The sequence below is a fragment of the Mytilus galloprovincialis genome, chromosome 12 (assembly GCF_965363235.1).
Source record: "Mytilus galloprovincialis chromosome 12, xbMytGall1.hap1.1, whole genome shotgun sequence".
Lineage (NCBI taxonomy): Eukaryota > Metazoa > Mollusca > Bivalvia > Mytilida > Mytilidae > Mytilus > Mytilus galloprovincialis.
The window spans coordinates 39,825,054-39,880,206 of record NC_134849.1 but is presented as its reverse complement, the minus strand read 5'-3'; the positions used below and the strand labels follow the sequence as shown (position 1 = coordinate 39,880,206).

The 55,153-nt window shown below is 30.3% G+C and overlaps 3 protein-coding genes and 1 long non-coding RNA gene across 6 annotated transcripts; 1 reads left to right on the top strand and 3 right to left on the bottom strand.

Annotated features, from left to right (window-relative positions):
* Window positions 1–3,329: 3,329 nt before the first annotated feature.
* On the bottom strand, window positions 3,330–5,765 carry LOC143055086 (uncharacterized). Its single transcript, XR_012971941.1, has 4 exons — window positions 5,666–5,765; window positions 5,245–5,324; window positions 4,671–4,776; window positions 3,330–3,471 (listed from the first exon to the last, which is right to left on the bottom strand). It is a non-coding gene; the product is annotated as an uncharacterized LOC143055086 (long non-coding RNA).
* A 9,240-nt stretch (window positions 5,766–15,005) lies between these two features.
* Window positions 15,006–17,692, top strand: LOC143053543 (uncharacterized). Its single transcript, XM_076226343.1, has one exon. The coding sequence runs from the start codon at window positions 15,153–15,155 to the stop codon at window positions 16,509–16,511; it is 1,359 nt and encodes a 452-aa protein (XP_076082458.1). The 5' UTR covers window positions 15,006–15,152; the 3' UTR covers window positions 16,512–17,692.
* Window positions 17,693–25,983: 8,291 nt separating this feature from the next.
* On the bottom strand, window positions 25,984–31,370 carry LOC143053542 (uncharacterized). 2 transcript variants are annotated; one of them, XM_076226341.1, is made up of 5 exons: window positions 30,980–31,370; window positions 30,305–30,408; window positions 29,219–29,372; window positions 27,694–27,813; window positions 25,984–27,024 (listed from the first exon to the last, which is right to left on the bottom strand). In XM_076226341.1, exons 2-5 carry the CDS (start codon window positions 30,338–30,340, stop codon window positions 26,765–26,767), a joined length of 570 nt encoding a protein of 189 aa, XP_076082456.1. In that variant the 5' UTR covers window positions 30,341–30,408; window positions 30,980–31,370; the 3' UTR covers window positions 25,984–26,764. The 2 variants fall into 2 exon arrangements, with proteins under 2 accessions (XP_076082456.1, XP_076082457.1); XM_076226342.1 differs by lacking the exon at window positions 30,305–30,408 and having other exon boundaries at window positions 30,511–31,370.
* An 88-nt stretch (window positions 31,371–31,458) lies between these two features.
* LOC143053541 (neurotrypsin-like) lies at window positions 31,459–46,186 on the bottom strand. Of its 2 annotated transcripts, XM_076226340.1 has the most exons (12): window positions 46,078–46,184; window positions 44,245–44,316; window positions 42,860–42,998; window positions 41,334–41,512; window positions 40,257–40,404; window positions 39,275–39,459; window positions 38,706–38,844; window positions 36,692–36,873; window positions 35,519–35,657; window positions 34,986–35,167; window positions 33,587–33,748; window positions 31,459–32,898 (listed from the first exon to the last, which is right to left on the bottom strand). In XM_076226340.1, the coding sequence occupies exons 2-12, from the start codon at window positions 44,309–44,311 to the stop codon at window positions 32,828–32,830; spliced, it is 1,593 nt and encodes a 530-aa protein (XP_076082455.1). In that variant the 5' UTR covers window positions 44,312–44,316; window positions 46,078–46,184; the 3' UTR covers window positions 31,459–32,827. The 2 variants fall into 2 exon arrangements, 1 of the variants encoding a protein (XP_076082455.1); XR_012971396.1 differs by lacking the exons at window positions 31,459–32,898; window positions 33,587–33,748; window positions 35,519–35,657 and adding an exon at window positions 35,882–36,003 and having other exon boundaries at window positions 35,030–35,167; window positions 46,078–46,186.
* Window positions 46,187–55,153: the final 8,967 nt, after the last annotated feature.

Below are 55,153 nucleotides of genomic sequence, written 5' to 3'. Positions count from 1 at the left end.
TTTCATATTTGAAAATATTGCAACTTCAATTGCAATCAGTTGTTATAAATTCCTGTTTATGACTAATTTTGTATAAAATGTGAATATTTCGAGAATAAGCATCTGTTTACTTTTGATTTTGTTGAACCGGAATGCAATCATTTCTTCATTTGAATGGAAATTATTGACCACAATTTGATTTTTTTACTGTATATAGTTTAAAATTGGTAGTTGTTTCATAAAATTAAAAAGAATGTCAGAAAATCAGACTGAAATTTTATTCGCATTTTTTAAAATACCCCAAATCATTCTTCTTTTTATTAAAAATGATACCATTTTATTTGAAATCAGTTATTTTTAACATCTCAAGACAAGTCTTTTAATTGGAATAGGATATAATAAGATTTAAAATAATTTAACTTTTATTTTTGTGGAATAGGATTGCAGATATTACTTTATTTTGATACAAATGATTAACCGACAAATGATTTCAGTACTTTTTGTACATCAGGATTGTCTTTTCTTCATAATATATGCTTACTCTAAAGAAAAAGATACTAAATTTTCGTGAGCGTTGCCTTAAATGCAAATATTTCTTCATTTTACTTAAATTATTGACCGCAATAGGATTTTTGTACTTTGAATAGTTAAGAGTAGATTGTTTTTCATAGAATTAAAGGAATGTCAGAAAAATCATACTAAAATTTTGTTCTCAATTGTTAAAATTACCAAAACTATTCTTGATTGTATTAAAAATGATACTTTTTTTATTTGAAATCAATTATTTTTAAATCTCAAGACAAGTCTTTTAATTAGAATTGAGATATAATCTGATAATAAGAATTAAATACTTAAATTTTTATTTTTGTGGAATAAGAATTCAGTTATTGCTTTGTTTTGATAAAAATTATTAACCGCCATATGATTTCAGTACTTTTTGTTCATCAAGATTGGTTGTTCTTCATGAATTATGTTTATTTTAAGGAAAAAGATATTAAATTTTTGTACGCGTTGTGTAAGATGCAAATATTTTCTTCTCATATTTGAAAATATTGTAACTTCAATTGCAATCAGTTGCTATAAATTCCTGTTTATGACTAATTTTGTATAAAATATTTGGAGAATAAGCATCTGTTTACTTTTGATTTTGTTGAACCGGAATGCAATCATTTCTTCATTTGAATGGAAATTATTGACCACAATTTGATTTTTTTACTGTGTATAGTTTAAAATTGGTAGTTGTTTCATAAAATTAAAAAGAATGTCAGAAAATCAGACTGAAATTTTATTCGCATTTTTTAAAATACCCCAAATCATTCTTCTTTTTATTAAAAATGATACCATTTTATTTGAAATCAATTATTTTTAAATCTCAAGACAAGTCTTTTAATTAGAATTGAGATATAATCTGATAATAAGAATTAAATACTTAAATTTTTATTTTTGTGGAATAAGAATTCAGTTATTGCTTTGTTTTGATAAAAATTATTAACCGCCATATGATTTCAGTACTTTTTGTTCATCAAGATTGGTTGTTCTTCATGAATTATGTTTACTTTAAGGAAAAAGATATTAAATTTTTGTACGCGTTGTGTAAGATGCAAATATTTTCTTCTCATATTTGAAAATATTGTAACTTCAATTGCAATCAGTTGCTATAAATTCCTGTTTATGACTAATTTTGTATAAAATATTTGGAGAATAAGCATCTGTTTACTTTTGATTTTGTTGAACCGGAATGCAATCATTTCTTCATTTGAATGGAAATTATTGACCACAATTTGATTTTTTTACTGTGTATAGTTTAAAATTGGTAGTTGTTTCATAAAATTAAAAAGAATGTCAGAAAATCAGACTGAAATTTTATTCGCATTTTTTAAAATACCCCAAATCATTCTTCTTTTTATTAAAAATGATACCATTTTATTTGAAATCAGTTATTTTTAACATCTCGAGACAAGTCTTTTAATTGGAATTGTGATATAATGAGAAATAAAATACTTAAACTTCTATTTTTGTGGAATAAGAATGCAGATATTACTTTATTTTGATACAAATCATTAACCGCCATTCATACATTAAATTAAAATAGTAAATAAATAAATATAAATATTTATAGTAGAGTTCTGCCCAATAATCAATAGCTGACTGTCAGTGGCAAATATTTCTGACATTGGGTAACCGAAAATTAGCTACATCGAGTGGGGTAGGTTCTGTGTTTACAAAAGTTTTATAGTTGAAAAGTGCATGATCTCAAGAAACTAACTTTCCATTTAAATGTGTATATATATATATATATATATTTAAGTCTAGAGAATTATTCTTTTTTTCATTTGACAGGTCCTTACGATGCAAAAACAGTGTTTATATCCTAAATTCTAATCTAAGCACTTTTTCTGTGTACGTTTTGAAACACGTTTAGCATCTAAACATGTTTAGATTTTAACAAGTGTTTAGATTTCAACAATTATTTAGATGTCAGACGTTTAGAAATATATGGTGTTTAGACCTTAGAACGGTTAGGCTACTAGTACTTGGATTTCACGGGAACTACTTGGGGTACAGAACAACAGGTTGAAAAGTGCACTGTCATGACTGTATTGCAGAATATACAATACACGTGTACATTTTTGCTTAAATGACCTTGCAATGATTTCTACCATAATTTTATTTGTCAATATAGTACATTGTATATTTTTTTATATAAATAAGGCTGTTAGTTTTCTCGTTTGAATTGTTTTACATCGTCTTGTTGGGACTTTTATAGCTGACTGCGGTATTGGCTTTGCTCATTGTTAAAGGCTGTATGGTGACCTATAGTTGTTAATGTCTGTGTCAATTTGGTCTCTTGTGGACAGTTGTCTCATTGGCAATCATACCACATCTTCTTTTTTATAAAGCTGGAAAACTTCAATAATGATAATAATAATATTAACAATAATAATAGGGTTACACATTTAAATCTTCCTGGAGACCAAAGAAAAGTTTGTTAACAATACGACCAAGTTTAGAAAAGTCTGTAACCAATAAGACCAAGTTTTGAAAGTCTGTAAACAATCAGACGAAGTTTAACCCACCATTCTTTTTAAGGAAAAAGCCTGTACCAAGTCAGGATTATGACATTTTTTTTCCTTTGTTCTGTTTGTTTTTGCAGTCAAGTGTTTGATTTTGTTAGTTTATATGGACCTCCCACTTTTTTATACAACTTGGAGTCTGTTTTTTTTTCTTCTATTTTCTATTCTAGTCTTGAGGATAACATACAATCTATTCAAATTATTTCTGATCAATAATTTATTTATAAGCTCACTAAATGCAAACAAAAAATACAGTTATAGATTTTGATGATTTTTATCCTCTACAAAACAGAAATTGTCAGTCCATCTCCTATCATACAGGAATTTTTCATTGCGGAACAATCTTCTTTTGAATGATAAAGGCTCTTGGTCATGTTGGTGTGCAGTACCTTTTGGTCGTCAGGTGAACTTTTGTATCCTGAAATGAAAAAATGAAACCTTCATGTACATTTTTATGTAACAGTCACTTATTCTTATATCATGTTTTTTTTTTAAAAACATTAAACAAGCTTCTTGAAAATGATTCTTACAAAAGAAAAATACAAAACCTTTGAATAGACTTATTAAGAAGGGATATAATTACGATACTGTTGTCAAGTCATTAAAGATTGCATATTTTGGCGTTAATATTGAGTCATTGATAAGGTCTTTGCATCGAAACTAAACACATTTATTCTAAAAACAGTTGTTGGCATGACACGGGTTATGTTCTTCTCATATATGTTATGATGGTATGATACTAAACCCCTAACGGGAAGGATTGTGCCTGATGTTCATATGATGAAATCATAATCTTTCAGTCAGTTTAGTTGAAGACTGGAGCTGGCATGTCAGTTAACTGCTAGTAGTCTGTTGTTATCTATGTATTATTGTCATTTTGTTTATTTTCTTTGGTTACATCTTCTGACATCAGACTCGGATTTCTCTTGAACTGAATTTTAATGTGCGTATTGTTATGCGTTTACTTTACTACATTGGTTAGAGGTATAGGGGGAGGGTTGAGATCTCACAAACATGTTTAACCCCGCCGCATTTTTGCGCCTGTCCCAAGTCAGGAGCCTCTGGCCTTTGTTAGTCTTGTATTATTTTAATTTTAGTTTCTTGTGTACAATTTGGAAATTAGTATGGCGTTCATTATCACTGGACTAGTATATATTTGTTTAGGGGCCAGCTGAAGGACGCCTCCGGGTGCGGGAATTTCTCGCTACATTGAAGACCTGTTGGTGACCCTCTGCTGTTGTTTTTTATTTGGGCGGGTTGTTGTCTCTTTGACACATTCCCCATTTCCATTCTCAATTTTAAATTGTAGTTAAAAAGACAATATTTTACACCTGTACAAATGTACACATCAAAAGACAAATAAATCAAAGGGAACATATAGCAAACTAGCATGCAAGTTTTTTTTTATTTTAAAACAAAATCCTTGATTTCTGAGAACTACAGCCTGTTTTTCCTATTTTATCCTAATATTATGAATATATATTTTTAAAATTGACCATTTTTTAACTAATTCAACAAAATAAATATTAGTGAATGATTAACCTTCACTTTTTAATCATATTATTGTTCTATTGGCAAATTAATAATATACTTATAGATGTACATATGTTAACTTACATCTACTCTTGAAATTAAGTCCTCCTTTTCTTTCTGATCTGTTCTTCAATTTCATCTATGATATGGATTTATTCTAGCTCTTTTCATTCCAACTAGTGTCACAGTCCTATAAATGCATACAACAAAAGGACAAGATAAATAAACATTTGTCAGAGAAAACACCACAGACAGCAGGCATTAAATTTTGGAACCACAAGTGCTTCAGACATAACCACCTTAGAGATGGGGTACACCTAAATGACAAAAAGAATGAAGCATTTTGCTTCAGCATTAGACATGCAATGTGAACTCAGTGACCTATGCATACATTTTATAGATGTATTAATTTGAATCATATATTAATGAGTCAATGCTTGAATTGTGTTTAAGAATGAACACAACAAATGAATGAACAATGTTCTCTGTTAAATGTATATATATATATATATATATATATATAGAATGCTATTATTTATGTCATTTATACTGAAGATGATTTTAAATACAATTAAATGATATTGCAGTAAACCTAATTCATTGGTATTCCAAAGTCAGTCAGATATTTAAATGTTATCATGTTGAAAAATAAACTTACCAATTTTAAGCTTCTGTTCTTTTTCTTATGGCTGTTCTCATGCCTTCGTCCCAAACGGGATTTCTTTCAGTGAGGCATTCCTACAATAAATAAAATTATAATCAGTAACATAGATAACTTATTATGCCTCTAGACTACTGAGGCTATTATTACACAGCACAATTAAAATGCATTAAATTTTGGAATCACAAGTGCCTCAGACGAAGCCATCTTAGAGATGGGGTACACCTGAATGACAAAGGGAATGAAGCATTTTTCTTCAGCATCAGACATGCAATTAACACTAGTTAATAATTCATTACAGATAAATTTTGTTCATCGCAACAGGAAAACTTTACATTAACAATTGTGTGAACTTTAAAATCAGAATACTGCTTTTAATTGTGTAAGAATGAATATGATAAATTTCAACTAAACTTACATATTTCATGGTTCTGTTCCCTTTTTCTATACCTGTACTTCGCCCTTCTTCCAACGCCAGCTGATTTTTTCTGCGAGGCATTCTTAATCCTACAGTAAAGAGTATATCAGATTAGAATAATAAAAAAGAACCTTTATCTTATAGCCTATTTTAAGACAGTTATCTAAGATGAAGGCTCATCAGTAATTGAACAATCATGTCAGTATTTATTAAAACATTTATAATGATAAAACAGACCAAGTACAAGTAATAATAATAGACATAATAATATAATGTTTGAAGCTTCACACTTTCATTGCATAAAATTATTGTTCTAACATGAAAAGACTGCTTTTATATTATCAGCCGAATCAAATAAATGTCTGAATTTCTTATATTAAAAATATAAATGAACCTATCATTCATTGTCAGAACTCATATTGTGTATGGACCTTGTCACGTGTGATTCAGAATTTTTCAGTTCTGCATCATTAATGATTGCAACAAAAACACAGAAAAAACGGTATTCCATAAAATAACAAATTTTACATGCTTACAACGTTTTATTTCAAAGGCTTGCATTGCAATTATCCGAAAACCGATTGTTCATCTGAAATGAAAGTTTTAGCAAAGTTGCTCATTGACCCGGTCCTACGGACCGGTAAAAATTCGAGGTTACATTCCAGTTTCGACAGTAAATTCAAGTCTATAACTGCACTTTTTTTATTCAAAGTGTAAATAAACAAACATTAATGATTATTACAAATCTTATATTCACACTTACCGAAACTTAAACTTCTCTAACAGCCACATTTGCTTATTAAATAATTCTCTTCAGCAGTCAAAGATGGCGGATCTGGTTCACCTTGTCAATCACCTCGGATCACGTGACTCGGATTTTATCGATGACCACAAAATAATTACGTTTTGACTGGTCAGTACAGGAAGTGACCAATCTCTGTGTTATAGTAGTCTCAGGCGTTGTGTAAAATGCAAATATTTCTTCTCATATTTGAAAATATTGTAACTTCAATTGCAATCAGTTGCTATAAATTCCTGTTTATGACTAATTTTGTATAAAATGTGAATATTTGAAGAATAAGTATCTGTTTACTTTCGATTTTGTTGAACCAGAATGCAATAATTTCTTCATTTGAATGGCAATTATTGACCACAATTAGATTTTTTTACTATATATAGTTTAAAATTGGTAGTTTTTTCATAAAATTAAAAGAATGTCAGGGAAATCATACTAAAATTGTATTCGCATTATTTAAAATATCCAAAATTGTTCTTCTTTTTGTTAAAAATGATACTATTTTATTTGAAATCAGTTATTTTTAGCATCTCGAGACATTAGTCTTTTAATTAAAATTGAGATATAATGAGAATTAAAATACTTAAACTTCTATTTTTGTGGAATAAGAATGCAGATATTACTTTATTTTGATACAAATTATTAACCACCATATGATTTCAGTACTTTTTGTATATCAGGATTGTCTGTTCTTCATATAATTGCTTTCTTCAAGGAAAAAGATACTAAATTTTTGTTACGTGTTGCCTAAAATGCAAAAATTTCTTCTCATATTTGAAAATATTGTAACTGCAATTGCAATGAGTTGTTTTAAATACATAGATACAGATATTACTTTATTTTGTTACAAATCATTAACCGCCATATTTTTGCAGTACTTTTTGAACATCAGGATTGTCTGTTCTTCATAAAATAGGCTTTCTTTAAGGAAAAAGATACTAAATTTTTGTAAGCGTTTCCTTAAATGCAAATATTTCTTCATTTTACTGAAGTTATTGACCGCCATTGGATTTTTTTACTTTTTATAGTTAAGAGTAGAATGTTTTTCATAGAATTAAAGGAATGTCAGCAAAATCATACTAAACTTTTGTTCTCAATTGTTCAAAATTACCAAAACTATTCTTGATTTCATTAAAAATGATACTTTTTTATTTGAAATCAGTTATTTTTAAATCTCAAGACAAGTCTTTTAATTATAATTGAGATATAATAAGAATTAAAATACTTAAATTTTTATTTTTGTGGAATTAGAATGCAGTTATTGCTTTGTTTTGATATAAATTATTAACCGCCATATGATTTCAGTACTTTTTGTTCCTCAGGATTGGTTGTTCTTCATAAATTAGGTTTACTTTAAGGGAAAAGATATTAAATTTTTGTACGCGTTGTGTAAAATACAAATATTTCTTCTCATATTTTAAAATATTGTAACTTTAATTGCAATCAGTTGCTATAAATTCCTGTTTATGACTAATTTTGTATAAATGTGAATATTTGAAGAATAAGTATCTGTTTACTTTTGATTTTGTTGAACCAGAATGCAATGATTAATTCATTTGAATGGCAATTATTGACCACAATTTGATTTTTTTACTGCATATAGTTTAAGATTGGTAGTTTTCTCATAAAATTAAAAGAATGTCAGAGAAATCAAACTAAAATTGTATTCGCATGGTTTAAAATATCCAAAATTGTTCTTCTTTTTATAAAAAATGATACTATTTTATTTGAAATCAGTTATTTTTAACATCTCGAGACAAAACTTTTAATTAGAATTGTGATATAATGAGAATTAAAACACTTAAACTTCTATTTTTGTGGAATAAGAATGCAGATATTACTTTATTTTAATAAAAATTATTAACCACCATATGATTTCAGTACTTTTTGTACATCAGGATTGTCTGTTCTTCATAATATTTGCTTTCTTCAAGGAAAAAGATACTAAATTTTTGTATATAGAAATTAAAGATAGCATTTATACTTTCGTGAATATTTATGCTCCAAATTTACCAAAAAACAGAAATGTTTTTTTCAAAAAAGTAAAAGATATGATATCAGAAAACAGCTTAGGGATGGTAATTGTTGGTGGAGATATGAATGATACTCTATCAAATATTGACAGAAAAAACTACAGCACAAATAAAAAAACAAAAAAAAACAGTTAACAGTTTAAAAACTCTAATTAAAACAATAAAGTTGATAGACATTTGGAGAGAGACACATAGTAACAATACACAATTTACATGGAGGCGCAAAAACAATATGAATGAAGCCTCTCGCATAGATTTCTTTCTTATATGCCCAGAAATAAGATCACATATATGCTCAGCAGATATAAGATCTGCACTTATATCTCACACCGACCACCAAGCTATATCATTAAAGTTGAAAGGGAGATCACAATCAAAAGGGAAAGGATACTTTAAAATTAATAACAGCATTTTGAATAATATTGAATATAGAAACATAATAAATGGCCTAATTCATAAATATAAAAACAATCCAAAACTTACCAAAAATATTGGACACCATTGGGACTTATTCAAAATTGAGGTCAAAGAATACACCATTGAATACTGTAAAAGAAAAGCAAAACAGAACATAAGTGAAATACATGTATTGGAAAACAAATCAAAAAATTAAATGAAAAAATTAACAACATTGTAAAGATGAGGTAATAAAGCATTTTCAGGAAGAATTAATTAATAATGAAAGTAAATTGAAGAAAATATATGAAATAAAAACAAAAGGAGCTCAAATCAGGTCACGAATTCAAGGGGTAGAAGAAGGAGAAAAAAATACGAAATTCTTTTTAGGTTTGGAAAAAGCTAGACAAACAAGAAAAACTATAACTGCACTTAAAGATAAAGAAGGAGTGATACAAACTGACTCATCCAAAATTTTACAATTAGAGAAAGAATTCTATAAAGATATTTATAAAAGTACAAATCCAGATATAAAATTTATAAATGATTATATTAATGATACAAATATTGATCATAAATTAACAACACAAGAGAGTGATATTATGGAAGGAAAATTAACTATAGATGAATGTACAGATTCACTATTTAAGATGAAATTGAACAAATCACCTGGAATTGATGGTTTAAGCGTAGAATTTTATAGAACTTTTTGAGAAGAATTAAAAGAATTCATTGTACCCACATTTAATTTTTCATATAAAAAAGGGGAGTTAACAACTTCTCAGAAATTAGGAGTTATCTCCCTTATCCATAAAAAAAATGATCCACTGAGTTTAGATAACTATAGACCAATAACTTTATTAAATGTTGATACAAAATTCATAGCATATTCATTAGCTCAGCGCATTAAAAATGTCTTACCAAAAATTATACATGAAGATCAAAATGGGTATGTAAAAAATAGATATATAGGTTATAACATCAGACAGATCCAGGATATAATTGATTATGCAGAAAAATTTAATATAGAAGGAGCATTATTATTTTTAGACTTTTCAAAAGCCTTTGACTCTTTAGAATGGGATTTCATGTTCTCAGCATTAAAAAAATTTGGCTTTCAAGATTCTATGCTCAAATGGATAAAAACTTTGTATACAGACATTAAAAGCTCAGTGATCAATAATGGGTGGATATCTGAACTCCTCAACATTTTTCGAGGGATTAGACAAGGATGTCCGTGCAGTGCTTTAATTTTTGTTATTGCTGTCGAGATATTAGCATGTAGAATAAGACAAGACAATAATATTAAAGGATTTGAAATCAAAATAGATGGGAAAACACATTCTTTAAAAATCAGTCAACTCGCAGATGACACAACACTCTTTTTAAAAACAAAACAAGACATTTCAAAAGTATTAAACATGATTGAAATTTTTGGCACTTTATCAGGGCTTAAATTAAACAGATCAAAAACAGAAGGCATTTGGTTAGGAAAACACAAACATTGCAAAGAAAAACATGAAAACATCAACTTTACAAACAAACCAGTGAAATGTTTAGGAATTTTTTTCGGTTGTAACAAAAATGAATGTCAAAAACTTAATGCAGAAAAGCAAATAGAAAAGTCTGAAAAGATTATTAAAAATTGGGAGAAAAGACATTTAACAATGATTGGCAAAATAACAGTTATCAAATCATTGATTATACCAAATATTACCTTTTTAGCATCTGTTTCACATATTGAAAAAGAATATATTGTTAAATTTAAAACAATTATCTATAATTTTTTATGGAAAAGCAAAAGAGAAAAGGTTAAACGCACAGTACTTAGCTTTGATGAACTAGATGGGGGTTTAAAAATGATTAACATAGATAAATACATAGAATCTATCAAAATTGGGTGGATCAAAAGGTTAATTAATGGAGATCTAAAAAATTGGAAAATTATTCCACTTTTTTATTTTAATAAGTTTGGAAAAGATTTCCTTATCTTTCATATGAATATTGATAATACTGACTCTATTCCAGAGTTAAAGGAGCTGCCAAAATTTTATTTCAGCATTGTTAAAGCATGGATAACTAATAAAAAAGTACAACAGCCAAAAAACTTTAGATCTATACGTCAAGAAGTTATTTGGGGAAATCATTTCATAAAGATAAAAAATAAATGCCTTTTATTCCAAAACTGGATAAATAGTAATATTATCTTTGTTAATGACATCATGGATGAAAATGGTAATATAGAAGAACATTTTATTTTACAGAAGCTTAAAATAAAAAGTAACTGGATGTCAGAATTTTACCAATTAAAGAAAGTTTTTCCAAGAGAATGGTTAAAGATTTTAAAACAGGAAAATTCAAAGAAAACTAAAGTAAAAACGCCCTATGCAATACATATTAATAATAATTGTAACAAAAAAGAAAATTTAGAAAATGTAGATACCAGAAAAATTTATATTATATTAATTAAGAATGAAATTGAAATACCTGTTGGTTTTTACAAATGGAAGACAATGCTTAACCTTGAATACATTAAGAGTCTTTCTTGTTTGTTCATCATTTTTTAAAAGATAACAAATACAAAGTGTTCCGTTGGAAACTGCTACACTTTATTTTACCTTGTAAAGTTTTATTGAAAAAGTGGAAGATCTGCGATATTTCAAATTGTCACTATTGCAACACCACAGAGGATTATGATCACATGTTTCTTAAATGTCACTTTCTTGATAATTTCTGGAGTAAAGTTAAAAAACTCTTAGAAAAACTGAATATTAATAATAATATTCTAACATTAAAAAATTTAGTATGGGGTTATAAAATAAATGATGAGCAATACTATGAAATTAATTATCTGATTACAATTATAATGTTTTGTATATATAAGGCAAATTATATGTCTGAACAGAAAACAAAATCTTTAGATGTATATTCTGTATTTAAAGCAGAATTCATGTACAGCTACAAAGTGCAGGCAACTATTAAACATACTAAGAATAAATGTCTACTTGATAAAGTTGTCAAATTGTTGTAATAATTTTTTATGTTTGCAAATGTATAATCTAGCAAAAATGAAAAGAAAAAGGTTAATATTATAAAACTTTTAGATTCGGAACTGATTTAGAGAAATAAGTTTACCTATCACCGATAAGCGTGGAGATAACGGTATTTGTTATCCACTGTTTTTTATCGTTATAAAAAAGGAAAACAATATTCACAAACTATCTCTTTTTCCAGAATCGAAACAAATATATTATAATATTTGTTAATACATACCTGTGAATTGCTAATTATTTTAATCATAAATTACTATTTTAAAACTGATAATTTCCAAACCAGGAAGAGATATCAATACAATAATATAACATCGATAACTGCAAGTATGAACTATTTCCGGAAACTTTTTCTTTCCAAACACGCTAGATACACATATTGATAAATTAAAATTTCATATATACTTATTTATTTACGGTTGAAAATGAAATATTTATAATATAGATTAGATAAATTGTAATGTTTTATAGTCAAACAGAGAAAAATCCTGGATTTCTTGTTCAAATAAAGATACCCTTCACTAGAATGCTGGACTAGTGAAGTAAATTGTTAACAGCAAGCAATATATTGTTGAATAAAAAAAAAATAATAATAATTTTTGTACGTGTTGCCTAAAATGCAAAAATTTCTTCTCATATTTGAAAATATTGTAATTACAATTGCAATGAGTTGTTTTAAATACATTTCATATGTAGGTACTTTGTACAAAATGGGAATATTCAAGAATAAATCTGCTGAAAGTTTTGTTTTTGTTGACCAAACATGAAATTATTCTTCGTTTTCATGGAATATATTGACCGCCTTTGGATTTTATACTTTTTATTGTTTAAGAATGATTATTCTTTAATAAGGCAAAAAAGACTATCAGTAAAATATAATGTAATGTTGTTTGCATTGTTAAAAATTATTCATATTTCTTGTTTTAAAAAAATATATAAAGGCCGTGATTGTGATAAAATAAATTTACACAATTTTATGATGATCAGGATACAAAAATTTAAAATATTGAAAATAATAGACTAAAATGTTCAATAACTGATCCTTTCATTTCGTTTTCCCGAGTATTTTTGGAAAATAATAAAATCAAAATCGCGATATAGACACCGTTTTAGATCTCGCCGGGATTGAAAATCTTATAACCTAAATGAAAACGGAAAAGACCATTCTTTAATGATAATATTTTAAGTTTTATCTGTACATTTCTTTTCTTTTCAATTCATAAAACTTTGTTAAATAATTAATAAAGAATGTATCAGTTGAACTAGAACGTTCGTATATCACGGGTCGCAATTTTGATTAAATTAAACGAAACTAATATTCCGTAATTTGTATTAGTTTGTCATGTGACGTAGTAAAGTTCAATCCGTCAGCAAGGTCGGTCGGTACTATCCGTCCGATCAGTCCGATCAGTCAATTATTTTAACTATAAGTCTGACGGATTGCTGACGCGAGTTTGACGCGAACTTGACTGATCGGTGACTGATCGATGACCGCTGATTGATCGCTAAAACAGTAACGCCTAAGGTTGCAAGTACATGTAGCGACACTACATCAGTTATCCTGAAGATTCCCAATGGAAGGATTCGACCTTAACCTCAAGCAACATAAAACACGTGTGTAATATATTTGGGTAGGCACATAATATTTAAAAAACACAATGCATTGTATGAACGACTTGATGTCAAATTAACTGATACCAAAAATTTATCGAAATGATCTTTTGATTGTTCATATATTAGGTCAAAAGGAATAAGATTACGCCAGAAATCGTTATAGATGGGAACAGAAAGGTAATTCATTATACAGATTTTTTAAAGAAATTTGAAATGTTCATAGAGGGGCATATAGTAGGTATCTGCACGAAAAAATGCAAATTTCACAATGAACGAACAATCAAAAATGTTTTGTACGTTGATCTTTTCACGCATTTCACGAAACACGGTGAATAACGAACCTTTTTAACGTTGCACGTGAAATAAAAATGTCAAATAACGTAGCACGAAAATAACACACTCTCTTCATATACAGTAAATCATGCTATTTTCATAAAAGTGTATATGTAATAAATAAGCCACCACCATTGACACTGTAAAGCATTGGACAAAGAAATAAGACAAACTTTATTAAGGTCGGTTGTAAATAAAATTACGTTACATGTATATCAATAATATTTGTGTTTAATAAGGAAACATGTGAATTCAATTGAGAAAAAACACATGTATTCATATTAGTAATATACTTTTTGTTTGTTTTGGTGATTACAATTTTAGTATTTTTGTTATTATTTACATTTATTATAGAAAAGAAAATATCAGTTGATATTTGTTATTTCAAAATTGCTTGATTGTTTAGTTGTTTGCCTTATGTGGCAAAACGAGGGTTGAATAATATATAATTTCTACAAACAATAGAATACTCACAACAAATTGTATTATCGTCCATTATATGTTTTAAAAATAAGTAAGTAATTCAAGATAGATACTTAGAGAAATGATCTTTTATATGTCCTTATTTAATGAAGAATAGGCACCAGTCTTAACACGGAAGCAGACATTGAAGATATGACCATAAAAGTTAGATAATATAAATTATTAATCAAACTTTGCAATTGTTATATGCATTGTAATTTTGTATGGAAATCTACAGATTCTGAATATGAATCAACTATGACGGTATGACATCAACAATCAAATACTAAAAGAATAAGACAAACCTCATAAAGAGGTCAATTATTATACATAAAAAAATCATGATACATGATCGATAATATCTATATTTAATAGAGAAATCTAGTGGAATAATATGAGATAATCCAAAAGTAGATGTATAGAACAATATAAATCGTCTTTGTAAAGTTTGGACAATAAAAAAAATATATTATTCACATTTATCATAGAAATGTTTTGTTAATAATTATTAGTTCATTGATTTATTGTTAATTTGTTTACTATAAAGGTCGATGACAAAAAAATGGAGGTGTAAACCAAATGTCATTTCCACATCGGAAACAACTAACAGATTGTCTTGTCATATTTTCTTTTTATTAAAACCATAAACAATTTAAGCGATACATGTATGTATTGATAATTCAAATTTCTAAGGTGTTTTTGTTAAAACTGACCCTAAGTTGCTACCACGGAGATTTATTCCTTTTTTGATTGTTGTGAACTAACATTAAGATTATTTGTAAACAGGATTTATATCTGCCATTATGGTGTATTTTAATAGTACAATTACTACAATACATATGATACGTGAAAATGATACGCATAAGTATATATCTATTCTTGAAATCAGTAACCAGTTAGCAAGGATACTTATTCCAGCGACAGTGTATCTTTGTATAATACTTGTTATGGGTGTCATAGGAAATATAATTGTGCTAATAGTTTATGGTTTCCGAGTAAGAAAGACTGCATACACTATTTTAATTTTGATACTGGCTGCCCTTGATTTAATAACCTGCTTATTTGGAGTGCCATATCACATTTTGTCGGTCGTGCATCCTTTGATGTTTGTTTGGAACGGTTTTTGTAAGAGTGTGAGCTTCATACTTCGTTTAACGACAATGTCATCTGTGTTAGTTGTGAACGTGATAGCGTACGATCGATATCGCAAGATTTGCAGACCTTTTCAACGTCAGCTCTCTCTGACACATATCAAAATAGCTTCTTTTGTCGTAATAACTGTGTCGGTAATTTTGTCTACTCCTGTGTTGATAATGTATGGTTCAACAGCAGGGGAAACAGATATTGCAAACTTGACAGGAACAGTATGTTTTATAAGTCAAGAATTTTCTGGGACCCTGTTTCATCAAACTTATAGCGGTTTGATTTTTCTTCTCTTTATAGTGTTACTTATATTTATGATATCGATGTACATTAATGTCGGTAGACGGATTTTAAGACTTCGTGCATTCACACACAAACCAGAGATCTCAGCTACCGAAACAGTATTAAAAGAGTCCAGGGATTTAAACACTATGAATATGCCACAACAGAAAACGCAACGCAATGAAAGTGAAACACACATCAGCATGGCTCCTAAACGACAACATCAGGATATTTGCTACCACTCATCTGCAAATTCGGCAACTTTACAGGACAAACCAGATTGTGATACAACTGTTGATATATCAAATAAAGATAAAGATGAGATCACTAACGAATTGGTTGATCAAAATATTCAGTTGGATTCGTGTAGCTCAATATCAAAAACAACTTCTATCAGAGTGGAAAGTGATTTTCGAATACAAAATGATAGCAAATATTCAAACACAAATTTAGAAACGAAGAAACTAAAGAAAAGATTACGAGTAACACTTATGTTATTTGTTATAACAACTGTATTTATTATTAGTTTCTTGCCTTATCTTACAACTGCAATTGTTGGTAGTTTAAACAGTGAAATTTGGAAAAAAATGTCTGATGCAGAGTTGGTCATTTACGGACTTTTACAGCGAACGTATCTTATTTCGAGTATGAGTAATCCAATTGTTTATTGGTTCCTGGACAAACAATTTAAATCTGAACTTTGCATAATGTTTGGACTTTTGTGTCCTTGGTGCTAAAAATGAATCTTGCAGGGTTACTTTACTACTGTATATTTTAACTTAGTTTATATTTAAGCATATAATGTAATTCTAATTTCCCGTTTTGAGGAGTAAATGCTGAAAAAAGTGGACAAAATCGCGGTCACATGACAAAATTGTGTTTAAGAGATGATAGACAAAAACGTTCAGGTGATCACACGTCTTGTTTTAAATAATTGATTAACAAACCACTCATAACTTTTTATGTATTTTAATTTTATATTCGTATATGTAGAAAAACTAAATAACATCTGAATAATTTTACAAACGAATAGCGCGTATAAAACATGTAATGTGTGCTATAACATATGTTAATGACGTTCGTTTTTAATAGAATATGTATTTCACATTTCTTTTTTAATGATTTTAGAGGGTTTTTAAAGACAACATATAAAAGTCTGTTTAGAAGATTGTATCGACAGACGGATAACCAGACGATTTAAAGATCGACTAGTAAAAAAAACATTTTTACTTTTTTTATTATTTAGAAGAGAAAGAATGCTTGCAAGAAATATTCTATTAATTAAATGCAAATAATCGTAATATAAGTTTATTCTTTTTAATCATTGTAAACATTTTTTGATTGAATAATAAGTTAAATAAAGTTTACAAATGTTGGAGTTTTTTTGTTTTTTTGTTTTTGTTTTTTGTTTTTTTAAAGTTCTATGACATGTTCTTCATTTGACATATACATTACAATGTGGTGTAGTTAAATACGGTTTTCGGCACGCAGATATATATTTAGTAATATATTATATCGAAACATCGTTAAAACAACATAAGCAACTATATGTTAGCGTTTATTATACTATACCAATATATTTACCAGTTTAGTCATTCTAAGGTATTATCTTATTTCTTAAATTATTGCTTTCTCCAAATTTATATTACAGTGGTTAATTGCAATCGCGGCTATCTTAAACGAAACAAAACTTATTTCATTATGGCTGTTAACATTTGAGTTTCAACCTTTATATAGGATTCAGAGTCACATTTTTGTCGGATTGACATATACAGTAAACACATATATATCCTCTTTGGTGAAAAATTGTGTATCAAAATACTGTAATTCGTCTTTTAAAGATACAATCTAAATAAACCTTATATTTTAGGAATTGTATTACTACATTTGCTGTTATTAAAGTAATTATCGAAAAATGCATAGCTTTGTATATTTGTCAAGACACATCAATGGAATGAGCATTATAGTGCATCAAGATCGACATGCATTAATTATTTGGCACAACGTTTTGAAATTTTGGATCATCAATGCTCTTCAACTATGTACTTGTTTGGCTTTATAAATATTTTGATATGAGCGTCACTGATGAGTCTTATGTAGACGAAACGCGCGTCTGGTGTACTAAATTATAATCCTGGTACTAGTACCTTTGATAACTTTATATTAACCACTTTCCATACATAACATTTTGCAGGATTTTTGGAGAGGGAATAGCATTTTGAGGACAAAATGCACTGTATCAACACGTTGTGGTCTAAATGACTGATTACGCATATTTATAGATATGTGAGATCGAAATAACAAGTGCACACTAATAATCCTTAAAGATAGGACTATAAAGGTTCGAGGTATCATACATAATGGAAAAGAGTACATTGTCGGAAAATTGTTTGTTTAAATATATTAAAGCATATGCCTAGATTCACGAGGAAGCTTGTATGTTCATAAGCCTGTTTTAATAACAGTGATATAATCATTATTTTGTTTTTTTAATACATTTTGTGTTCAAAAGTTGTACAAATTATACAAAAAATAGTGTGGAACATGCATATCATGTTCATCAAAGAATCCTCATTCTCAAATCGAGTTGTGTGTTTAAGTCATGAGACTTGTCTTGTGACTTTCTATCCTAAATTTGTTAAACAGTGTTGTTTTAAACTAGTTTGTGAAAAAAATACTAAAATAAAGAATTGCAAATTCATCTTAATTTGACCTCTACATATTCTAATGTTGTCTTGTGGTTAATTTTCTTTTATTAACCCATTAACAAGAAACACTTTTTTTTTTATTTGACTTTATCTTGTGCCATAATATGAATAAATTTCTGATAACCTTAGATTGGCCCAGCAGGTAGCAATATTTAACTTCTAGTGGTCCATGGTTAATGACCACTAAAAAATCTCTGAAATACAATGTCAGACATTGCTGATACTGTTGATATATCAAACTTTGTCTCAGTGTGTAAAGTACGTAAACTAAAATAACTGGTGAGCTCAATTAAAATAAAATCTGATAAATTCAACTAAAACAACCTGGTGAATTCAACTATGAAAACTGTTGATTTTAACTGAAAAAAACCTGATAAATTCATATGAGATAAATAATTGTTTACTTCTGTTGGAGGGTAAAAATCGTAGGTTTTTTACATTAATTTATAATATTCATTTCAAGTAAATAATTGATAGTTCAAAAAGGATTGTTTTTATACGTGACATCGTCAATTGTCTTAAAAGGAGGTTACTACACAATATCCTATTTCAACAACGGAAGCAGTAACAACATTATTGTATTGTCATCTTTTTCATTAACATGTAAGAATACAATCTAAGCGAACGATGTGTGCTTTGCAAAGTCATATTTCTATCGTATTATTGTTTGAAACTAACCACAATTTGTTATAAATTAGTTGTTTTACTCTCTTTGTGGGATTCTATTAGTATAAGTTATAAACAGGAATTTTATAAGCAAACAGGATGGATGCTAATAGTACAAATGCTACCATATGTACAATATGAAAAAAGGTTCTCTTGAATTTACGTCTATTCTGGAAATCAATAACCACTTAGCAAGGATACTTATTCCAGCGGCAGTGTTTTTATGTATCATACTCGTTTCGGGTGTCATTGGAAATGTAATGGTGTTGTTAGTTTATGGATTCCGCATTAAAAAGACTACATACGCCATTTTAATCTTGATACTTGCTGGCCTAGACTTGACGACTTGTTTGTTTGGAGTGCCAAATCACATTGTATCAGTCGTTTATCCTGTGATGTTTGTCTGGACCGGATTTTGTAAGTGTGTGAGCTTCATTCTTTACTTCGCAACAATATCCTCGGCGTTTATCGTAAATGTGATCGCTTACGATTGATATCGAAAGATTTGCAAACCTTTTCAAAGACAACTTTCTTTTACATATATCAAAGCCGCCTCTTTTGTAATTATAACAGTTTCTGTAATTCTGGCTTCTCCTGTTTTGGCACTTTACAGTTCAACACCAGAGGCGATAGGCATTTCAAACATTACAGGGACGCTATGTTTTATTAGACAAGACTTGGCTGGGACTCATTTTCATCAGGTCTATAACGGAATAATTTTTCTAATTTTCATTATGTTACTTATATTCATGATATCGATGTACTTTCCTGTTGGCAGACAAATCTTACGACTTCGTGCATTGAAACAAAAAAAAAGCCGTGCAGCATCTAAAAGAGCAGCAGGGAAGTCAAGGCATTCGGACACTCGTGGAGAAATCAACAATAAACACATCAGAATGGCTTTTAAAAGAAAAACTCAGGATGAAAATGTTCACTCATCTGAAGATTCGCCAAATGGTAAAGTAAAACAGGTAAAACCACATTGTGATACCACTTTTGAAAAATCAATACAAAATCAATATATAGAATTATCAAAAGATATTCATAATCACGATTTGTGCTGTTCAATATCAAAAGCGGCTCCAGTCATAGAGGGAAGTGGCAATTCATTACCAAATCATGGAAAACCTTTAAACGCATATTTAGATACGTGGAAACTTGATGAACGAGTCCGTGTTACAATTATGTTACTTGTTATTACTTTTGTATTTATTATTAGTTTTATGCCGTCTTTTACAACTGAAATCATAAGCAGTCTGAACAGTGAAATCTGGAAAAATTTATCTAAAGCACAATTAATAATTTATGCATTTTTACTGAGGACGTATCTTATTTCAAGTATGAGTAATCCAATTGTTTATTGGTTCCTGGTAGGGATGTCAAAAGATCTGAAATGTAATACTCAGATACTCGGTCATGATACTCGAGTACTCGCGAGTACTCGGATGAATCTTAAACGTTTTTTCAAAGGTTTAGATTTAAGGTTGAATGCAGTGTTTTTGTTATTACCTTTCATAAACATATAACACATGTATAAACGAAAGACAAACGTACTACAAACATAGATTGGTCCTCTGTTTTGGTTTTGTGTCAATTAAACAATGGAATACCGAATGCCGTTTCTACAATTTTATTATTATAACCTATCATAATAGCAATTATTGTTTGTGTATGTGTTCATGAACGAAATTAAAATAAAGTCCGACAAAGTAGACAATATAAGTATCATCTGTTCCTGTGGAGTTAATACGACTTGTCCATTAATTTGTCAACAACAATATTCGACATCAAATTACTTATGCTTTTTTGTGTTGCTCAGTCTTACTGTTTTTGTGGGTTTTGTTTGTAGCATCGTTTGTCTGATTTAAATTTTTTTAGCAGTGACGTTGTCAGTTTATTTTCGACTTTTGGATTTGAATGTCGCTCTCGTACTTTTGCTTATCTTTAAATTGTAAATTAAACAATTATAATTTTAAATACAGAATAATTGAATTAATTTAATTGTACATCTCATACCAATCACATTTACATTGAAGTCTTGATTAACAAACAAAGGTAAGTTTTTACGGCTTGTGATGTTTTGCTTATTACTTCATGAAAGTGTTGATCCGTGTACAAACACTGTTTAAAAGTTTTCTAATCTGTTGCATAGGGTTTACCGAAGGTCACTTTGATTTTTTTATTCTGGTTTAGAAATATGATCTGGTCAACAATTTCAGACAAAAGACTGTTTGCTTTTTTATTTGTTACAAGTTGTACACGTGGAAAACATTCCCTCGGAAGGAAAGGGCGTTGCTGGTACTACTATAACAAATGAAAGCCTCAGATAAACATACTTATGTTGTAAATTGATTTTATTTAGTATTACGAAGGGGGTATTTCAACGAAACTAAAGAGAGTGGAAATGTGAAGAGAAATATCTAAGATGTATAACAGAGAAACGAGTATCCGAGTACTAAAACTGTACTCAAGTACTCGGCCTTCCGACCGAGTACCCGAGTACTCGAGTACTCATTGCCATCCCCAGTTCCTGGACAAAAATTTTAAATCTGAACTTTGCATTTTGTTTAGAAATTTGTGTCCATGTTGCAAAAAATGAGTCCGACAATGTAGCTTTACTTTTGAAACGATTATTTTTTCTGTTTTTATATTACCTTTCAGGTACTGCAGTTTCAGCCTTACCCTAGTGAACATACAAAATAAAAAAAGCGTAACATTAAATGAAACGTTATTTGAATTATCTGTGAAAACTCTATATTAAATGTTACAAAACCTTTCATGAACTGATGTATGTATTTATTTGGTCTTAATTTCAGTGTCTTGTTGTCTCATTGGCAATCATACCACATCTTCTTTTTCTATCATGTTTATGTGATCACCTAGCAAGACAAAAAACATAGATTCGATCAATGGAGTCAAATCAAATATATTAAGGAGGCTAAAAGCTATAAACACTTTATATAAGAAATTCCTGATAATTTGATATTTTGTTCCTTTAAGTAAGTAGATCAAAATAATGAAATAAAATTAGGGGGTTAGCGTCCATTTTAGAGCTCCATAGGTCACCGAAAAAAGAAGGTGATTTTGCTATTTTACAAAGGAATAATTTGTATGTTGACATACTTAGATTTTAATAACGGATTCAATTTATATAAGATGTCCTTTAAATTTGTTTTCCAACAAGCACAAGTATAGTTTTACATGTTAAGGTAAAAAAAAATATAGGTCACCGTTGGTTTTAGAAAAATATTTCACATTTTTTATCCAATTTTTCATTTTTGGCGGGAAAAGACAAAGAGGGAAAATATCATCTGCATTACCTTCTTCTTAGAAAATTTAAAAGAATTAAATTACAGATGTCCATGAAAATAACTATTCAAACAGAATTACAAGTGAAGTTCAGAAAAAAAGAAACAAATTAGGGTTGGTCACATTTTATGAGCGATAAATTACTAAAAGTATGATACCATGGCAACCGTTTTTTTTTTTTTTTTATATAATTATTTTTTTCGTCCGTTTTCAGCCCGAAGTATATGCACTTAAATCATTATGATTTATCAAGGTATAAGATCATGTAGTGAAATGCAGGTCAACATTGGATTTAATGTCATACAATCAAATCATTAGGTCAAAGGTCATAACATTCATATCTTAATTGTCAACTTAGGATTATAGGGAACATTTTAGATAATTTTGGAAACAGAATACCAAACGCTTAGAGTGAAAACTGATTCACATTTGCCATTTAATTCCCTTTTATATCTTGCTAAACGGTATAGGTTTTGCTCATTTTTGAAGGCAGTACCAATAGCTGTAAACTTCTTTGTGGTTTGGTCTCAGTTGTCTGATTGGCAATCATATCATTTATCATTGGCAAAAATACTGCATCTCCTTATTTATATATATGTATATCTAATTGTAACAATAAGGATTTCCTATGCTTTTAACCAATGAGAAAATAGAAAATATGTAGACACATAATAACTAAAGTTTTTGTCTCAAAAATGATTGTTTTCAGACAAGTACACAGACATCTCCCTACCATTATGTGACCACAATTATTCCTGGTCGTATAAATACAATTAGCAATATAAATGTTGAAACGCATGTTTCGATTTGCAGCAGTCATTAAATTAACAAAATTATTTTATTCATGTACCCCTATAATCGTTCATTGTGCACTAGTGCTTTTTAACCTGTTCTGAAATCCCTCATTTATTTCACTCATCATCCCTTAAAACAAATGTAATAAACAAACAACAATTGTAAGTCACAGTTTATTTCTTTAACTCCATTTTCAGACACAAGCTCAAACAATTTATATAAAGTTAAATATTGAATATATATAATTGTATCCTAGACTGGGTAACTTTGGAAACTTATGGAAAATTGCAGAAAAATGTTATATGAAACTTTTCCATAATCATTTCTATGATTGATTCCTAAATAAAATATGGAAATATAACAGGTATTTGAAAAATTTGTGAAATTTTCTTTGACTGTTGAAATTTATGTTTTATTGACAAATTTGGTATCTGCTCAGAACTGATACTCTACAATATATCAAAACAGATACTCTACAATATATCAAAACTGATACTCTACAATATATCAAAACTGATACTCTACAAAACTGATACTCTACAATATATCAAAACTGATACTGATTGTGACATTTGACAACTAGAAAACTGTAAGCCATGCCCAATAATCGATACAAACATAGTCCAAAGTTTTATTATCCATATTTATCCCTGGCAAACTCAAAAGACAATAACATTAAGATGTAAAATATATAAAGCACACCAGGGCATTTCCATTTTGTTAAGCTTTAATTTTTTTTAAATACAATGTAGGTTTAGATATTGAAAGTACACATCTGGAACTAAATGAAAGAGGACCATAGATACCAAAAAAGTACTATATATACTACCCACTTTTCTAGCGGAGGATTTTAAATCAAATAAAGGGTTTGTGTGAAAAGTGTATCATAGAATATTTCTATATACATGTATAAAGACATGTGAAAGAATTGAACTCCTCTATATTCAAATCTGAATTTGCCACAAAAATTGCAAAACAAAGGAGATACAGTTCATTTTAAAGGCATATAGTATATTTAATTGAAACATCTTACATTGTCTAACTGCTCATAGAAATTGTTTATTTGTCATAAAACCTATACTAGATACTTTTAGTTCATACCTAAAAACTTTCAAACTACACAATAGTTTATAAAAAGTTTTAACTGACCTTAATGAAGTATACAATGTTAAAAAAAATAGAAACATTCCTTATAATTCATTTTCTAACTATTCCACTCAATCAACATAATGAAGTCACAGTTCCATACTAAGTTATGCAAAATAACCTGGTTTACTCAAATGCAAACAATTAAAAGTCTTTAACAAATCAAATTAAACTATTCATTTATAGAGCTGATTTTTCGCATAAATTTTAATAACATTTCTGCATTACTCCTCCAAAAATTTTAAAAAATGTTTGAAATAGTGTATGTATATGTATATATATTAACACACTGTTAGATAATCAGAACACTCTCATTTATCAAAGGACATAATTTAAAAAAGAGGCTCTCAAGAGCCTGTATCACTCATCTTACTCTTCTTGGGTTTTTGAAATCATATTAACAAAGAAAAAATTTGGCTACAAAGTAACAACACTTGGCCAGCACTTCCTAATGAAAGGAACATTCATGCTATGTTTGGTTTCATTCAATTTAATGGTTCTCTAGAAGAAGATTTTGGTATGCATTTCCCGTTAAACCAAGTCCCCCCGCTGGCGGCCATCTTATATGATGGGTCAGCACCTCATAAGGAGCATTCATGCTATGTTTGGTTTCATTCCATTCATTGGTTCCCTTATAAAAATCATTTCTATGCATTTCCCATAGGGTCCTCTGTTAAACTAAGTCCCCAATCTGGCGGTTATCTTGGATGTTTGATCGGTTCATAAGGAATATTCATGATATGCTTGATTTCATTCTATTCAATGATTCTCTAAAAGAAGTCATTTGTATGTATTTCGCATAAGGTCCTATGTTAAACTAAGTTCCCCGCTAGCGGCCATTTTGAATGATGGATCGGCTACAAAGGAACAACACTTAGTCAGCACATCACAAGGAACATTCATGCTATGTGTGGTTTCATTCCATTCTGTGGTTCTCTAAAAGAAGTCATTTGTAAAAATGCTATTCTCATAGGGTCCTATGTTAAACTAAGTTCCCGGCTGGCAGCCATTTTGGATGAAGGATCGGCTACAAAGTAACAACACTTAATCAACACCTCATAAGGAACATTCAGGCTATGTTTGGTTTCGTTCCATAAAGTGGTTCTCTAAAAGAAGTCATTTGTATGTATTTACCATAGGGTCCTATGTTAAACTAAGTCCCCTGCTGGCGGCCGTCTTGAATGATGGACCAGGTGAGCCAAAAATTATCTGTAATTAACAAACATTTTCAAACTTTATTACTTTTTGATTTAATATATATGAAAATGAAGTAAAAGTTAAAAAAATTATCAAGTTTCAGCTTTATTGGCTAATATAACTAATATATTAAAACAAATGGATTAGATGGACTGAAGTCATGTTTCGTCACCAATAGTATCCCCAGCCCAGTAGTCTGCACTTTGATGTTAACATGAATATCAATTGTATGGTCATGTTTTGTTTATTGTTTGAAAAAGTATAAATTATTCTAAATTCTCAAGATTTTCTTATCCCAGGCAAAGATTTCCTAAGTTGTATTTGGCACAACTTTAAAAAAAAAATTCAATTCTCATAATCTTCAATAGTTTCGCTTTCTAATTTTCTTAAACTTAGCGTCACTGATGTGTCTTATGTAGATCAAACATGCTTCTGACATAACAATTAAATTATAAGCCTAGTTACTATTAATTCACTGTTATCAGAACAAACTCAATCAAGGAATTGTGATTTAACTTGATTTTTTTAACTTCTTTTGTCAAATGCATGTTAGAAATTCAGCCTTGATAGCAATTTTTTTTAGGAATTATGCCCATGTTATCTTGAATATTAGAACAGTGTTTAATTTTGAAACTTGACTTTCACGGGTAAGAAAGTCAAAGATCTTAATAATAGCTTTCTTGTTAGTAGTGACTCTCACAATTCCTTGATTAGTTTGTTCTGATAGAACTGACTCTAGTCCATCTAATCCATTTCTTTTAACAGCAATATTAAAATGTTCTAATCTTAAATTTGATCTTGCAGCCTTCAATGCAAGGGTTCTAGAAATATCTTTAAAAAAATGGCATCGGTGAAAGTTTGAAGGTTGTCTTGTTGGTGACTGAATTTTTTTGGATAATTTGCTGAAAAAACTAAAGCCTGAATGTTGCATTTGATATCTCCCTTAGATTGAACCAGTCTTTACAGAGGTTCTGTATCATCTACTGCATTATGAGCAGAATAGGTTTCACCTAACAGTTCACCAACCAAAGCTGTTTGACTATAAGATGGGCTTTTTGGATATAACAGTTTAAAGAGTTCCAACGTGTCCAAAAAGCCACTTATATTAGATGCAAATTCATTCCACATATTATCATATTATGAAATCTAAGGGAATTGTACAGCACATGTCAATCATAACGTTTGATGTTGTAGCCAACAAGAAGTGGTGTGACCAGAAATCTCTTAACAAAATCATTGAAATCAGTGAATGCCTCAGTTTGTAGTTTTGATGATACAGGTTGTAAGTTATAGTACATTTGACTGCCAATAACTGATATGTTCGTTACCGCTGATGCCCCATTTGATATAGCTCTATTTGGCATTATATAGCTGGAGAATTTGTTATTTTTGGAATAAGCTGTTATCTGTATAATATCAGAGGTTCTCTCTGGAAAAAAAATAAAATAATGATATTACTGCATTTAAATTTGTGATAAAAGAAGCCAATTAGATCTTTGCTAGAAAAAGGTACATCTTTAAAACTTAATGCTGAAATTCTTATTTGTACAAAACTGTCACAGGTTAATTAGAGGGATGGTTGGGATCCTGCTTACATGTTCAACCCTGCAACATCTGTAAGTACGTGTCTGTCCCAAGTCTGTAATTCAGAAGTCGTCATATGTTGCTGTGTTACATATTTGTATTTCAATCATTTTTGTTTTGGTAAATAAATTATGCTGTTTTTTTTTTAAATTGTTCTACATCTATCATTTCATGGCCTTTTATATAGCTGACTATGTGGTTTTGGCATTGCTCATTGGTGAAGGCAGTACGGTGACCTATAGGTTTGAATTTCTGTGTCATTTGGTCTCTGGTGAAAAGATGTCTCATTTGCAATCATACCACATCTTCTTTTTTATATGTGATTAGTTTTTTTATTCATTTTTAACCCCAAGCTTCAATTTAATTATATCACTATCTGCATCATATGATAAGCAAATATATAATGAAATTTAATATACTTTAAACTTTAACTAAATTGACATCTAAAAGCAGCATCATTTGATGCTTTGGAGCTACAAAATACTTCTTCACTTTGTTTAAAAAATACACTCACGAAGGCCAGTAGTTTCTAATTCAAATATCAAAATAGGTGCTGTTAGAATGTTGTCAGTGAGTTCTCTAATCTCAGGTGGACCAGGTATTTCGATCTCATCAACATTTTGTTCAGTCATTCCTGTCAAAATAACAAAAAGGTTCCACATTATATTCATGTATATAACGTGTGAATTTGATATGACTCTTGGCAGTCTTCAGAGGTCATCTCCACGATCAATTACATGACGTCTGGAAAAAAAATACACACAAAATGTTGATACATATTATTGAGACCATAAATTGATAATTGGTTTTATGCTACAATTGGGTGTTCTACTATACAGATACAGCCCTACAGATATCGCTATGCTGTATCTGTATAATATACAGATATCGCTATGGTGTATCTGTATACTATACAGATATCGCTTTAAAGCTCCGCCCACTGCCTGACTGAGTATTGTATGAACCTGCATGACCTCAGAATGTGTATTGCAGTCGCATTCCAATGACGTATTAATTGCAAATTACGATTTCTTTTATACGTTCTGTTTGTTTTCAAAATTTCTTTAGAGCAATAAGAATCACCTCAATTTTCTGATAACATACACACATGAATAGCAGTCTTTTCTACGATGACAACTATCGATTTTAAAGTTTGAATGTGTATTATTGTGTAACAAAAACAACCTTGTCAATTTCAGCATGCATGTTTCGTGAATGTCGAGTCTGAAGCGTAGGACAAGTCATACACTCCTGTTTCAAATTGGACAATGTTTTGTTATTACTGTTGAAGTTAGTAATGTTTAAAAAGATAATTATTCACCTTGAGCATAATATTATTTTTGACCATTTGAGAATCTTTTTTGCGAAGCTGTCTTCACTGAATGTGTGATTACTGTTTCGTATTACTACACAGACCTCAAGGGGTTTCAAATCGAAAATAAATGCACAACATGTGTTTTTGTGAGTTTCAAAACAGAAATTATATATAGAATTAATTGCAGGATAAAGACAATAACTGTTTAGTGTCTTTAAATATCAGCTGTATTTGTACTCGGCTCGTCAAACAGGTGTAGTAGCTCGATAAAAGCTCGCATACATCTTGTGTCATAGCATCAAATACAGCTAATATTTAAAGACACTAAACAGTTATTAGATAGAGGAAGATGTGCTGTGAGTGCCAATGAGACAACTCTCCATCCAAATAACAATTTTAAAAAAGTAAACCATTATAGGTCAATGTACGGCCTTCAACACAGAGCCTTGGCTCACACCGAACAACAAGCTATAAAGGGCCCCAAAATTAATAGTGTAAAACCATTTAAACGGAAAAACCAACGGTCTAATCTATATAAAATTAAAAAATTGTCTATATAATAGATTTTTTTTGTAATTTGGATATATATACATTTCAGTATTTAATAAATCTTATATGTAACATGAGTCAAGTTGGCGAAGATGAATTTGACAGTTAATGCCCCTTCAAAAGATGATTTATCTATAATCGTATGAATTTATTTTTTTATTAACCACATAATTACCTATTTCACTCTCATACGTTTTTCCCTCTCTTATTTCCAATCCACTGTTTTTGGCAAGTTTCATCTCTTTCAATCGTTTTCTTTTCAGTTTTAAACTTTCTAGTTCTAGTTTTATAGACATGTTTCCTGGGGACAGTCCAACTGATTCATTAACCTATAAAAAAGAAATTTATTAATAAAAATATGATTATAATAATGCTTTATAAAACAAAATAAATGGATAATGAGACCATGGGACACAGATGACACCTTTGCTTGTATATAAAGTTATAAAGGAAAAAACTCCATGCTGATAAAAGTGTTGCTCACTAGTTGTTAAATCAGTCTCATAATCACCTGACATAAGTTAATAAAGTAATGAAGTACTGAACATTGGATGACAGGGAATTCAACCTCATTGTAATAACTATCATAATTAATTGTAGTGATACAAATCAATATACTCTGGTTTGCTGTTACATTTAAATATACATATTTGTTTATAACCGTTACTGGTACATTTACAAAAAATGTATACGGATCGAACAGATTTGTTTACAATAATGATTTTATTCCGACCTCAATTTAAACTAAATGTATTATATAATATTTTCAACGGGACCAACATGACTTAATTTATCGTTTCCTCATATACGTGTTATACGATACGTCGATGCGGATACGCCAGCAAATACTTGATTGTTGAAGTGGGACATTTAAAAACTTATCGTATCTGTATCGGATACGTTGACGTATCTGAAAGTATATATTGGTTATTGTAACATTAAATGCATGTATAAATTGAGAATAGGGAAAAGAGTTTTTTAAAAAATAATGAAAGGATGATGACACATTTTGGTCTCTTTCATTTTTAATACCTGAATTGTTTTTTAATAATTGTTTAAAATATGTGTTATATGTGTTTACATACTTGGCTCTTGTGTTTCAACATCCTGACTTCTTATATCTGTTATTACAATTATTTCCCTTAAAGTGATGTTTCTACGATATATTTTTGCACTTCGATCGCGTTAATGTAATTACAGTTAACGCGAAAATTGAAGTTTACTAATGAAATATGTCCATACGACAATAACGTGCGTTTACCTTTTGTAATAATTGGTCTGCACCAAACTGTAGCATTGTATTATATACATTTTCTCTCTTTTTTTACTTTCATTCATAGCAATCTTAATCTTTTTTGCCATTTGCTGTAATCAGTCAATATACATGTAACACAATAAAGGAACAAAATATATTGACATACTACATGCATAACACATGAATGATAAAAACAAAAATAATGTACTCACAATCCTCCCTTTTCTATTTACACCATTTGTTGTAAAACCCACACACGCAAAAAATGCCTGCAAAGCACCATTATTTACAGACAGAGTGCTAACGGTTAAAAAAATAGAGAACGGCAAACAATTTACAAAACAATATTTTAATGTATAGTTCTCTGTTACATAAACATAGTTTTGTCTTTTTTTTTGTTACATGGTTACTAAAGCTTGTATACATATAAAAAAAAAAGAGTACACATGTGATTGGTTAACTTCCAGCGATGGTTATTTGTTGTTTTTTTTAAACACAATGAAACATTGTGTGATTTTTTTTTCTATCGTATTGGATAGGATAACACTTTGTCTGTGCAAACTATTTCTGTATTTGAAACAAAGATAAATTCTGCACGATGTTTTTGAAAAATGCAAATTAAACAAAGACTAATACGGTATACTCAATGGTGGTAGTACACCTTCTGATAACTGTTCTTACTTGAATAGAAGTAGTCACTGTAGTCTGTTGCTCGACAGAATATCCTTTACAATACCATCCACAACATATAGGAACCGGCTTTGTGCAATTACGTATTCGAAACTAATTACTTTTACATAAGCAGGCACTCTAGGAGTCTAAAAACCTAAAATAACATTAGTTCGTGCTTCCACATATGTCAAGCATAAGTAACAAATGGCAGAAGGCACTAAAAGGCCATAAAAATTAAAATATTCTACATACCAAACATTCAGCGAAAGCCAAAGAGTAGACAAGCAACAACAACAAAACATTTGAAAAAAGAAAAGATAGAGAAAAACTATTCCACGAAAACTCGTCAATATTTCAGATGCAAGAAATGATCACCAGTTCCGACTACAAATGGTTCTTGTCTAAATTAATGGTAGCCCCATATCCGAAATCCATCGATACATAGAACAGAGAAAAAAATACTTGTACATATGTATAACATCTTTATCTCCAAGACATGGTCGCATGATAACGTTTTAACTGAAATTGACGATGATAAGAAGAGACTGTTTATTCTTTTAGAATGAGTTCTGCGACAGTTTATGCGTCTCCTACTTTACAATCATTATCCTCTAACCAGTTTTATCTATGGTTGGGACTGAGAACTTGTGGAGCGTGTTTTTCACTAGCTCATCCGAATAACTTTTTGGTCAAAACATGTGTACTAAGTACACTCTTATTCATGGCTATAGCAGTTCATTGAAGTTACGTTAAATGTAAAATAACAAAAAATACTAAACAACAAGGAATCTCATAACGGGATATATATATATTTTATATAATTTGAAAAATTGGTTCTTTCACTGAAAATTTTAAATTATCATTCTCATCTAGCGTCCGCCTATGTTAATATTATGTAACATAACTTTTTGTCATCTATTATGTTATAAAAAAACGGATGTCACGTGTGGAGTGTTTTTGTGCAGTCGTTTATTTATTTCATTTTCGTTTTCGACTTCATAGTTTGTGTTCATCATTTGGTATATTGCAACTATAAAAAAAAACGGTAACATAGAAGGTTAGATCTATATACAAATGTATCTGCATTATGACAACCAGATGAAAAACAGTCACCCATATTGGAATATCGTAGGTACAAGAAACACCTCTACTATCTGTACACTGACAATGAAAATCACCAAAAACATATGACAACTGTCCCGTCAATTACATCATATACAGACAAAGCAGAACTACAAAAAAGGAAGATCTTGATGTAAAAATGTCATACAACCTACGTTTCTTCTTCACAACATATCGAAGACAGTATCCCCATTTTTTTTCTATATGTCAAGGTGCCCTCAGTAAACTTGATCTTTTTTCTGATGTTAGAATAATGCATGTATAATGTGAATGTATACAAAATGTAAAAATCAAAATAGACATATATGTTATAAATGTTCAAGTATTGGTATTCATTAAAATGTTTGTGTTTGGCGTATCAAATCACGTGCCCTTCACTTATAATATCGTGTTGTTTTAAAATTATCTACTTTTTTCGCTATTTTGTATTAAAGTTATTGTTTATATATTTATATGTATATCTTAATAATGATATGAAGTAACATATTGCCCAAATTGGTTATTCTATTTGTGAAGGCCATTCATTTGTACTGTATCGGCATCGTAGTTTATTTTATATCGATGGCATTCCTGAAAATCGATATACTTGACGCATAGTATAGACTATAGATGTATTCATTATAGATTGGGAGCTCTGTTTGAAAGACATAATACAACACCCAATTGAGCATTTCCAACAAACTGTGAACGTATGGCTATAATCATATTTGCTGGAAGTTCTGTAAAGTAGCATCGTTAAAAAGCATAAATGTATGGGGCATGCAAATACAATGAATGTGTACTGTCGTTTTGTTGACTGTTGTTTCCTGGAAAAGAAAATGTAATACATGTATTACAACGTAACAAAATGTCAGATCAACATGGTCAAAATAATTTGTTCTTGCTAAATCCTATTAGCATGTATTAAAATAGAAATGCTTAAAACAGAAATTTAAAGTATATACATTATACGTTACACATGTCACAATTATAGCATTCATATAATAAGTTTAGTGTTTGATTTTTTCAACAAAGTTTTATATTATCGATTATAACTATGATATATTATAACTCTAGCTATGATATATTATTACTCTAGCTATGACATATTTATTTCGCTTTAAAATACATAAAAATACTATAACCCAACTACATGTAGATCTTTAAATAAATATGAATACATACATATATTTATCATGTTTATATACAAACATATGTGTGTGTTTGTTAGTACTAAAATTAATAATGATTATGTATCATAACAAGCCATGTTAAAATATTTCATTAACGCAATAATACGAATAGTATCTTGTACTGACATCTATTTTGTCTTATATGCATTTGCTATTTTTTAAACATAAATTTTGATAGCGTATTTAGTCATTTATTTTACAATATACATTTTAACAGTATGATGGACATATTTCCTCTACATTTATTTAAATATCAATCGACATTTCCTATCAAACAGCATCAAAATTCTACATTATGATAACTGTGTTAACTTTTACGTACTTGAATAACAAAATGAACTACAGTTTCTTTGTTCTGCTGGATATCCTTCACAATACTGTCCTCCATACATAGGTGTTGGGTTTGTGCAATTACGTGTTCGAAATTGGTGAGTTCCACAAAAGCAGGCACTCCAAGGAGACCAAGTACTCCAACCTCCATTGACTGTTGTATTTAATGAAAATTAAAATCCGATTGGCGTGCGTAAATGCACTTTACACACAAAAAATGAGATGATATCAAGATTGAGTGAAGTAAAAAATCAAATTAAAACATGAATTAAGTTCAAAATTCAAAGGATAACAAATTGGAAACTACAATAATCAAATCTTCCACAGAAGGGCAAAGATAACAAAGTCACACTTGAAACAGGCGATCAACTCATTCATTCCAAAGGAAAAACTCATTCATTCCAAAGGAAATGAATGATACCAGACATTGCCATTTTGATTTAGATAATTCGTAATTGTGTCAAGTTATATGGCATGTACCAATACAAATTGATAAACGCATGGTCTTCACAAAATGAATCGCCAAAGACAAAGTAAGTTGATACAGTCAACTTATCTTAAAATAAAACTTGGCCGACTGTAATTTGTTTTTTACCAAAGCAGAACTGACATTTAACGAACTACACTTTTAAAAAAACGGGTCAGGGAAGCTATAAATCGAGTAGGAATTAGAGAGAGTAATATAGTAAGTTTTGACAGTGAAATGAACTTCTTTGATAACAATAGAACGAAATTGTAAACATGAAACTAATTACATGTTAAAACATATATGAATGTATACTACCAGGATATGTCAGGAAAGATATATTAGTGATGCATTCACATTCATAAAAATCGTAATTCAAACGTTTTCAGAACCAAACAGGAAGCGTTGAGGTATACAATATGACACTGCTATATATCAGATTCAGATTGTATAGAAAAATAGAGATATTTCGTATCATATTGTTTCTATTTATACAACAATAAAATACAAATTGTTATTGTGTAAGATTTCCCATAAGAACATATGATAATTTCTGAATTTAGAGTATTACATTCAAATGATCATGCATCATTTGTTCTTAACCTAGGCTGCAGTAGTCAATCATCATGTTTTCTGTATTTGCTAACATCAGACGGTCTCTCTTTTTTGCATTTTGTATTTTCGAGGCTTTATACTTGCCTATACAGTATCTATCTAGCTCATCATTGAAGATCTGGAGCTTATATATACTAGTACATGTATATGTTCATATCTTGTCATCTACTGAACATGTAAAAATATAAATTCTTACTTTCTTTTTTAAAATAATTTTAAAGAAGCTATGGATTGAAATATTTATGTTTTTTTTTTCTTTACTTTTAAGTTGATCATACATCAAACTTTGCTTATCTGAATTCAAACTTGCCTGTTGTCGGACATGTGAAAGAACAACTCACTCCAATATCCTCGTATGACCCACAATCTGTGGTTATAGGGTCATACGAACAAGTCATTAATCTACTTTCTATACCGGAACAATGAAGATCATCTAGCAATATAACACCTGTGCCATCCACTACATTATATGAATGCAACGCCTTTCCAGAACTATCAAAAGTTGTTTAACATATATAATTAGGCACTACAGAAACGTACGAATATACATTTATGTTAATATGCGGTTTTAAAACAAAAATTAATTATCGAACGATATCAAGAAGACAATATAACATATCTAACTTTGCCATTAAAAACATGAACGTTTTAAGATACATGATTGATACCAACTTTACATTAGAACAAAAAGCACAAATGACTAGGTTTCAGCAGTACGAGTCAAAAATGTATTTAACTTGTTAGTCAAACTGACTTGAAATCAATAACCGGCATGCTTTTTCTTCCTCTTGTTTTTTGTAAGTTATGTCTGTGTACCAAATAACATTGTCAATACACACATACCAGAACCCAAGTTGTTGACATGCAACTGTTGCATCAATATCGTCGAAGAAATCTCGACAAACTGTTCCCCAAACTCCATTCATATAAATTTCAAGTCGTCCTTCGTGCTCCTTGCCGCTCTCAACAATACGCAAGTGGCCTAAAACAACGTATAATTAATGGCAAAAGTACACCTGACATTTCTTTCGAAAATTGAATATATCTTCTGTTATTATATTTGAGTTTAAGCACATTGAGTTCATGTGTATTTAGTCAACGCTTGTACGAGATACCAATAACAAAAACAGACAAACATTGTTTTCCGGCGAATTTTGATAATGTTTGATATATTTTTCATTGATCGAAATAACAAAATCAACTCACAAGTTCTACAACTAATCCCAAACGATAATACATGTCTATGTATCCAATACAACTATTTTGAAGAACCAATGTTGTCTCTTTGATACACTTCTGATTTAAATACTATATTCTTCATTATGCATCTAACATACAACATAATATTACATGATTTAAAAATAAGTTCAGCTTCACGAAAACAAAAAATGTGTTCAATGTATATTTATATCGTGACAAAAGTCAAAACATGTTCATCTATTTTGCAACACTAGTATACTCAATATGAACAAACATAACTGACAGAGTGCAATAAAAACATTTATTTGAATTTTGATCCATAGGACATATAAATTTGTAAAATGAATATGATCGAAAAACATGAAGCATGTATATTTTTTTTATTTGTAAGTTTCAGTAAACATATTTTGTTACGTGATGCAATTTATAAATGACCTTAAATAACAGTTATTAAGTAAGAAGCTCATGTGTGCATAACACCATGAGCAACACTACGATTGTCATATGTGGAGTAGAATTTGCTTACCCTTCCAGAGCACCTGAGATGACTCTCAGATTTTGGTGAGGTTCATGTTACTCAAACTGTAGTTTTTGTGTACTGCTGTTTGTCTATTTCTCGTTTTCTTTTTAGATAAAGCGTTGATAGTTTGTTTTGGACTAATAATTTTATATTGGTTTTAGTCATTCGGTTTGTACGCTTTTTTGTACTTAGGCATTTTAAATTTACACCTTGTATATATCGTTTTTAATCTGTAATTCAAATGCACAGTTTTATATCTACAACGTCATTCTAGAAAACACTCATTTAATTATAACCTTGTGTTGGGCAGGTGATGAAACATCGAATGCCAACATCGTTTTGGTGTCCACAGTGAGTAACGTAAGAATCATACGAACAATTAACTAATTTCTCTTCATTTCCTTCACAGTCAACATTAGCTAACCAAATTGTTCCGTTTCCATCATCTACATTTTTAGATGGCAACACAATACCAGTACTGGAACAAAACAAATATAATTAGTAGTTCGCTTTCTATGAATTGACTGAACTTTGTTTGTAATGTGATTGTTTATGAAACCGAAAATTAAATATCCCAACTAAAAAAACATAATAAGTACTTATCTGAGAGTCGTCACAGTTACTGACAGTGTGTTCAAAGCCACTAAAAATCAATAAAATCAACATGCATTTAGAACAAAACACGTTTAAAAATAAAAGCAAAATAATCCGTTTTCAATTAGTATGAAATAAAACCATTAAAAGACGAGAAAATCAAAGCAACTAATGAACTACAGCATTATTTTAACACTTTTCATCTTGTAAAACCTGGCAAACCAAAAAATGATATCTCTTTCTGAACATATTAATAAAATTGAGAATGCAAATGGGGAATGTGCCAAAGAGACAACAACCCGATCATAGAAAACAACAACAGCAGAAGGTCACCAACAGGTCTTCAATGTAGCGAAAAATTCCCGCACCCGGAGGCGTCCTTCAGCTGGCCCCTAAACAAATATATACTAGTTCAGTGATAAATTAAACATTTTCTTTCACTTCTGTCAATGTTATGCCATCTCCTATTTCTGTTGGCAGTGTATGATTTGATGTTCGAAATTAGTAAATTGATAATTTTCAAATAATTTTCAAATTTTAAATTTTAAATATTCCTTAAAGAGCCTATACCTTATGGATTTAGAAGTGTTTTAAATAAGTGAATTCCAAATTTGCTTTAACAGGTCAATTTATCGAAGTTTGATACTTTTTGGCATCATTTTTTGAGGTCTGTATTTTGCAATTAAAATACGTTTGATTACCCACTGCCAGCATCGTCAAATGTGCTTTTAATGTTCTTTGTCCATGAATAGTATTATTGTTTGAATGATATCGGGAACACTTACATTCCTACTTCGTTAACGAGAATACATGACTGCCACAATATTCTGTAAACGCTTCCGCACATCCGATTAATTATCATACCTTCCTTCCACAAAATATGTTGTCCTTGCTTTTTTAGCTGCACAAAACATGAATACCACAAACATTCTCTTTATACTTAAATTGATTGTACTTAAAAAAATTGAAAACTGGATAATTTCTAATAGACATTCAAACCAAAACGAAGAAATCGTGTCGACGCAGCCATGATTAAAAACTATAAACGACGGCTCGAAAACAGCAGTCCGCATAACGCATAATACAAAACTACAAATTTAGCAACACGTAACCAAACAAATGCACACCACTACGGTTGTTTTACAACATGTATCAATTGTGTGAAAAGTAATATTTTGCGGTATTATGTTCAGGGAAAAAAATAGAAGTTTTATACTGAAATGAACATATCAGTACTATTCCTGGTTTTTCCTACAACCCTTATATGTTTTAGTCGATTCGGTCTGGTATCAATCGGGTTGAGATCGACAATAGTCGAATAAAGATCGTAAAGGAATCGTAAAATTCTTAGGATAATCAAATTTGTATTTGTCGTGTGCAATTGAATAGCGGTCGGGTAGACGACGAAAACAGGGCTGACGAATAATTTGGTAACGCTTGATCGTGGGAATTTGAGCAATCCAGATCATCTTGTTGATCTGATTGGCAGTTTGAACCTAGCTAAAATACGACGAACAGTTTTGACTTCGACTGCACTACGAATGTTTTCAGCATGTTTAAAGGTGAAGGTTGAACTTAACGATCTTGAAAATTTTTGCACGTCATATAACGACTACCACGATCTTACTTAGACATCTAAAAGTGGTGTCGTGGTCCAAATGTGATGGATGTACTACCAAACATTGTTTGACAAAAATAACACCAAAAGATAAATACCAATATCCTAGTTGTTTACAAGCAACTACTGCTTCAAAATTGCTAAAATAATCATGACAAACAGTTCCCCATTCATCGAACAGATTTATTTCCAGCCGTCCCTCGTTTTTGTTTTGTCCTCCAATAAGACGCAAATTCCCTGTAAAAAACATAATTATGGTTATTTTCATGATGTACTCGAAATACTTTCGAAACATGAAGAATAATAACATGAGTAAACCAATACATAGTGTTCATTGATTTTAACCAAACATTTCAATGTAATTGTATTATTTTAATTTCAAAATCTATAAGGTCACCTCAGATTTTGTATTATAGTTGTTTGTATATTTCAATAAAGTATATGATTTAGGTTTCTTGCAGTTAATTTTCTCATTATGTTTCATCGACACTCTTTTTTCATCATAATTTAAATATTTTTTGGTATTTCCGAAATTGCTTACCATCTTTTGTGCACTGTTATTTGAAAAATTGCTAGCCCACTGTTAAAGAACCTACCAAATAGTTGTATTCAAGGAATACTTAAATTGTCCTTTACTGATTAAACAAAAATATAAATAACGTATTACCATGATCTTTAGTTGGATTGTTAAACAAACATTGAATGCCAACATCAAAGTAATGTGAACAATAAGTCAGATAACTTTTTGTACAGTCAGTTAATTTACTTTCACTTCCATTACATCCTAAACCGTAAAGCCAGATTGGTCCAGTTCCAGGATAAATAAGGCCAGAGCGAATGGTTACCCCAGTGCTGTAATGAAGCAAGCACTTTATTTTTATTTTAAAACATTTTCTAACTTACTTCAATATCACGAAAACGGCAATCCATCAAACAAATTAGTAAATCAATAATTTAATTGTGGCATGAAAATATGGTTTTGATTTTCTGAAATTTAATGTAACAACATCGGATACACTTTGATGAAGGAATCAATTTACTAAAGGTGAAATAATGTCAAGAAATGTCGTGTTTGTGATTTTAAAAATCATGTTACATGGACATTGTTTAATGTTTGATTAGATCTTGGTCCACACCGCGAATGCTCAGAGGCCGTTTTATTCTCAAATGAATCGTTTTATATGTTTACTGTCGGGGCTTTTCATAGTTTAATGATTATATGAGTTTCGAATTGTCTCATTGCTGAGGGACATACGTTTGCTTGCGGTTGCGTACATCCATTTTATTTGTAATTTGCTATACAATTGTGTCATTGGCACTCAAATTACATCTTATTACCTTTATCATGTTCATAAAGAGGCAATACGATCATGATCATAAGTCATCGATTTGTGTGTTGTGTAATATTCGATGATATATATTTGTTTTATAAAAGAGAGGCAAAAGATATCAGAGATACATTCAAACACACACGTCGAAAATCGCCATCAATTAAAATGATAAGGACAAACAGACAAACATACATAATACAACATAGAAATGTAAAACAGAAGCAATACAATCCCACATATTATTGAAGTTATCTCAGGCGTTGCGGAAGGGTTAGCAAATCATATAATTATAACGATTCACATTTCTTTTTATCATACCGATAGCCTAGCTGTCTGCATGCTACTGCTGCATCAATGTCATCAAATTCCTGTTCGCAAACAGTTCCCCATACACGGTTTAAATAAATCTCCAATCGTCCTTCGTCTCTCCGCATACTAGTAGTACTGTCAACTAAACGTAAATCACCTGTCGAATTTCAAAAAAGAAGTGCACAGTGAGTTTTTTTCAATTGAGCATTAGTATATCCTTTATTCGGCAGGCCAGCTTTCTTATTCAAGTTGATAAGACAATAAATGTTCAATTAATTGTATTGTGTATTCTAATGTTACAAAACTATAAATGGATAAGTGCAAATTAAGCGCCTGCCAACATGTCGAACCCCCTCGCATTATGTTGTTGCGTGCCCAAGGTCAAAACTATGTTACTGAGTGGTTGTCGTTTTTTGCTGTGTATTGTACATGTATTTTCTGATTCCATTTTTTTTCATATTGGTCATGTTGAAGATTGTTAAATGCAGTATGGGTTCTAGTAAGGCAGTTTAATAATTAAGCATGCAGTGCATATCTAATTTTATTAGTTAGTATTTTTCAGTTTGTTTAATTGATAAACGTATTTTTCATCAAAAGTTTTGTATTCTCTATATATTAATCAGCACATACGCTTTTGCCTACTGAAGTATAACTATATATATGCGTTAAATTTCCCCTTCAAGTATAATTGAAAACCGTTTAAAACAATGGTTAATTTTCATTGTTGAAAAAAATCACCTTAATGCACGTCACTAAATTAATTAAGTAAATGAAGTAACAGTCATTCAATAAAAACTGAATTTTGTATTGATATCATTAAGTAAATGCAATAAAAAATTCATAAGAATAGAAAACTTTCTGCATTTGGTAAGCAGGTTACGTTTTTTTAGTGATGATTTCAGACAAAATGTTTAATTGAATGCCATATACTAAAGTCATCCACAAAGAGCTGATTCTAGCCAAAAATAAACCAAAATTAAAAACATCACTGGCTACATATTGGGTATCTGTATGAGGGGACACATCCATCAATGTAAAATGATTACTTTAGCTAGATAATATTATTGATTCAAATATTAATCGTACCAATTTCAGGACATATGACATCACAATCAATACCAACATCTTCACCATGGTGACAATTATGAGATTTGGTGTATGTACAGTCTATCAATCTGCTCTCATTTCCAGAACATGTCACATCATCTAGCCATATTGTTTCATTTCCATTGGTTACGAATTCGGATCTCAACAATATGCCAGAACTGCACATAAAAAATTTTAAAAAGTGGTAAGCAGCAGCAATTCGAACTAATGCCACTGAGATATCGTGGCATCAATTGAGTTGCACTATGTCCGATGCGCAAGATTCGACCACTAGTGGAGCATATGTGCCCGAGTAGTTTAGTGCGTCCGGTATAGTGCAAGGTGATTCTTACATATTATATTAGTACCGTTGTGCAAAGTTTTAGACTATATTCATATTTCGTCTAAATAACAGAGGTTTAGATAGGATTTAGAGGTGCGATAGGGACGCTGATGTGCTATCGTTACGCTGAAAATTTCATGGTCTACGACAAAGTGCGCGATGATCCATTCGCTGGAGTGCAATGTTGTTGCATGACGTTTGGATATTGTTTTCGTGTACGACTTTAAAAAACTAAATGAATTCACAAACAGGGGAATGAGATTTGAAAATGATATTCAATTTCACAAAGAAATGGAAACAAAAAACACGAACAATTCAAGTCCCAAACAGTTTTGAGCATTCAAGGTGGAGGTTACAAAAATTGAGACAGCTAAATATTGATAACAATGTGGCTATAAGTTAATATTGGTCTGCAGATGTAATAACCAGTTTTCGGAACATGACTTTTTTCTATAATGTATGCCACAAACGGTTTGTACGACAAATAATATGTCGTGATCTTGATAACGTATTCCTCAGATAAAAAAAAAATAAAAAAAAACCTGTTTAACCCATACGCTTTGTTTGCACCTGTCACAAGTCAGAAGCCTCTGGCTTTTTTTAGTCTTTTATCTTTTTTAATTTTAGTTCCTTGTGTATATGTCCAATTTATTATGACGTCAACTATCACTGAACTAGAATACATTTTGGTTTAGGAGGAACGCTTCCGGGTGCTAAAGTTTCTCTCTCCATTAAAGACCCATCGGTGGCCTTCGGCTATTGTCTGCTCTTTGGTCTGATCGTTGTCCCTTTGACACACTCCCAATTTCCGTTATTAAATATATTCGCATGATTTTGTGTTGACAACTGAAAGATAATCATTAATACGAATACAGAACATACAATCTAATCATGCGTCTATTTCGTTTCGTTCTTGTATTTTGTTAGAGTTAATTAACTTAAAACAGATGTTGGACCTATATACGGAAAAACATGGTTAAATGAAACATTCTCTTATGGGTTAGTTCTGTGTTTGTTAAAGGCTCCTTTCAACATATTTGTTTATCTTATACGATATCCATCTTCAATTCAATTGTGTATAGATTACTTTCTGTTTTAACAGTTATTCAGCTTTAAGGTGTATTCTCTATACATTTATTGTTGTTTATCAATTTGTCTTATAGCCAGACAAATATATACTTACCAATAACCTAGTTGTCTACAAGCCACACTAGCATCAATATTATCAAAGTCATCGTCACACACAGTTCCCCATGTATCATTATAAAGGATTTCTAAGCGTCCTTTATTTTCTTGCGATCCTCCATTTATGCGGAGATCTCCTGTTGATAGGCAGAAAAATAAGCATAAATCACTTAATGTTTTTTTTATTTCTTTTATCAATTTGAAATAGGGAACATACTTTCATTCTCCGGACGATACCCCAAAATAAACACATAAACATATTATACTTTTCTATGTAAATCGATTTCTATTTGAAATGCCTCTTTTTTGTATTAACTTAATGTGTAAAAGCATAAACTTCATCATGGTATGCATGTAGCACTTTCTACTGATTTCTATTGTATATAATAATCCTTGAACAGGAACAATTACTTCAACCAAATTCAGTGTTTTGTGCACATTGAGTAAGGTTAGTCGAATTGCATTTTGTGTGAATATAAACATATATATATGTGATCAGCCATGGAACATTTAAACTTCGAAATGTTAAACAGTTAATCATCAAGGAGGCTTTATCGGTGTTCATTCGTCATCAAAGAAAAAAGTCATAACAATGTCTCATGTGTTATCTTCAGTTATTTCTGACACATAATTATTTATTATTTATGTGGCACCACATTATATGCAAATGTATAAGACATAAGAATAGCCTCATTTTTATTCTTTGTCATATTTTGATTAAAAAAAATCTGTCGTCGTTTACAATATACATTTAACAGGCATTGAAGATATATGTACTAGCGTGCACACAGCAGAGGTGTCGAAAACTAGTTAACTGTTACACGGACACTTTAATATGACCGGAAACAATCTTGCATATTGCTTTTATATTGTTTCGAAAATTACCTGTTTCAAGAATTATTTTTTTGAATGAGCATTTTTCAATCCTCATAAACCTTATGCAAGTGCACCAATACTTGTACATGCATCAGAATTTTATTGTTTTGTAAAATATTCTAATATGAAAAGTAAAAAACAAAAATGCATGTGTAAAACAGCTGCATACTTTGTGTAGAGAATTTAAGACCCGACATAGATTACGAGATGTTTTGATATGCATGTTAATAAGGTTGAAACGAATATATATGTTTACATGATAAACATTTTCGGAACATTCATCGAAATGTTGAAATTAAATATACATTGACCACGATATGACTAACTGGAAGAATAACTTTAACAATACCATTTTATTTTTATTTTCAAAATGATCATCGATTATCTTAGTTAATTATTTATGATTGACACTAGCTGTAATTTTCGTTCTTATGAATGATTTTTTCATTTGTGTATACGTTATCATGTTCATGTTATATTTAAGTATGAGATATCATATAAATTTACCTGTACTCTGGCTTTTTACATTATACACTTGACTTGTTATGTAAAGAAGAAACATAAGTCGTACCATCTCTTCTGAAAATAAATTCATGTATCAGATATTAAGTTTGGTTTCTCCCTCAAGTATATCTCATAATATGTTAGTACAAATGTTCTAAAATAACATCGTCATTAGTAGCTAATAACAAGATGTTGATATTGATATTAAATACGGATATAACTATCATTGCATCTATAGACTCACTCGACCCAGACATGTCCAAATTAAAAAAAAAAGAAAGTTGGCTGCGCCAATACTGATAATGCCAATAATCAAGCAACCAACAAAACCATATTATTACCAATGTTATGTCAACTGATCGGGCGGAGCTTATGTTTTAATTTGCATAAGGACAGTCTCTTTGAAGATGTGTGTGATAAGGATGATTGCCGTTATAATTATTACTGATTTCTAATCACCTATCAGTGTCATCAAAAGAATTTACAAAACAATGACTGGACACTTCATTGATGAGTTTATCCTAAAACACCTAACTATAGATGGACTGGTTTATTGTGAGCGAATCCGTTAAACCCCGCCCAGTCAAGTGAAATAAATATAGTAATTATAGTACTGAGAAAAATGAGGCAAAATGTAAACCATAGCAGCACCTATATCATATATATGAAGATGATCCTGTATTTTTTAAAGAACTCAACATTGAATTATGTTATCAATAGGTCATGCACGAAAATTTTTTGTTCAAAATCATTGCGCATAGACTATTAGCTTAAATGATAATGACTTTAAGCCTTGATCATTACATAAACTCGAAATTAAATTAAAAAGAAACAATATAACGCAGTCACTAATGATTATAATTAAAAATAAAATAAAAAAAAGATGTTTTGAAGATATTTTAAACCATTGGTTGAAATCATTAAATGTAATATACAGGATTATGCTTCTCTAATATCCATATGTATAGTCATGGAACATAGCTTATTCTAACATGACGTCCTTCAAACGCTTTGAGTACACACCCGTGGTAAAGTATGAACATATAGTCTGGGCTGTTTCGATCGTACTTCCCCGTCATATGCTTTTTTATGAATAAGCTTACCGACGTCATAGAACAATGACATAAGAATGTAAGCATTTAACGGGAAAATGCCTGCTTATGAAACAGAGAAATCATCACAACAAGAAGCGTAAACAAACGATGCTAAAATGTGGAATAAGCATGAATAATGTTTTTTCATATAAGACATATAAGTAACTTCTCATTCAAGTTCATCCAAAACTATCGAAATAATATTACGTTATTGTAAATAGTTTAAGCATGTCACTAATTCAGTTTGCTCCGTTCTTTTACGCCAATTTAATAGTGCATTTATTTATGGGAAAGGCAAATTTTTGCCTCAACCTATAATACTTCGATTTAAAAGAATAACCGTATTTGTTTAACTAGAATCGAAATAATCCATGGGGGCTTGATTATGTCTAGATTTTACCACGGGTTGTCCCTGTATGCTGATATTTTACCCCTCGCTATCGCTCAGGGTAAAATATTTGACATGGTAAAATGATGATATACTCAAGCCCCCATGAATTATTTCTTAATTATTGTTGCGCAATTTGTAAAACGACAAGATATCAAACAAACCCTTAAAGTTAATATCAAAAATGTATCTCGTGTTTGCACATATATACACATGCTTCTTAGATTAAAATGTGTGTTAACTGTAGTAGTAATATGAACACAGTGCAATCATTCATATGGTTTTTAAGTCATAAAAAGGCTAAAACGTAATTATATAAAATATATTATTCATGAAATTAAAATATATACTCACTGGTTATTAATATATCTCAATCTTATTTTGTCAAATATAAACTTTGTTCAAATGATCAGTTGATATAATAAACGCAGTTAGATATATTATCAAAATATCTTTATATCCAGAATCAGGTTTAAACCTGTATACCTTTAATTATCTAACTCTTTTTAAAGTCGTATTCTTTTATAAATAAGGGCAAATGTTATGCATGAATAACTTAGAACAAAAAAATTGGAAATAACTGTCGTAAAGTATATCTAAGCTAATCATCATTCAAGTTTAAACTTTAATAAGTAAACATTTTATGATATAAATCTTTTTTAGATATAAATCAACTGAATAAAAATATGACAAAGGTAACACACTAATTTAATAGTGTTAATTCATGTAAAAAAGTAGGCAAAACTAAAATATAATAAAAGTAGATTGAATATAAGGCATATACATACTCTGCAGGCATTATACACATTGCATTGATTAATCTATATATTGGTTTATGTTGTTAAACGGTAATCTCTGTAACATGTGTAATATTTGATATACTGTAGTTATTAGTTTGTTGTTGTTTTGATGGAAGCGGGAGGGAGCAGTTTGGGAAAAAAAATGGAGAGCCCGGAGATATTCGTTGCTAGTGAAACTGTCAATATTTGTCATTTTATATTGCAATTGAACATGTCAAATATAAATACCATTGCGTGACTTAAACTCGCAATCCGAGTTTTCATTGAAAAGATAAATTATTGAAAGGATATTTAAGACCAGAATTGTTACTCAATCTAGTAAACCACGAGAATAAATGTTTAACATTAATTAACATATTTTGATCTGACAACAAAATGATAATCTTAATAGAATGTCCGTTTGAAGTGCCTTACGGTGATACAATGCTAAATTAAAAAGAGAAAAACTGGGTATTAGTTATGTATTCAGCACACTTCATAGTTTATTGAAATTGTTCTGATTATTAATTCGTACGCTTGTTTTTAAGACAACAGAATCATCCAATGACCAATTAACCTCAAAATAATATGTGGAAAAATCAAGGGAAAAAATGATTAAACTTTTGTCTCTGTGAATCTTTTTACAAGTACACTGTAATTGACTTTCCTTTGCGACTGTATGGAACTGAGACCACCTCCGATTGTAAACACACAGGCTGAATTTGAACTTTTCTTTAAAAATATATGTAACTATAGTGCAGTGACCTGTAACACAAAATAGAGACAGTTGTTTGTCTTTTTGTCTCTTTTGTATGCTTTTAGTTTTGTACTATGGTGGTTTTAATTATTTATGTTCAACAGAATATTGGGAAGCTTCCATTGGTAAATGTTGATGTTTTTGTCTTCTTTTGAAAACAGATGTGTTCCTTTAGTCCATTCTTTAGAGGTTTACATTTTGAATCTTCAATATTAAGATTATGTCTGTATTGCCTTTGAAGATTTAGATGACCGTTATCTTTGAATCATTGGTGAATTTTTAAATCTTCATTGAACAAAAAGTGAGTCGGCCATTATTTTAAATATTCTTATACTTATAACCGAATTCATGCTGAATCATCATTATATCATATGTCATTTTATAATCTGATTTTTGCTTTAGTCCTATTAAATGTACTGACATTATATTCAAATACCCGGTTTTTTATAAAACATTGAATGATTCATAAGTAGTAGCCTATATCTTATATGAAAATATACTTATTTGTAATTTACTTTGTAATTGATATTCTACTGCTACCCAAGAAATAAACACTTTGTAACACTAACTTAATTTAAATGTCTTTCATATAACATACTTAAAGTATCTTCAAATTACTATTAATTGGTTTGTATCCGTTTTCGTTTGTTATACGAATTTGATTTATCAACTGACGTTTTCGTGTCTGCAGAATGATATGAGAAGTGTTATATTACTAATATTTACTGAATTGTAAGCATATGACTAAAACGTATCACGTTTCGTGTTATTGCAGTGTGCAGTTGAAGATATGTTAATAAAGTAGTTTGCATTGGTTTATCAATTGAAAATTAAGCTTCTAGGTGACAGGAATGTATACAAAAGCAACTATTACATGTATTACTTTAGGATGTTTGGTTTTGTTTTGATCAACGAAATGATTGAAATGAGAACAGTTTCATGACCGGTAGATGACGCAGTTCTTATTCAGTTTAAGCACGATTAATAACTTAATTTCCCTGTATGCTTAGAAAAGCTTAATCATGTAAATAATGTAGAACGAAATAATTAAAAAGATATTACGCATTTATATTAAAAAAAACTCAATGTAAAAAGAGTTTGTGTTGTTTTCAAGATGTTTAAGTGTATAGACACACAGATTTATGTACCAACTTGTTATGTTAGATAAAATTCCTCCGAGTGAATATTTTGAATTAATTCGAGTATCGAGAAATAAATAAAAATTAGAATAAATAAAAAAGAGATCAATGAAAAAATTGTAATTCATAAGTTATTATTCATATTTAAGATTACTTGCTTCAAAAGAGGCCGTACACAGTTTAAAAATCATATTTTTTTATCTTGTGGTATTGTTTCTGGGTACTGATGTTGTTTATCATCTTAATAACGTGTTATATTATTCTTTTGTTGTCTATATGAAAAACAATTGTTACTGTTAAGTCTATTAATCGTTTAATGGTGGTGTCCATTTGACGTAGTTATGTACTTATACACCCCGTCATTATTTTATTGTTCTATAAACATTTTTGCGAATTCTCGCCATTCATATTTACCCTAAGGCTTATGCTTTGCTTATACATCTTTTTGAGTTTCTTTGTAACAAATGACGTTACTCTGTACTTAAACATCCCGTCAATGTGTTATTCTTCAATGATAGTTCATATATTCTTGACTTCCATTTGTGCTAATACGCTTTTTGTATATACCTAAAACTTTTTGTGTTTCTTCCTTACATATGAATTGGATCTGCACTTATATATCTCGTCATTGTGTTTGTGTATCTTAATTAATGTTTGTTTGTATATTTGGTGCTTTGGCTTTCTACCTCAGGCATAGATTACCTTAGCTGGATTTGGCAAAACTTTAAGTAATGTTGGTCCTCAGTGCTCTTCAACTTCGTACTTTATTTGGCCTTTTTAACTTTTTTAGATTCGAGCGTCACTGATGAGTCTTTTGTAGACGAAACGCGCGTATTGCGTATATACAAAATTTAGACCTGGTATCTTTGATGAGTTTATTATAGTGATTCCGAATATTATTCCAACAATTTTCTGAATTAGAACTCCCTGTATAAAACCAAATATATATATGATTAGTTCAATACATCTGGCTGTTGGGCTTTTTGTAGACCTATACTATAAGCAATAGGTCAATTTTATCTATTCATGCAGTTATAGTTTTTTGTTCCTAAAAATTGATAAAATTTTAGTGCGAATGGAACAAATAGACCACATTTGGGACGTCAGCAATTTGTCAATGTTGATTTTGTCAGACAAAAGAAAACAACATTTGGTTTAAAAATATTGTTTGGTAGGCAGCTGTATAGCATTTGCAGATCTAACATCCACGCAGATTATTAGGCTCTGTCCACTCAGTCACATGTTATTGGCTTAAAGAGTTACACATTTCGTTGTGGGCCATGAACTTTTTTTGGATAAAGGGCATGAGTAGTGATGAGTAGTTAGGATGCCTACGTACCTTACAATGAATAGTCTCATCTTGATTGCTCAACAGCTCTATTTCAAGGGGGTGGAAGTGGAGGGGTCCTGAAAAATTGGTGTTTGTCACGGTATGGGGTTTGCTCCTTATTGAAGGCCTTACACTAACCTATAGTTGTTAATGTCTGTGTCATTTTGGTTTCTTGTGGACAGTTGTCTCATTGGCATTCATACCACATCTTCTTTTTTATAATAGTCCTAATATTAATTAATGATGAACCTCAACTATTTGATGAATAATGATAAAACATTAAAATGTCTAATTGTTTTCTTATCATTCCTAGCTCAAAAAGTTTAATCTAGCTTAAATAGAATCAGCAAATACAAAATTGGCCAAACATATAGGTTTAACTATCATATTCTTTTGCACCCGAAATTCAATGAATTACATAACTCTGATATTAATACTGGTTAATTACATAACCTATGCACACTTATTTGTGCAACAACATAAAACAACATAAACTACATATACAAATTTCGATGTGGGAAAAGCTGATTTCTGGTCTCATTTTGATAACAAAAACAACGATGATGCACAATATATGGTGGAGTCACATATCAACAGCAAGGAGTTTCCTTTCTACATACATAATATAAAAGCGAGATATTTTATGATTTCAAATACGACAACTACGATCATATGAGGTAGATAAAAGCAACTACATAGGTTACTGTACACACCTAATAAAATACTAAATATCATTTAGCACAGCAAGCTATACTCTTCTCATTCTCGGTGACAATAACATACATTGCTTAAAAATTAAACTGTTAATTTCAAAACGTGGACATTCAAAAATGGTATCGCATGAAAATCTCCCACGTAATGAAACCAAGTATCAATATGTGTGTTGCAAACATGTATATTGCTTATAAGCAACTGACTTAACCCCGAAAGGAACACGACCCTAGTGACTTGACAATCTATATAATATGCAGTGACATAAGTTGAACAAATCAGGTTGGAATTAAAATGCAAACCATTCAAAAAACGTTCAAAATAAAACTAAATATTATTATTGTAATACACAAGTGTGTAACACTGAAATGTCTCGCCTATGTTACTTATCATTGATATTATGTTGATAGTCCTAAATGTAAAGCTTTATTACAACTGTCAAATAAACTTAACAATAACAATTGAACCACTAAAATGATGTCAAGGTCAGATGAACCAAGCCAGACAGACATGTACAGCTAACGATTCTTCCTTACAACAAATATAATTGATCTATTGCTTATCGATTAAGAAAAACAAACAAAAACACAAAAACTTAACACTGAGCAATGAACCGTGAAAATGATATCAAGGTCAGATGTACACCTTACAGTCCTTTCATACACCGAATATACTAGACCTACATGCATCTGAATAAAAGGGAATCCCATAGCTGGTGGTACATGAATTTCAATGGCACTACAAAATTTTAATGAAGCTATCTTTTATCTGTTTTAGAATAGATGTTTTTCCTTGATATTTTTATTTTTTTATTGATATTTGCTAGTATCATTATAAAGTTATATTTAAAAAAAATGGAATGGTTATGAGAAATGTGTCAAAGAGACAGCCAGTCAACCAAAAAGCAGAAAACAGTCTAATGCCACTAATGGGACACCAACACAACAAGAAAATCATTCACCCAGATGCTGTCATCAGCTGACAATTATGTATACTAGTTAAAAGCATGGCATTTAAAAAGAATATGTATGTGTTAATTGAATTTAACACATTAATACACCTTTACAATCTTTTAAAACAAGAATTTGTATGATTGTCAATCAGACTCCGAAACAGCGGTTACGTCCTCTTTACTACGCTGCGTTGACTTTGATGATAGTTTAGCGAAGCAACGTCACCACTGTTTCGGAGTTTGATTGTCAAAGAGACAACCTTCCATCAGAAACCAAATTTGTGGAGGTTTGCAACCAGTATGGTCTTCAGCACAGCGCCATATTCACATGCATAGATATATAAATGTTAAGTTGGTATAAAGCATCCGACTGGTACATTTGAATGGTATAAGTTGATGTGGTTCTTTTAAGGACAGTCCTTTATTTATTGTCAGCTTGTTGTATGAACAAAAATTTATGGTTGTATATATAAGCCTTATTTGTGCAGTTATGCTTTGCATACAATCATTAATACAACATACATTACATCATGAATGCAACTTGGAATGTTGTGAAATTATTAAACTTGGAGAACAAAAAATGGAAAACAACACGTTTAATAATTTATTGCGTCCGAAGCGCTTTTCTGGATTTACCTTCATCAGGAACCCTCAAGGTGTCAGACCACCAGTTAAAAATCACTATCTGTTCAACCAAATTTTGCAATTTTCATAGCTTTCTAAATATTTTACCTTAAGTTTAACTTCATAGAAACCAGGTATATCCTGAATTGTACATGTATCAGCTTTCTACATGCTAATTTTCACCATACCTTCAAAGCCTTCTAACAAAATAACTGACCTTCGAACAGAGGTACTTCAAAAAAAAAACCTGGTTTTCTGGAAATCTAAAATTAGTATACTATGGACCGCATTAATCCTCAATGTTTAATGCAAACTCATAGACAAGTAAATTTAGGCTCAAAATGATCTAGATATATTTCTCTTTCACCAAAAGTTTCATTTCTGCAAATTTGTTGGTTAGTTTAAGTAAACAAGGAAACCAAAAGCACTATTTTGTGTCAGAGTAGGGCTACTTTTACATACGTTCTAAATTGGAGGGAGTAATTGGTAGTCTGACACCTAACATGCCTAAAGAGCAAAAAAAGTTGATCAGAAATCTTTTGTTTTGTTTATTCTTAATCCTTAGTCAATTTGAAGTTAAAAACATCCTTTCTGAGCATAATGCGACTTATATTACAAATTTCACAGCTATATTTAAAAGAGGGACGAAAGATACCAAAGGGACAGTCAAACTCATAAATCTAAAACAAACTGACAACGCCATGGCTAAAAATGAAAAAGACAAACAGAAAAACAATAGTACACATGACACAACATAGAAAACTAAAGAATAAACAACACGAACCCCACCAAAAACTAGGGGTGATCTCAGGTGCTCCGGAAGGGTAAGCAGATCCTGCTCCACATGCGGCACCCGTCGTGTTGCTTATGTGATTACAAATCCGGTAAATAGTCTAATTCGGTAGGTCAAATTCATGAAAGGGAAGGGGATTGTAGTTACGACGTGAGGAACATATCCGATATCATTTGTGAAATGGTTATTCCATAACGGTCAACCAACTCGTGATGGCGTCCGTAAAATTTACGAAGGGATGATTTCAACTTCACCATTTGGAACTCTTGATTTAATAGCTTCCTTGTGAGCAGTAACCCTCTATCAAGAAAATCATGATAGGAAATGCAAGCACGGGAATATCGTATCAATTGAGAGATATATACCCCGTATGCAGGTGCTGCTGGAATGTTGCTACTTAGAAATGGAAAGTTCACAATTGGAAAGCTGAAATCATCTCTTTTGTCGTAAAGTTTTGTCTTCAACCGACCCTCATTGTCAATTTCTAGATGTAAGTCAAGATATGAAGCTGACTTAACTGTATCTGTAGTATCCTTTATCTCCAATTCGATGGGATAGATGCGTTCCACATAGTCACCAAATTTTGAATTGTTTAGTGAAAGAACGTCATCTATATAGCGGAAAGTAGAGTTAAAGGACTGTAAACTGACTGTAATGTAAGCCTTTGATAGAAAATACTTGAAAATCTCATTTTGGACTAGAGGAACATAAACTTTCAATATCAAGATCAGTTTTTGTTGATTTTTCCTTGTTTGTTCTACTGCTTTAAGGACTTTCCACAATTTTTATAATGAGTTTAATAAAAAAATCCAAGGTATTGAAGAGTCAAGGAATATTGACCCCCCTTTTTTACACCTGGTGTCAGTAATGAGACTATTAACTGATCAAAAGTGCAGTCATGGTCATTTAACTGTTTTATTTACTGTCAGTTAATAAAATTTAAGGTATAAAACTTTCATTTGGGATAATAAATGAGATTTTTGTGAGTTTATGCAGTGTTTATATCAGGCTATGTTAACTGCCATATACATGGTATGCCGCAATGATATAAGAGGTAAAAATCAAATAATTTCATCAAATCTTCATGACGACAATTGTTTTGGGGTAGTAATCAACCTATGTTTAATTGTTTAACACCACAGAAACAACTTACTGTGCATTTATAACAATTTATAACATTTTTTTGTCCTTTTTGACACAATCCCGATTTCAATTCTCAATGAATCTTTTTACAAAGTTTTTCTTAAGAGACGTGTGGAAACAGTATAGTGTCTCCTCGCAAATTATGTTTATGCTCTTATAATATAACAGATAATCGAGTTTGTGTCCAAGTGAGGACATATTACTTGAGGAATATTAATCTAAAACTCATATTTCCCTATTTAGTCTAATTCTACTATTAAGGCAGACGTCAGACATTATCCTGATATGTTTTGTTTTTGTCCTAAGTTTTATAGGGGTTTTTTTGTCGGTTACTTGATGACGGACAGCGTGTGACGTCTTTTTCAGAACTATTTTATCATTTTACTTTATTCAATTCCTGTGTGCTGCGGGTTCATATTCTAGACACCAGTCTTTGCTCCTTTCAATTAAATTCAGAAAACAAAAAACAAAAATGACTCTTAGAAATGGAATAATGCTACATACTTAACTCGTTCAAAGGGTGTATTCGTCGCAATCTTTAAAATCACGTATCTAATAATACTACACTCACTTATCATTTAAACAATAAAAATCGTGGTTACCCTTCTTTCGATAAGTGTCATGCAAAATATTACTTACATGTCCCTGTCTTTCTACCAACTATACAGTTAGGTCCACATTAAATGGTCGAATATTTTGTTTAATTTTAAAACTGACATAAATTGAAAAACTAACAGTATTATATATTTAAGCACATGAAACAAACGGGGATGAGTAATTCAATATGTATGTGAAACTGAACGCTATTTATATAAACGCGCGCAAGAACACGTTTTAAAAGACCAATTAAATTCAAAAGTATCATTTATCAACACCTTAAGAAACACAATCATCCTATAAGATATTTAACAGTTCTACATTTAGAAGTAGTAAATAAACAGCCTGTTGAATCTCATTCAAAGATTGTACGATCAAGGAAAATAATTTAAAAAAAATACAGACAGTCTATATTATCGTTCTTGGTGTTTATAGCGTAAGAATTGGTAATATATCAAAAACTATTCGGTTAACATTTTGGATATAGTTTCTTAAATTGTTCGTAAAAGTGTTTTCCAGGGAGTAGAATTATTATTTAATTGCAATCAAAGATATTTTCGAACCAGCTATACATTTTTAACCTAGTTTCTATTTAAAAGACAAAG

Bases quoted from the DNA above. Each gene is read 5' to 3' on its own strand.
- LOC143053541 (XM_076226340.1), bottom strand. From the start codon at position 44,311: ATGGTACGACTTATGTTTCTTCTTTACATAACAAGTCAAGTGTATAAT. The intron at 38,845-39,274 runs GTAATACGTTAT...TGTTTTTTACAG, and splicing joins CAATCCAACTAAAGATCATG to GGAATTTGCGTCTTATTGGA. The intron at 32,899-33,586 runs GTACGTAAAAGT...TTTCTTTTCCAG, and splicing joins TAGTTCATTTTGTTATTCAA to GAAACAACAGTCAACAAAAC.
- LOC143053542 (XM_076226341.1), bottom strand. From the start codon at position 30,340: ATGCTACAGTTTGGTGCAGACCAATTATTACAAAAG. The intron at 29,373-30,304 runs GTAAACGCACGT...TCTTTTTTATAG, and splicing joins CAGACCAATTATTACAAAAG to GTTAATGAATCAGTTGGACT. The intron at 27,814-29,218 runs GTAATTATGTGG...TTATTTTGACAG, and splicing joins AACGTATGAGAGTGAAATAG to GAATGACTGAACAAAATGTT.
- LOC143053543 (XM_076226343.1), top strand. From the start codon at position 15,153: ATGGTGTATTTTAATAGTACAATTACTACAATACATATGATACGTGAA.